The sequence below is a fragment of the Panicum virgatum genome, chromosome 9K (genome assembly GCF_016808335.1).
Source record: "Panicum virgatum strain AP13 chromosome 9K, P.virgatum_v5, whole genome shotgun sequence".
NCBI lineage: Eukaryota > Viridiplantae > Streptophyta > Magnoliopsida > Poales > Poaceae > Panicum > Panicum virgatum.
Window position 1 is genome coordinate 5924603 of NC_053144.1, and position 69378 is coordinate 5993980.

At 50.8% G+C, this 69378-nt stretch overlaps 6 protein-coding genes and 1 pseudogene across 8 annotated transcripts; 4 read left to right on the forward strand and 3 right to left on the reverse strand.

The window, feature by feature from the left end:
- Positions 1–5279: 5279 nt before the first annotated feature.
- On the forward strand, positions 5280–7353 carry LOC120648486 (xyloglucan galactosyltransferase KATAMARI1 homolog). The gene has a single exon (XM_039925256.1). The coding sequence runs from the start codon at positions 5583–5585 to the stop codon at positions 7242–7244; it is 1662 nt and encodes a 553-aa protein (XP_039781190.1). The 5' UTR covers positions 5280–5582; the 3' UTR covers positions 7245–7353.
- A 14581-nt stretch (positions 7354–21934) lies between these two features.
- Positions 21935–23202, forward strand: LOC120649643 (pentatricopeptide repeat-containing protein At4g14050, mitochondrial-like). The gene has a single exon (XM_039926491.1). It carries the CDS (start codon positions 22025–22027, stop codon positions 22952–22954), a length of 930 nt encoding a protein of 309 aa, XP_039782425.1. The 5' UTR covers positions 21935–22024; the 3' UTR covers positions 22955–23202.
- LOC120649642 (BTB/POZ domain-containing protein At5g66560-like) lies at positions 23026–25926 on the reverse strand. Its single transcript, XM_039926490.1, has 4 exons — positions 25560–25926; positions 25396–25465; positions 23869–25188; positions 23026–23776 (listed from the first exon to the last, which is right to left on the reverse strand). The coding sequence occupies exons 1-4, from the start codon at positions 25670–25672 to the stop codon at positions 23237–23239; spliced, it is 2043 nt and encodes a 680-aa protein (XP_039782424.1). The 5' UTR covers positions 25673–25926; the 3' UTR covers positions 23026–23236.
- Positions 25927–39474: 13548 nt separating this feature from the next.
- On the forward strand, positions 39475–43063 carry LOC120649644 (thioredoxin-like protein HCF164, chloroplastic). Its single transcript, XM_039926492.1, has 5 exons — positions 39475–39828; positions 40097–40315; positions 41019–41122; positions 41979–42317; positions 42685–43063. Exons 1-4 carry the CDS (start codon positions 39655–39657, stop codon positions 42259–42261), a joined length of 780 nt encoding a protein of 259 aa, XP_039782426.1. The 5' UTR covers positions 39475–39654; the 3' UTR covers positions 42262–42317; positions 42685–43063.
- A 1785-nt stretch (positions 43064–44848) lies between these two features.
- On the forward strand, positions 44849–46779 carry LOC120649646 (allene oxide synthase 1, chloroplastic). The gene has a single exon (XM_039926493.1). It carries the CDS (start codon positions 44993–44995, stop codon positions 46532–46534), a length of 1542 nt encoding a protein of 513 aa, XP_039782427.1. The 5' UTR covers positions 44849–44992; the 3' UTR covers positions 46535–46779.
- Positions 46780–49114: 2335 nt separating this feature from the next.
- Positions 49115–53138, reverse strand: LOC120649647 (proteasome assembly chaperone 2-like). Of its 3 annotated transcripts, none has more exons than XM_039926494.1 (8): positions 52932–53138; positions 52654–52819; positions 52255–52313; positions 51462–51580; positions 51129–51366; positions 50918–51041; positions 50637–50733; positions 49115–49427 (listed from the first exon to the last, which is right to left on the reverse strand). In XM_039926494.1, exons 1-7 carry the CDS (start codon positions 53016–53018, stop codon positions 50654–50656), a joined length of 873 nt encoding a protein of 290 aa, XP_039782428.1. In that variant the 5' UTR covers positions 53019–53138; the 3' UTR covers positions 49115–49427; positions 50637–50653. The 3 variants fall into 3 exon arrangements, with proteins under 3 accessions (XP_039782428.1, XP_039782429.1, XP_039782430.1); XM_039926495.1 differs by lacking the exon at positions 49115–49427 and adding an exon at positions 49994–50137 and having other exon boundaries at positions 52932–53111; XM_039926496.1 differs by lacking the exon at positions 49115–49427 and adding an exon at positions 50088–50134 and having other exon boundaries at positions 52932–53111.
- Positions 53139–64708: 11570 nt separating this feature from the next.
- Positions 64709–67639, reverse strand: LOC120648488 (annotated as a pseudogene).
- Between the last annotated feature and the right edge of the window lie 1739 nt (positions 67640–69378).

The window sequence follows — 69378 nt, forward strand, 5'->3', positions numbered from 1 at the left end:
AAGATGTCGAGCACCTCCAAGAGTTCCTAATATTTTCTTCACAAAAAATATTGTTTGCCAACTCCCCAAATCAATATGGAAAGGCAAAAAAGAGTCCATCTCCAATAGTTTCCTATTTTTCTCAAAAAAATGAGAAGTTGTGGCCCCACAAGGATAATTCCACGAGAAACCTCCATGGCTGGCGGATATGGCCGGCAAACAGAAGCTTCTTACAAGTCAGATTGCTAGTGATTTAGGGCACAAGAGGGCTTGAAATTTGAGAGAAAAGAAAGAGAACGATGAGAGGATTCCGTTTTACCTCTTACTGGTGCCGGTGACACACCGTGGCGGCTGGAATCGGTGCGGGAAGAAGTGGCGGCGGGTGCCGTCCATGGCGGATAGGCCAAAGGCGGCGGCTACAGAAACTAAACCCTAGTCCTAAAACGTGGGGAAAACCAAAAGAATAAACTGGATCCATAACGTGAAGGAAGGATGGCGCGGGGAAGAAGAAGGCGCCAGAAAAAAAAAGTCGCGAGGGAGGAGCGATAGGGAACGACGGAGCGTGCGCATTTTTACGCACAAGGAAACCCAATTTATCAATTATTAGAAGATAGGGAATTAGAATGGGAAACTATTGGAGAGTGTTTTTTTATTTTTTTTCAAAAATATAAAGATGGGGAAGAGAAATAGGGTACTCTTGGAGATGCTTTTAAGTTATCTATAAGCACAAGCCAGAAAGCATAGCACGGAGGAAAGGTAAAAACGTATCCACGAACTAGGCCTTTACATGGCCAAGACTTGTGTCTGGGCTGGCCAAGAAAGCTGGGACATGCAGCCAACAGTTGGATAGAAAACAAATGGCATCGAAGAGGAAGTCAGCCGTGACTTCGCTTTTGAGAAGTCACGCTTTTGAGAAGTCACTGTTTACTAAATTTCAGTAATAGAAAATGATCATATTATCTCTAATTAATTATGACTGCACACCATATTGTTTACTTGGTTCCCTAGATATCCAATAAATGCAAATATATTGGAATCCAAAAAGTTCCCTAGATATCCAATAAATGCAAATATATTGGAATCCAAAAAGCAACATCTACTTAAACATTTTATTAGCTCCATGGCCTTTTCTATACAATTTGTTTAGTATTTAATATTACTTTAATTAAGTGAATTTTACTGTAATATAAAAGAACATTACTTATAAAATAAAATTTGAAAACTAATTTAGAAATTTTGGGACGGGACGGGTTGAGTACGTGTTGATTGCGAAGATGCTAGACGGCAGGGGCACAGCCAAGACTCGGCCGGTAGGTGCTGAGCTAGTTGAAAGTACAATGATTTTACTTCTTTCATTTCAAATTTATAGTGTCTCTACAAAATAGTAACTCTATGATGTCCAAGCGTCTCGTGCTAGGACCTGGTAATCAGCGATCGCCTCTGCATCATGGGACGAATTAGCCCGAGGCGCACTGTCCCAGCGTCTCATGCTAGATGCGCTGCGCCGCTGCGTGACTGGCAAGTTGCTAGCAGAATATTGTAACACCCAAGTGTTAAACTTGGGTTTAACTAGCTAACTAGTGACCAAATTCTCTCGGTTACAAGTCGAGTCACAAATCGACTCAAAACTCGATTTCAAATCCTGGAGCTAGCCGAACCCGGATACTCCGGATATTCTTCCGGATACTCCGGACCTAGAACTTTATATCTCATGTTTTGGTCTTTTTGCTGTTCCCAAATGTTATAAAACATTACTCACTCTCTCCCGTGTCTCTCCCTCTCTCTCTAGTGCTCTCTTTCCCCCAAACCCTAGAGACCCAAAACCCTCCCTCTACCCTTGATCCAAGGCCCACGGGAGCTTCACTTGGGTGGTGGATCATCTATCCCGCGTGCTCCATCCCTGGACGGCTTGGGTTCAAACCCTTGGAGCAAGGAAGAGCTCACCCCAAGGTAAATAAGCTAGGGTTCGGCAAGTCCCGTGTTCTAGGAGGTCCGAATCGATTTCCTCCGGTTAGTCATCTTCTTATGAATCACTCTACTAGGGTCTAGGAGGGTTTCGATTTTTGTGGATTGGTTTTTCTAGAAATCACGATTTCAATTTTTGGGGCGAAAAGTGCTGTCGGATCCGGAGACTCCGGGTATAAGCCCGGAAACTCCGGGTTTTGAAAACTCCGGGTATAGGCCCGGAAACTCTGGATTTCGGAATCCGGATACTCCGGGTATGAATCCGGATATTCCGGGTTTTAATAGAACTGTGGGTGTAGAATTGGGTAAATTTGGGGTAAATTTGTAGTGTTTCTACTTGGGCATTCCAAGGATTGTTGTTGTATATCGTTTTTGCATGCATTCTCATATCATTGCATACGTGTAGACGCTGCCGCCGAGGGAGCCGTATACGCAGTGGTTGCGGAGCCACAGGAGCCGCAGGGGTTAGCCCCGCAGGAGGAGGTTCGCGGGGAGTCGGCCCAAGGCCCCACTCACCCCAGTGTTGAGCAGCAGATGCAAGGCAAGCCCCGGTGCACATCCTTCTATTTTAAATTATGACGCCTATGTATATGTTCTATTACTTGTGCATTAGGTGTTGGTATTATTTGGAACCTTAGTTGCATGATCCCCTAGGATTCCCTGAGTTATACTAGTATGTATAGGACGATAGAAGTGCTATGCTTAATAGTCGCGATAGAAGTCGAGTGACTCTTGTCACTCGCGAGATATAGGAAAGCTTTAGAAGCCGAGTAATTACCGGTTACTCGCGAGATACATTACTATCTTTGTACTTCAGTATTTGACTTGGAATGGAATGGATATGGAAATGTGAGACCGGGAGGGGATGATGATGTTAGATGGCAGCAGGACAGGGTTCCTGGGTGTCTTAGCCCCGTCCGTGTCGATTAAGAACCGGTCGTTGTGGCAGTGCTGATCGGGGATTGAATTGTACTAACCGCATGCCGGGAGTAGGAGGTAGTCGAAACCGGTAAGCCTAGTACTGCCTCGCTTCGAAAGTACAGAACTGCATCACCACCCCGTAGGGCGAGTCGAGTAGTCGCGGAGAAACGGGATGCATATGTTTACTTTTGGTGGTCTCACGTTGAGCTCGGCTGACTATATGTAGGTGGGGTGGTTCTGTAGTTCGAGGCGGGGAGGGGAATGGTTGGCGTGTATAGTCCGACGGGGCAAATACGTGCCGTGTTGGTTAGGTCCACCTTGCAAGGTTAAATCGGATCGATTCGCCGTGTCTCGCGGTTATGAGGGCCTTGATCTCTTTGTCACACCGTAGCAAATGAGATAAAATATTAGAAACATAAAAATGGATACTATTCTGAAATCTTAATTTTGTATGCCCCAACTTGGGTGTTTAGATAGGCAAACATTATTAAGAGTCTATCTATCAAAAATATGGGGCTAAAACATGGGAAGTAAGGATACACCTCTAGTTGCTTTTTCTGCAAAACAAACCACCAGCCAAAGGCCGTGCATGTCTAGATATGTGGGCTAAGTTATACCCACTGGTCGGGTAAGCCTTGCTGAGTATTAGAATACTCAGGGTTTGTTGCCACCATTATTATTTCAGGACCCCAGGACGTCGACTTCTGCCCCTGTTGCGTCAAGTTCATTCGCCGGGATGCAGAGGGGTGGCAGGTCGTGGAGCGAGACCCTTAAGTTAGGGGTTTGTCGGGTTGCACACTTGAGGGCGGAGTGTTCAGCCTTTCTGTTGTTGCGCGGGCCGGTCTGACCGGTCATGGTTAGTCAGAGCTTTTTGAAGGCTAGAGTAGTTGTAGGATCTAATCTATGTGAATTTCAGTACCTCGGATGTAAAGCTTGTAAATTATGCAACTTTTGTAAAATTATGTGTATATTTGAACTCGGTTGTAAAACCTAACGTTTCGTCCCCCTGTAGTGTTTGTAATTTCAAGTATTATATTGTGCTTGTACCATCTGCGCCCACCTTCGCGTGGGACTACCGGTGTTGTTTCGATCGGGCCGTGGGTTGAGAAAGGATCGCCAAATTAAGCCGTTAAGCTAATGCGCCTGATGTGTTCAAATGACGGCCATTACGCTTAATTAGAGTTTTAATTTGGCGGTTCTGTCACAAATATAATGCGCTACACACGATTACTCTTTTTTTATACCAAAACCGTTGTCAGAAAACTGCGTTAACTTGTTTCTCGATTGGAGATTTGGAGTTTAAGTACTCATGTTAACTTGTTTCTCGATTGGAGATTTGGAGTTTAAGTAATCATGTAAGTTTCTGGTTTTGTGGTTAGATGTATTTCTTTATTGTCGTAGACATTTACCTATGAATGTTCAAGACCGAATTTTCTCTTAACCTAAAAAGACTTAGTGGAGAGGAGTGTGCCTGGGTCATACCTATGCGCACTTGCTATTTGTTATGCAGAGTAGTGCTCTCTAGTGTCTACTCCACTGTCAACGTTGGCTGCTCCGTAGCGCGGGCCTATGCACTAGTAGACTCTGCGACACTATGACTTTTAAAGAAATATTTTGTAAAAAATTTGCATCTCCTGTCACTGAAAATTTTGGCGTCAAAGCAACGACACACTGGCAATATAGGAGCGAGCTTTAACAGAAAAAAAGGCACTTTGAAAATGGGCACAATTGTAATCAGTACTCGAGTTTAACAGAATCATACCGCTAGGAAACTATGTTTGGACTTTGGAGACAATAATGTTAGAAAACAATATACAACCAAAGTTTTTAATATTGACTTTACACCCCTAAACCGTCACATATTCTACTGGGACTGATCGGACGGCCGGAGTGAGTGCATTGAGAGAGAGAGAGAGAGAGAGAGAGAGAGAGAGAGAGAGAGAGAGAGAGAGAGAGAGAGAGAGAGAGAGAGAGAGAGAGAGAAGATTGCTCCGGATCTCAGAGATTAACATGCTAAAACACTTCCTACAGAAAATGCCTGATTTCGTATGCAGAACCTCGTCAGTTGTCGTTGGATCATCAGACCTCGACGGGGAAGCAAACCAAATGCTGAATGCTTGTGTGGCACCGCGCATGCCGCTGCCAGCGAGTCGCGCCGAGCACGGCGCTCCCCGTCGTCCGTTCCTCCGTTGCTTCAGCGTCACGCGGCCCGGCCGGCGCGGCGGTGGAGTCACGGCTCCGGGGCTCGCGCGCGCCGATGCCATGGCGCCCTGCACGCGCTCGGAGATGCGAGCAGCGACGCATCCGAGCGCTCGATCCCCGACGACTGAGCAGGCCAGGCCTTGACCGATTAATAACTCTTGATCTCGATCCTCCTGCAGCTCGACTGCAGCAGAGTGCAAACCCATGTGCAGTGAACCCGTCGCGACGCCGACCATGGCCAGCGATCAGCCCAACGCCGCGCCGAGACGCGGATCTCCAGTCAATTCTTTTTTTGCTCCCCCGGTAGCTAGCGTTTGATTCGACGATTCGTGTGCAGTCTCCTCCTGGCCGCGATTCGATTCGATCCTCGCATCTGCAGAGCTCTGCAGCTCAACTCTGGGCACACACCGGCAAACGCCTCCACACGCGCTGCCATTTCGGGCTCGGGGCTCCCGCATGCGGCCTTAAACCACACACCCGCCACGGCACGGCGTAGAAGCAGCAGCGGCAGCAGCATGGAGAGGGTCGGCGCCCACGGCGGCAAGCGGTGGCTGCCACGCCTCCTCCTGCTCGCCGCCCTCTCGTGGCTCCTGATGGTCTACCTCCACGCCGCCGTGTTCCACGCCCCGGCCGTAAGATCCCCGCCGCACACGTCCCTCGTCGCCGTCGCGTCGGACTGCGAGGACTGCCGGCGCTTCCTCCTCCGGCAGGAAGAGCAGCTCAAGAAGATCGCGTCCGCGTCCTCCTCCGCCAGCGCCAGCGCGCTCCCGGCGGCCGCAGGGGAGGATCGGCGGCGCCCGCGCACCGTCGGCGGGGGCGACGCCTGCCGGGGGCGGTACGTGTACATGCACGACTTGCCGCCGCGGTTCAACGCCGACATCATCCGCAACTGCCGCAAGACCGAGGACCACTGGGCGGACATGTGCCGGTTCCTGAGGAACGACGGCCTCGGCCGGCCGCTCGCCGACCGCATCGACGGCGTCATCAAGAGCGAGGCCGGGTGGTACGACACGCACCAGTTCGCCCTCGACGCCATCTTCCACAACCGGATGAAGCAGTACGAGTGCCTGACCACCGACTCCGCCGAGGCCTCCGCCGTGTTCGTCCCCTTTTACGCCGGCTTCGACTTCGTCCGCTACCACTGGGGCTACGACAACGCCACCCGGGACGCCGCGTCGGTGGACCTGACGGAGTGGCTCATGGCGCGCCCCGAGTGGCGGCGCATGGGCGGGCGCGACCACTTCCTCGTCGCCGGGCGGACGGGGTGGGATTTCCGCAGGAGCAACAACGTCGACCCGGACTGGGGCAACGACCTCCTCGTCATGCCCGCCGGCCGGAACATGTCGGTGCTCGTGCTCGAGTCCGCGATGCTGCACGGCAGCGACTACCCCGTGCCGTACCCGACCTACTTCCACCCCAGGTCGGACGCCGACGTGCTCCGGTGGCAGGACAGGGTGCGCGCCCAGCGGCGGACGTGGCTCATGGCGTTCGTGGGCGCGCCGCGGCCCGACGTCCCCATCAACATCCGGGTCCGGGACCACGTCATCGCGCAGTGCAAGGCGACCGGCGCCTGCACCATGCTGGGGTGCGCGCGCGCCACCGGGAGCACCCAGTGCCACACCCCCGGCAACATCATGCGCCTGTTCCAGAAGACCGTCTTCTGCCTGCAGCCGCCCGGCGACACCTGCACGCGGCGGTCGGCGTTCGACTCCATGGTGGCCGGCTGCATCCCGGTGTTCTTCCACACGGGGTCGGCGTACAAGCAGTACCGGTGGCACCTCCCCGGCGACCACCACAAGTACTCGGTGTACATCCCGGACGCCGACGTCCGGCAGCGCAACGTGAGCATCGAGGCCGTCCTCCGGGCGATCCCTCCGGCCACGGTGGAGCGGATGCGGGAGGAGGTGATCAGGCTCATCCCGAGGGTTTTGTACGCGGACCCCAGGTCGAGGCTGGAGACTCTCAAGGACGCGGTGGACATCGCCGTCGAGGGGATCCTCCACACGGTGGCGCGGATCAGGGAGGGCGAGTACGTCGACAGCGGCGGCCCGGTCACCGAGGACCCTCCGAACCTCTTCTCTTCGACGGAGTCGAGATTCCGGCCGAAACAATCGGTGCAGGCGGCCGAGATCAATAGCTCTGTCGTCGGCGTGCCCAGGAAAACAAGTGCAGAATAGTGGATTCATTAGCTGATTACTGATATTATTAGTTGAAAAAAATGAAATATTCGCCCTAGGTTTCAAACCTGTGATTCATATTCGAATATAGAAGATTAATTGTTGTCTACAGCTGAGTTCTCATTTTTGTCAGTTAACAAAATCGAGCAGTCCAGTAGCGCAAAATCGCAAGATGCGTGTTGCGCCACAACGTGGAACCTCGTTGATCTGCCTCTCCATATGATTTTATACACTGACAACAACGTTAAACCATAGACTAGCTAATGTAATACGTAGAAGCAGTATGTAACGAGAAGTTTTTATATGACTAATTAACTTAAGAAAACTGCAAATCCATCACTTAGTTTTTACCAGAGTGGATGCATGGAATCCAAGACAAGTTCTAGAATCTGACACTCCGATCCTTTGAACAATTGAACTCTGAGACTAGCACATAAAGCTTCTGATTTTCTATACAGACACTCGTAGTAGTACTAGATTGCAATTCGATTATCAGACCTTGAGGAGCAAGCAAACTCAACGATTCTGTTGCACAGCCTCATAGTTCATATTGCTGTCGCGAACACGTAAAAAATAAATAAATCCCCATCTCGTGGTCGTGGGGGTGAGGCTCCTTGCACTTGCCCAGGCCGGCCGCCGGCCGCGCACGTCTGCGCCCTCCGTTTTCCTCCATCCATTGCTTCAGCATCAGATCACGCGCCCCGGCCGGCGCGCCGGTGAAATCCCCCGTTCGCGACGTCCTGCCTGCGGCTGGCTTTCCTTCAGCCTCAGGGCTCCGGGCAGCGTCACGTTTGTCAGTGCCCCTCGAAGGATGCCAGGGGGGCGTCGCGTCCTCGACGGCGGGGCGACACGTTCCGACGCTCGATCGCGCGCGCCCCGAAGACCGAGCGTGCCTGATTAATGCTCGCCATTACTGCTCTTGATCCACGATCCAGAAAGGAATTTTTAACCCCGCGTCAACTCTTCAGGCAGCGCGGAGCAGTGCAGCCCCTCGCGATGCTGAGCTGACCATGGCCAGCGAAGCGAGTGCGACGCCGACGCGCGCATCTCCGCGGCCGATCCTCCTGCCGGTGCTGACGGCCGAGATCGCCACCAAATCAGTAGAAGGGCGATCCAACACTAGATCCGTCTGCGGAATTCTTCTTCTCGTTCTCGGTTGGGGATCCGATGATTCCTGGCGCGTGCAGCCTCGGTTTCTCGATCAGGCGCGAGCGCGATTCCATTCGATCGGTGCTACTACTCGTAAGCACGTGCGTTGCCGTCGTCTCGCGGGCTGCCGCACGCTCGCACTACTCTGGCAAAGGCCTCTGAAGCCCGCGACGACACGGCGCCGCAGTAACCACGGAGAGGACCCGCTCATGCTCTCTCGCCGCCATTGCCGTGGCTCCTGATACTGGTAGTACGTCTACTTCCACCTTTGCCGTGTGTCCACGCGCCCGCCGGTATCCGTGAGCGCGCCGCGTGCGCACGCGTCCCTCCGCATCTTCCACAGCCGCATGAACGAAGCAGTGCGACTGCCTCGCCGCCGCCGCCGCCTGCCCGCCTCCATGCAGTTCTACTCCGGCCTCGACGTGGCTAGGTTGAAAAAAAAAAGATGGGAACGGGCGGGAACCTGTTTCTTACCATTTTCTGACCGAAAACGGGATCTGGAGCGGGAGCGGGAGCGGATAACCAGATATACGGAAACGAATAAATACGAACGAAAATACAGCGAAAACGGTTGGAAAGCGGGACCTTAAGCGCAAATCCAATTGCGCGGTCGATCGCTAGCAGCGATTCGAGGGATCGACCTATCCACTCGCGCGGTTGCTTATGGGGACCCACCCGAGATCCACGTGATCCATCCAGTTTCCGTGTCACACGGTGACACGGATCTTCTCTTTCCCTTTCAGATTTCCATTCTCCTTCTCTCTCATCTCTTGTTTTAGTCGGCGCGGAGAGTAGGGTCCCGCTCTCTGCTGCGTTCTTCAGCTGCCGGAGACAAGGACCGGAGGTGCTTGCTTTTTTATTTATTTTGTGTTGCAATGGAAATATTATATCTATATCTATATATCTATTACTAAAGCAAGTAAGATTTTCACTCAAATTTTTATTTTGGTGTGTTGGTTTGGTCCGTCTATGTTATAGACAGGTGGGCCTTAGTCCATCCCGTATGCGAGTCGGATCAACCCCCTCCGTCCACGACTCGATCACGTAGATTCCTACAAATTAACACACGGGCACTAATACGTATACGATACTTATATCAACTTTGTCCGTAGCAACGCACGGGTATAATTGCCTAGTACATAATTTATGTTCTCATCTTATAATTTTTCTTCTTTTGTATGAGTTATATACACAATTTTTTACTGAAAGTTATATATAATCTTTTTTCTTCTTTTGCATGAGTTATATATATGCACAACTTTTTGATAGGAGAAGTTATATATATAATCTTTTCTTCTTTTGCATGAGTTATATACACAACTTTTTTATAGGAAAAGTTATATATATAATTTTTTCTTCTTTTGCATGAGTTATATACAACTTTTTTATAGGAAAAGTTATATATTTTTAAAGAAAAGTTATATATTGAGAGCTTTCTTTGTTTTATTAATAAATATTTTGCTTCTTTTTTTGTACTATGATGAGTAACGGAGACGCAGCACTGGACCATCGGCGGTAGTGTTCTCTTGCGAGTAACGTAGGCGATTACCTTGCGGTTTGTGTCTGCATGTGTGATGGCGCGTGCGTGAGCGCGGAAGCGTCACAAGCCGAAAAAGGAAAGAATATATTTCCGGAAAGGGACATTATACTGCTGTCGGAAGCCGATTGCTAGTTTTCCTCCTAGCGCGCGCTCGCGCATTAGCAAAGCCCGAGCTTAAGCCGGGATCACGATTATATGTTCAAACTTGTATTGTGCGTCTGTGCTAGTGCTTCATGGTTGTGAGTTGTGACATTCTGTGTGCTATTGCACTTGACTGATTGCTGTTGCTGGGTACGACTTGTATTGTGCGTCTGTGCTAGTGCTTCATGGTTGTGAGTTGTGACATTCTGTGTGCTATTGCACTTGACTGATTGCTGTTGCTGGGTACGGAGCACTGGGCAAGCCCCGCATTCTAGTACCACAACCTACAGCCCGCACACAGGACACAATACTACGTAAGCACACCAGTCCATCAGCAGTTCAGCACTGTGCACTATCCACAATTAATAAAAAAATCTAAATACCAGTACTCCTGTAAAGAAAGTCATTTTGGACAGCAACATGATCTCCAAAACACAACTTTGATATCTTGTTCTATAAAAATATTTAACGAAAAGTAATATATGTATACTTTTGTGAAAGTATTTTTCAAGACAAATCTATTCATATATTTTTCACATTTTCGAACTCAACCACTTGAGAGTTATTCATGTTTTATATTTATAAGGTTTAACTCAAATCTTATCCTAACGACATCCTTTACAAGTACGGAGGGAGTATACCATAAGAGAATCACAAGAGAATTAGACATACAAGTTCAGTGTCCACAATTCACATAACCAAGTCCAAACAACCCCCACGACTATTATAGTATAAGAGTAGTCCACGAAGCAATTAATCAAAGATGCTGCACGGCGTCCTCCTCCAGCGCGCGTTAGCAACGCGCCATGCCCTTGCCTGGAGATTTTGGGCCAAGGGAGAACGGGAACGGGAACGGGGAACTGGCACTGGCTCCTGCTCGGCCCGTTTATCGTACATCATCCTCCACGACGGTACCGTGAAGCCTCGGACACCACTCCCGGGGAGCTGCTCGGAGTCATGTGACTCCGAGCGGAGCCTTCACAGCAGCCCACTTCCTCCAGTATTTCGTATTTTGTACTTAAAACTGGCCCAACAAATAAATCACTCGTGTTTTGTCGCCGGAATAATTTTTTATGTTATGGAACAATTGACAAAAAATTATTCTGCAACAAAAAAAAGATTATTTTGCTTTGTGTGATGATTTGACTCGTTGACTCCTAACATTTGCCCTACTCCTGGACTCGTTGACTCGATCCCTAGCACCGTCCACGTTAATCTCACCCCTCGCTGCAAGACTCTGGAGCAGCAGCACACGGTTCGCCTTAGGGCCGCGCCCGGGCTGGCGTTGCAGCAGGTGCGGCGGCACTCAAAGTTAGGCGCTGGAAATCGGCGCCTCAAATATGGCGTGAAAATGAACTAGTTGGGCCCGTTTGTTTCAGCTTCTAGTCTATTAACTCTGCGTCCGAGCTATAGGATTCATACATGGAAAACACCACTCCATCCAATGCTTTTTTAGCTAGGTCACTGACCGGCTAGAGAATCGTGATCGGGGCTGATGCCGACAGGCGACAGCCGACTTACCAAGGCTGGTGTACGCGGAGCCGAGGTCGAGGCTGGAGACTCTAGGGAACGCCGTGGACCACGCGACGGCGGGCCGGCGGCGATCATCACGTGGGTCATGGAGGTGAGGGAGGAAACACCTCCTGATTCCTCAATGCGTCACTCCACGATTTAGATAGATGATGATGATGCAGTAACAAGCAGGGGCGGAGCCATGAGCCAGCGATGTCCTTTTTTTAGGCACACTCTGGACCAGCACAGTCGCAATCCACCAGAGTTGTTACAAAGACTTGTTACAAAGACTGGGAGGGGATCATCCCATACACATGGAAGATCCGGGTCCCGTGAAAGACCAGTACGAGCGTGCTCATGAGCACAACCATTACAAACTCTAGGAATTGCCGAAAAGGCTACATGAACAAAGTGCAAATTAAGTATAGAGCGAATTTCACTGAAGATTGCTCCTCCCGACGCCCGGTCGAAAGCACTTGTACCCAAAGCCGAGACCAAGTTGATCGAGTCGGTTTCAATGATCACACGTGAGATCCCTCTGGACATAGCCGCTTCAAGAGCTGCCAAACATGCTTCCCCTTCTGCTGATAAAGCATCAGTGACCGAAAGGCAAGCGACCTGAACCCGCCACAATTGCTTGTCCATCACTATCTCTGATAACAAAGCCCCATGCTCCATCCTTCTCCGCAGCTCTGAATGCTCCATCACAGTTAATTTTGAGGACATCGATTGGGGGGGGGGGGGGGGGGCGTCCATGATCTTCTGCCAGTGGTGGTTGCCTGACTGGCTTTGGTCATTGTATGACCATATTCAGAGATCACCTCATGCACACTACAGCTGATTGCTTCCACAGATTTCAGTTGCTCCTGCATTACACTTATTTCTGGCATTCCACCAACCCCACAATAAGCCAATGACCAAGAGCCTGGTGCTCTCTTTCATAGCCAGAATACAGTTAACCACCTCTCCTGCATTACCCAGGGCTAGTAGTTGCATACGGATATTCTCCAAATTATGTGCCTCCACAACCTTTTCATCAACTTGCATTTTAGAAAGCAATGGCCCCCATCCTCATCTAGGCGCCAGCACACAGGACATCTAGTATCTATGTCCATTCCTCTTCTCATAATATTCAGGCGTAAAGGTAAGCTGTCATGGCCCAATCTCCACAAAAATAATTTCACCTTCGGTGGACAGTTTAACTTCCGCAGTTTTTGCCACTGAACCCCATGTTTCCCAGCAGGGGTAGCACTCGACTGACCCACTTGTCTCATTTTCTCCCTCTCCTTTGAATCCTCCGGCACATGATAAGCTGACTTGACAGAGAACATGCCTCTTTCATCAAAATGCCAAGCTAGCGTGTCCTCTCTGCCATGTCTGATTGGAATGGCCAAAATGTGTTTTACATCCTCCTCCCAGAAAATATTCCTGATGAGTTCCTCATCCCACAAGCCAGAGTACGGATCAATGAGATCTGAAACCTTATTGTACACTGTTCTCCCTTGGGGTGTGATTGGCCGCCGCATGGTGCCATTGGGTATCCACGCATCACACCAGATGTTTATTTTTGAACCATCTCCTACTCTCCATATCAGCCCCTTTTTCAAGGCCTGCAAACTACGAACAATACTTCTCCAAGTGTATCAGATACCAGTTTTTTCTTCTGCTGCAAGGGGATCACCACTGAAAGTATTTTGCTCTCAAAACCTGAGCACACAATGAAGTTGGATCCATTAAGAGACGCCACCCCTGTCTGGCCAGCATGGCCAGGTTGAACAGATGTAGATCTCTGTACCCGAGTCCACCCTTCCTCTTTCTTTGGCACAAACGCTCCCAGGACAACCAATGCATTTTTTTCTCATTTTCCTGATAACCATGGACCCAATCTGGTCACACAAGGTTTTTGTGATGTCAAAGCACGACATAGCATAAGAGGGAATAGACTGTGCCACAGCCTTGATGAGCACCTCCTTTCCTGCCTTCGACAGCAGCTTCTCCTTCCATTCTTGAATTCTTTTCCACACTCTATCCTTTAGATATGAGAAAGACTGAGTCTTGGAGCTCCCCAGGTACACCGGAAGACCAAGATACTTCTCATTACGAGCTTCAGTAGCAATCTCCAGTGAGGACATGAGCGCTGCTCTATCCGCATCTCTGGTGTTTTTGCTAAACATGATCGACGACTTCTCCTTGTTTATTATCTGGCCCGAGCAGTTCTCATACAAAGAAAGCATATTTTGTAGATGCCCTGCACTCTGTTCATTGGTTTGAAAGAGTAACAGTGAGTCATCTGCAAACAATAGATGGTTAATACTTGGAGCTTCCTGACATATTTTCACACCAGTCATCTCACCCCTTTCCTCAGCTGCATTTAGGAGACATGAGAAAGCTTCAGCGCATATCAAAAATAAGTATGGTGAGAGGGGATTATTGGATTGATCTCCTTCCTAATAGACCCAACGGTCTATTAGGGCCTTAATCCGCGCCCTGATCGGGGGCGCCCAACCCTTAATGGTTGGTGGGCCCCCGCTGCACAGCGCCAAAATAAAAGGGGTGAGGGGCCGGGGCACGTTGCACAAGGTTCGCCGCGCCGCCTACACCCTCACCCACAGAAACCCTAAGCCGATCTACTAGGGGGGCGCTGGAGCAGTGGGAAGTTCCGCCGCCGCTGCAGTTAACTCCGTCGACACTGTCGCCCCTGCAATCGCCCTCGACTTCGACGCTACGCTCACGACGCCACTGCACCGCTCGTCGCTGCCCTAGAGCAGATCATCATCAGCGAACCAGAGATGGCCGCCGGATCGAGTTCAAGCACTGGTGGTGATGGTCTCTCTCTACTTCCTCACTGTGTTCATTCTTTTATTGTTTATGCAATAGATCTAGGGACTCTTGCACTTGATGTGAAGAAAAGAAGAGAAATCCTACTCGATTCGTGCACTGTGTGATCCTAGTTATCTAACAATGGTATCAGTCGCGCTACACAAGTGTAGATCGAGGTCAGGAAAGATAGTTTCGAATGCGAATCGAAACAACAGTCAAAGAAAAGCAACTCGAATCGATAGAATCAAAGCAAGAACAGATCGAATCGATGGCAAATCGAACTCAACAGTCAAACCCTAACCCTAACCCTAGAGATCAAAGCGCGTGGGACCTACCTGGTCCGCGCGCCACTGCCGTTGCCGGTGCGTGTGACGCGCTTGCGCCGCCGCTCGCCGGACTTCGCGGCACAGTGGAGCCGCCTGCTCGCTGCTCCGGGACGACGGGGTCGCGTGTGCGGGGCTCGAGAGCATGGCTCCGTCCTCGGCCGGCTCGACGGTGGCGCGCTCACCCTCTGGCGAGCGCGCACACCGGCGAGCAAGCCGCGGCGGTGCCATCCCGCCCGCTCCGCCCGGTCACCGTGGCTAGAGACGCCGCCGTTTCCGCGTGGAGAGAGAAGGGAGAGGGAAGAATGGAATAGGGTTTGAGGGGACGACGCCGGCGTCGCCGGTTTTGTTCAGGCGAAAAGACCGGACGACCGTCGGATTTGATCCGACGGCCGGCGGTGGCCGAGCGACGAATGGGCCACAAGCGGCCCGAGAGGGATGCCGCGGCGGGCCAATTCGGCGGCCCGGCCGTTGGCTGTCGGGCCTCGGGCCCACGAGGAGGCGGCTGAGCAGGCCGCGGGCCGCTGGGCCGAATGATCAGTGTAATGTTTTATCATTTTTTCTATTTTCCAGAAGCAATTTCAATGGTATTTTGCATGAATTTGTTTATAATTTGATCTCTATTCAATTTTGCACCAACGTGTATATTGTTTAGAACTAAAAGTTCACAGTATTGCTTCTGAAAATAGAAATTTTCTACTTGTTTCCGCTGCAAAAGTCATTACAGTTGCTCTTTACTTTAATTCGAACCAACGAGACAATTAAAGTTTAAGAGCATGGTTAAAAGATTATTTTTGAGCATTATGGTATTGTTAATTTTTTGACCAACGTTGTTAATTACAATACTGTAATTTCATAGTTTTTGTGCATTTACTTCTATTTCTGCCCAACGGTGATATAGATTTAATTGCATAAACAGTTGTATGTTCTATTTTGACCAACGTTGGAATTTTACATGCAATTATTGTTATTATGTTCTCACTATTTTTTGAAATTTTCAGCGGGGATGAACTTGATGGGATTCATCAGTTGCATCCCGACTCTAAAAGGAGACAACTATGGCGAATGGATCAAGAAGGTTGATCTCGCTTTCGTCTGTGGAGAGGTGGATGAGATGATCACCACTCCAAAGCCCACTGAGCCACCGGCTCCAGTGAGAGGGGAATCTGACACTGATGCTGAGTGGCAGAAAAAGCAAAGGGACTATGCTCCCTTAAAGATGGCTTATGATCTCGAAAAGACAAAGTGGAATAACGCCAACAAGAAATGTGTGGCAGTTATAAAGAACACAATTGATCCTAACATTTTGGGTTCAATTGGAGAGTGTGATTCAGCTGCTGAGTACCTTTCAAAGATAAAGAATCAGTTTACTGGTTCTTCAAAGACTTATGCTACACAGATCATAGAGCAGTTGATCACAAAAAGGTACTATGGCAATGCCGGTACGATAAGAGATCATATCATGGGGATGTGTGCTTTGAACTCCAAGCTCAAACCAATGGACTTGGATCTCAAAGAAGAGTTTATGGTGCACCTGGTGTTCGCCTCTCTGCCAAAAGAGTTTGCAACGTTCGTTGTAAACTATAACTCACAGCCAGAGAAGTGGAACATGGAAAAGGCAATTGCAATGTGTGCACAAGAGGAAGATAGACTCAAGAAACAGAATGGTGGGTCTGTCAATTTTGTGCATAATAACAAGAAAAGGCCTTTCCAAGCTGCTTCTTCCTCTAAAGCTAAAGACAAAGCCCCTATGCTACAGAAGTATCAGCAACAGCGTCAGCAACAGCGCACTCCAGCTCAAGATGAGTGCTTCCACTGTTTTGACAAGGGGCATCGCAAAGCAGATTGTCCCGCTTATTTAAAGATGATAATGGCAAAGAATGGTGAGAATGTAATTTCATTTGTTAATGAATTCCTGTATTTAAAGTTTTCTAAATCTACTTGGTGGATTGATTCTGGTGCAACTGTGCATGTTGCAAATTCTTTACAGGGATTCCGTTCGACAAGGACTACGCAAAGAAGCGAAAGACACATTAAAGTCGCAAACGGAGTACAAGCAGATGTTGAAGCTGTTGGCGATGTCTCCATCGAGCTAGTTAATGGTTTCATGCTTGTATTAAAAGATGTTTTATTTGTTCCTTCGCTTCAAAGAAACTTGATCAGTGTATCACGCTTAGACACAGATGGTTTTGGTTGTCATTTTGCCAATGGCAAATGTGAACTATGGTTTGATAATAATTGTATTGGTGATGCTGTCCTTTACAATGATCTTTATTTATTATCTATGCGTGATAAAGTGCATTCTGTATGTAATGTGAATGTGAATGAATCCTTGTCAGAGAAAGAAACAAAGAAAAGAAAGAGAACTCAAGGTACTTCATCGAAATTATGGCACTGTCGTTTAGGCCATATTTCGAGGGGGAGAATTGAAAGATTAGTGAAAAGTGAAATTCTTCCACAGCTAGAGTTCTCTGATTTTGAACAATGCGTTGAATGCATTAAAGGAAAATTTGTAAAGCAAATTAAAAAGGGTGCCAAACGAAGTGCAGGAACGTTAGAAATAATTCACACTGATATATGTGGACCGTTTCCTGTGAAAAGTGTGGATGGCTATGATTCGTTCATAACATTCACAGACGATTACTCCCGCTATGGTTACATTTATCCAATTAAAGAAAGATCTGAAGCATTGGATAAATTTAAAATATTCAAAGCTGAGGTTGAAAATCAGCTTGACAAAAGAATTAAAATAGTAAGATCAGACCGTGGAGGGGAGTACTACGGTCGACATACCCCTTATGGACAAGTTCCTGGACCTTTTGCAAGGTTTTTACAGGAAAATGGTATAGTTGCCCAATACTCTACACCGGGGGAGCCTCAGCAAAATGGAGTAGCTGAAAGGCGCAACCGTACACTAATGGATATGGTGCGCAGTATGATGAGTTATTCCTCATTGTCATTGAGTCTGTGGATGGAGGCGTTGAAAACCGCCATCCATATTCTCAACAGAGTGCCAAGCAAATCGGTGCCCAAAACGCCGTATGAGCTATGGACAGGAAGAGAACCCTCACTGACTCATCTACGGGTCTGGGGGAGCCCAGCTGAAGCTAAAGTGTTTAATCCAAATATTGGAAAACTGGATTCCAAAACTGTAAGCTGCCATTTTATAGGCTATCCTGAAAAGTCGAAAGGTTTTCGTTTCTACTGCCCAGACAGACATACAAAGTTTGTAGAAACGAGACATGCTGTTTTTCTAGAAAGTGAATGATCAGGGGGAGCATGGTACCTAGAGAAATTGACCTTGAGGAGAAGCGGGTGTATGTGCCTACTCCTATGATTCAAGAGCCATTTTTCTCACTACCTGTTGATGCTGCACCAAAAGTTCCTGAAATAGTGACGTCAGTACCTTCTTCGGTTGTTGCTGCGTCAACTATTCCAGTTATTACGGTGTCAACACCTGTCGCAACTCCACCCATACCAACAGTGAGCGAAGGTTTGGAACCTGTCATCCAGGAACCGCCTGAACCCGTGGTTGGACATGAGGAGGAGGTGCTACTGCCCCTTATGGAAAATGTGCGAGAAGTTGAGGCACAAAATGTGCCACAAGCAGTGGCCCTTAGAAGGTCACAAAGAGAAAGAAGGTCGGCTATTTCTAGCGACTATGAAGTTTATAATACAGAAGAGGTTCATATGGAGGGTGATCCCGCTTCATATGAAGAAGCCATGAGAAGTATTCACTCATCCAAATGGCTGGAAGCTATGAAAGATGAGATGAAATCAATGAGTTCCAATGGTGTTTGGGACTTAGAGGAAATTCCTAAAGGAGCCAAAACAGTAGGCTGTAAATGGGTTTACAAGATAAAACATGACTCCAAAGGGAATGTAGAAAGGTTCAAAGCACGACTCGTGGCAAAAGGCTTTACGCAAAGAGAAGGGATAGACTATAACGAAACTTTTTCTCCGGTTTCGTGTAAAGATTCCTTCAGAATTATAATGGCATTGGTGGCACATTATGACTTAGAGTTACATCAGATGGATGTAAAGACGGCATTCCTTAACGGAGATTTGTATGAAAATGTTTATATGGCACAACCAAAAGGTTTTATCATGAAAGGAAAAGAACATATGGGGTGTCGCTTAAAGAAATCCATTTATGGATTAAAGCAAGCCTCTAGACAGTGGTATTTAAAGTTTGATGAAACCATAAGAAAATTTGGTTTTAAAGAAAATGAGGAGGACAATTGCATTTATGCAAAGTTCAGAAGTGGAAAATTTATTTTCCTGATCCTATATGTGGATGACATTCTACTTGCTAGTAGTGATGTTGGTCTGCTACTGGAGACAAAGAAATTCTTGTCCTCAAATTTTGATATGAAAGATCTCGGTGAAGCTTCATTTGTTTTGGGAATTGAAATTCACCGAGATAGAACAAAGGGGGTATTAGGACTGTCACAAAAGGCATACTTAGAAAAAGTTCTAAAGAAATACAGTATGCATATGTGCAAGCCTTCACCTGCTCCAATAGTCAAGGGCGATAGATTTGGGAAATTTCAATGTCCCAGGAACCAGTATGAGATCGATCAAATGAAAGCAGTTCCATATGCTTCAGCTGTAGGAAGCATACAGTATGCTCAAGTTTGTACACGCCCTGACTTAGCTTTTGTTACCGGGATACTTGGCAGATATCAGAGTAATCCAGGACAGGCACACTGGATTATGGTAAAGAAAGCATTACGTTATGTGCAAGGCACAAAAGGCCTCATGCTAATATACAGAAAATCCGATTCCCTAGAGATAGAAGGGTACTCAGATGCGGATTTTGCGGGGGACATCGATGACCGAAAGTCCACGTCCGGTTATGTGTTCACACTCGCAGGGGGAGCTATATCGCGGAAAATCTCCAAACAAAGCGTCACCGCATCATCGACGATGTATGCTGAATTTGTAGCATGTTATGAGGCCTCAGGGCAGGTTGAATGGTTAAAGAAATTTATACCCGGTTTAAGAGTGGTAGACAGTATTCAAAGACCACTCAGAATGTACTGCGACAATGAACCAGCAGTGTTTTATGCTCACAACAATAAGTCAAGTGGTGCTGCCAAACACATTGACATAAAGTTTTATGTTGTGAAGGAGAAAATCCAGAATCACTCTATTACACTCGAGCATATAAGTACAAAGAAAATGCTTGCGGATCCGCTCACTAAAGGCTTACCACCCAATGTGTTCATGGAACACATAGCCGGCATGGGTTTAAGGGAAAGTCTGTGATTTCTGGAAAACAAAAGGGCCCAAAACATAAAGAATTTGTTTCAAAACAGTGATGTATATGGTAGCTGTTGAGTCTATCGGTCTTGGACCGTGACGATAAAGCATGCTCTATTTATCAATCTGTGATGGAACAACTAAAGGAAAAAGGTTTCATGTTAAAGTATAAAGTTAAAGTACAAAGTGAGATCAAAGGGGAGAATATTGGATTGATCTCCTTCCTAATAGACCCAACGGTCTATTAGGGCCTTAATCCGCGCCCTGATCGGGGGCGCCCAACCCTTAATGGTTGGTGGGCCCCCGCTGCACAGCGCCAAAATAAAAGGGGTGAGGGGCCGGGGCACGTTGCACAAGGTTCGCCGCGCCGCCTACACCCTCACCCACAGAAACCCTAAGCCGATCTACTAGGGGGGCGCTGGAGCAGTGGGAAGTTCCGCCGCCGCTGCAGTTAACTCCGTCGACACCGTCGCCCCTGCAATCGCCCTCGACTTCGACGCTACGCTCACGACGCCACTGCACCGCTCGTCGCTGCCCTAGAGCAGATCATCATCAGCGAACCAGAGATGGCCGCCGGATCGAGTTCAAGCACTGGTGGTGATGGTCTCTCTCTACTTCCTCACTGTGTTCATTCTTTTATTGTTTATGCAATAGATCTAGGGACTCTTGCACTTGATGTGAAGAAAAGAAGAGAAATCCTACTCGATTCGTGCACTGTGTGATCCTAGTTATCTAACAGGGATCACCCTGACGCAACCCTCTCTCCGGCACTATTTCTTCAGTGAGCTCACCATTTACTTTGACTCGGTAGGTTACAGTCGTCACACATTTCATCACCACTTCGATCCAGCGTTGCTGAAAGCCCAATTTGCACATCATTCTCCTCAAGAACTCCCATTCTACCCGATCATATGCTTTACTCATGTCAAGCTTAAGAGCTGCCAGCCCCCGTGTACCTCTCTTCTTATTCTGCATGTGGTGGGTGAGTTCATAAGCAAGTAGAACATTGTCGGTAATCAGACGACCAGGAACAAAAGCACTCTGATTTAGCGATATTATTTCAGGTAGTATTACCGTCAGCTGGTTTGCTAGCACTTTGGCCGCAATTTTATATACCACGTTACACAAACTGATTGGCCGCAGATCTTTCAGCCTTTCTGGGTTTGCAATTTTTGGTATGAGGACCACAACATTATCATCCCATCCCTTTGGCATTTCACCACCACTCAGCAGCGATTTTACTTCTCTCACAATATCTTCACCAACAGTCCCCCCAGTATTTTTTGTAGAACAAAGCAGGCATACCATCGGCACCCGGGGCGCACCCGGGGCTTTCAGATCCCCCATACTATTAAGAGCTGATTTAATTTGCTCATCAGAGTACTCCTCCAACAGGGAGAGGTTCATATCCGCACTGACCTTGGAGGGAATTTGTTGGAGTAGCTCCTCAAATCTATCACCTGCGTGAGATTGGAAGAGAGATTTATAGTAATCAGTCACCAAGTTATGTATACCTGTCGCATCTGTCACGACACTCGAATGCAGAACAGTATTTGTCCACTGATTTTCAGGGAAGCCACCGGACCAATAGCTATAGCTCCGCCCCTGGTAACAAGAACGATGAAGCCTGCATAGAGAAATGGTGATTAGAACAGTGTATAGCCCATGGGCCAGGCACGGCTACTATTCCTTTTTTTATATCGGAATATTGAGTACAATGGGCTTTGCAATTCAACAAAGGTTTCCTTCAACAAATATGAGATGGTATAAGTAGCATGATGGGCCGGCACAAAAACAAAGTAGCATGATGGGCCATAGGATAATACTCCAACGCCCGAGCAGCAAGCCCAGCCCACCAATCGCGGCTTCGCCGCATATCTTCGTCCTCTCTCAAATAAAAAAAAGTACTCTAAAAAAATAAAAAAAAAGTAAAATAAAAAATCGGATATTCTAAGTAAAATAAAAAAAATCGGATATCTGCGCGCTCCCCGTCTCCACCCAGTCCGGCAGGCTTCCCACCGCCGGCAGCCATGCTGATTTCTCCGAGACTCGCAGCACCGGCCGCCTGTCGCAGCTCTCCACCCCCCTCTCTCACCACCAACTCGCCCTCACGTCTCGGAATCCATGGCCGCAGCCGGAGCGGCCTCCACGCACCGGCCGACACGGCTGCTCGCCACCACCGCGACCGTGAGGGCCCGGCGCTCCACTTCGCAGGTCCCGTGGCCGCCGCCTCTGCCACTAGCACCAGCTCTGCCGAGCCCATCGATCGCAGATTCGACAGCGAGGAGCTCGGGAGGCTGTGCCGAGGACCCAACCCGGAGGCCGCCGTTCAATTGCTCGACCAAATGCTCCGACGAGGCGGAGCCGAGCTCGAGCCGGCAGAGCAAGCCGCGCTCCTCCGGACCTGCGCCGACGCGCGTTCGCTGGCCGTGCTAAGGCGCGCGCACCGCCTGCTCGCTTCCAGTCCCTCGTCCGCGATCCCCGCCATCCTGCACGGGCTCGCCGCGCTGTACCTCAAGCTCGGCGCCCGCGGCGACGCCCGGCGCGTCCTCGAGGGGCCGCCGCCGCCGCCGCGGAGGAGGAGGAGAGGGAAGGCGGACGAAGCCGCGGCGGCGCAGGCGAAGCGGCGGGAGGCGTACGAGAAGGTGCGGGAGCTGCACGAGCAGATCCGCGCGGCGGGGTACGTGCCGGACACGCGCCACGTGCTGCACGACGTCGACGAGGGCGCCAAGGCCCGCGCGCTCATGTACCACAGCGAGCGCCTGGCCATCGCGTTCGGGCTGGTGAGCACGCCGCCGGGGACGCCGCTCCGGGTCATCAAGAACCTGCGCATCTGCGGGGACTGCCACAACGCCGTCAAGCTCATCGCCAAGGTCACCGCCCGCGAGATCGTCGTCAGGGACAACAAGCGGTTCCACCATTTCAAGGACGGCGTCTGCTCCTGCGGAGACTACTGGTGAGGATCCGGGAGCCTTGCCAGCCAACAACTACATTGATCCCACGAATTCCTCCATTGCCGTAGCTCAAACTCTAGACCAAGATGTAAATTGTAGCACTTCCTAGTGACGAGAGTTGGATGAAACAATTTGTTTGGCCAGTCTGAGCGATTGCCAATGCGCAATTCAATTGTAGAACTTGGAAAAAGGACACGATGCTAGGCAAGGGAAACTCTGAATTTTTCACAAATCGAAGCAAAGAATCAAGAGAACAGAACAATGAAGTCTCGGTGTGGCGGCGAGAGCTCATGGGCTCTGCTCAATGCGTGGCCGGCGAGGCCGTGCCACCACCGTCCGCTGCTGCGACTGGCAGACCTGTGCCGGGAACTTGCACCCAAACCGCTTGGTCACCATCGAGCCCCACCTCCCATCTGCCGCCGACGGTGTTCCCCTATCCGCCGCCGCCGCCCCACCTCGCCGGTCCATCTTCTCGATGGCTTTCCTCATGCTCGTGCACTCGCGCTCGAGCTCCTGCACGCGGCTTCGCATGCTGTCCATGTCCAGCCGCAGCATCTGGTTGCCCCGTGTGGCCACGCGCCACGTCCCGCCACCGTCGCTGTCGCCGCCTTCCTCCCCCGATCCCGCCGCCCCGCCCTCGTTCGCCATGATCGTCCGCGCGATGGCCCTGCGGAGCTGGAGCTGCTCGAAGAAGAGCACCTGCACGACCGTCCTCAGCGGCAGCCGCTCGTTCTGCGCCGCGTGCGTGCACGCCTCCAGCGTCAGCTTGCGCCCGTCCACCACGCCGCTCACCTTCTCCTTCTCCTCTTCGCTCAGCCCTGGATGAGCCTGCGCGGAGAGCAGCAGCCAAACAAGCACACGCATCAGCACCGACAATGCCTCACGTGTTTGCAAGTGACAAGGTCACGAGAGCTCACAACCTTGAGGTAGATGTCGACAGCCCGGTAAAGGCCGTCGTCGTACACGCGAGCGCCGTCCGGCAACGCCCAGGCGAGGTCGCAGAACTTGTCCGGCTTAAGGTTGGCATCCGTCGCGATCTCCCCCAAGTACGCGTCGATTAGCCGCCCCACGGCAAGCATGGCTCGTCGGCTAGCCTCCCTGCCTGGCGTCTCCGCCTCGTTGCACTCGTCGTCGTTGCCCTCCTCGGCGACGCCGCGGCCTTCCAGGAAGTGCCGCACGACGCGCTCGACGCAGTCCACGTCGTAGAGCGTCTCCACGAGATACGAGTAGCTCGGGATGAGCAGGTCGTCGACGGCGGCGTCCGGCAGCCGCGCGGCGGTGCGCCGCTCGAGCATGTCGCGGGATGCCTCGGACGCGTGCAGGATGCTCGCCGTGCGCAGGAGGCCGAAGAGGACGCGCGCCGCGGTGGCGCCCACGGCGGTGCCGGTGTGGGCACTGCTCTTGATGGTTTCCTCGGGGAGGTTGGCAATGACGGTCTCGAGAAGCGCCTTCTGGTCCCCATCCGACGGCGGCGGTGCCGCGGCCGCCGTGGCGGCGGCGCCGACATGCCGGCCGGTTCGCGACAGCCCGGGGATGGACCGCTTGGCGTACGCAATGAGAGCCCCCTCGATAACCTCCGGGCCGACGCCACGCTCCTTCATGGCGGCAATGACACGGGTGAACGTGGCCAGGGACAGACCGGCGAGGTCGTCGAACCAGGTGGCTCCGGCGGCGGCGCCGTTCTTGCGGCGCTGGCGGTCGCCGGCCCTGGCGTCGTCGGCGATGGGCCAGCCGAAGAGCGCCGTGGGCGTGGACGCGGCGGCCTTGGCGGCAATGGCGTCCACGCAGCGCGACAAGAGGCCGAGGTTGTCGGCGAGGGGGAGGAGGCCCTCGCAGGACTTGAGCGCGCGGATGGCGTCCCTGGGGTTCCTCAGGACGGTCTGCGATATGAACCGGTCGGCGCGGGAGATGAGGTTGTCGTCCGAGTGGTCGTCGGACATGCCGAGGCGCTCGGCCGCGCAGCGCAGCGGCGCGGCGGTGGCCGGCGTGAGGTCGAGCTTGACGCCGTAGCAGAACTTGGCGGCCAGCTCGAACGCCTCCGCGCCGCCGGGGAACTCCGGGAGGCGGATGCGGTGCGCGTCCGCCTCCTCATCCTCCTCCAGCACCACTTCCACTTCCTCCTCTCTGATCTCCCCGGCATCTTCTTCTGGCTCCCCTCCTGTGTCTCCCCGGGCTGCCTCGCGTGATTCCTTGTTCGTGATGAGGTCGTGAATCTTCTTGCTCCGTGACATTAACGGGAACTGCAAGAAAGGCACCGGATTTAGCCAACTTTTGGGATCAATGAGTGCCGAATTTCCCACACTTTTCGCAGCTCGAGATTAAGAAGTGGACGGCACCACCAACTCATGGTGAAGACATTGACAGGATTAGCAAGATAAGATGAAACAGAGAATTGAACAAAAAAACACCCCCGTAAAATTGAAGGATTGGAGGCAAGATTCACCAACCTTGTGGAGATGGAAGGTCATGTTGCCCACCTCGATCACGACATCGCTGGGCAATCCTGTGGTGCAGAACCTGAAGACCACAGACGCGCAGATCAGATCAGAGATCACAGGACAGCAAATCACCAAGCAGGTAAAAGGAGACCGAAAGCAATTGCTTCACTTACCATGCTTGGCCTTTGGAGCCGGCCGCCGCCGGCTGCTGCTGCTCCCGCCCCCGCTCCCGCTCCCGTTCCTCCCCACGAGCCATCTCCCGCGCGGTCTTCCTCCTCTCTTGCATAGCAATCCTTTCAAGACCAGCAACGGGGAGGCATTTCTCGGGAGGACGAGCGGACTGTGCTTCGTGGGAATCAGGGAAGGGGAGGAGCTCGCTCGCGAGTCGCAATAATGGTGTCCTACCTATCCCGGTGGGGGGAGTAAAGGATTCCCAAGTGGGGAAGACGAAGACAAGATGGCGTTTTTGGTTTTTTGAAAGCCCTCGCGCTTGCCTGTTGCCTCAAAAGCACGTATCCTCCATTAGTCCTTTGTTTATCCAACCGCCCCGTACTCGCTTTCTCGTTGTTTAACCACTGGTTTAGTACAGTCCCTCACTGTAAGATCCGCCTCTCATGATCTGTTCATGGTGTCATGTTCTGCCATAAAAGATAGGAATGGCCCTGGTTTCTACCGAACCAATTCACACGCATCCTGACCAAAGTCAAATTTCAAATTGCTCCAAACATCTCAAAGTACAAAACAAGCTGGTTTCCAATTCACCAATGAGTTAAAGACCGTTGTCTTGCTGGCCGGAGTATTAAAATGATTCAGACACTGTTCTTGGTCAGCAGCAATATTTTTTTTTTGAAAACTAGCAGCACCATTATTTTAACGCAGCTCACAGCGAGGCAGGCCAGTTTAAGTACTAACAACGAGAAGAATGACAGAATCTCGTGGTAAAAAGATCGCTCTTTTCCTTTTTATCCAGAACCCAAGATTTTTCTCACTCCTTGAAACCAGCATCCATGCCAATGCCATATGATCCAGGCATCCTTTTTTGTCAGCTCAAGGCCAAGGTGCGTGCTCTCAAGTTTTCAAAACCTTTTCTTTTGGACTGGAAGTTTAAAAAACTTTGAACTCCCGCTGCTGCTTGGTTCTTGCCTGCAGATCGGAATAATAAATGCGGAGGCGTGGTGCCGTCATCAATACCGGAGGTGGTGCTGTGCCGCCGTGCATGAGAGAGGGAAAGATGTTTGCCGCCATTGCCCATTGCTAGGGTGGGGAAGAGAGAGATCACAGCTGCACAACCACAAGGCAACAACACTGGAAGGTGAGCCCCAGATCCGCCTGGCGCTTGCTCCCCCTCGCCTGAAAAGGGTGGTGGCTTCTGTGTCGCCACCTCGCACTCGTGCCGGTGGTGGCAGGCCAGAGATGGTGTGTGCGTGGGGGCGTGCCCTGCGCCCCTGCCCCTGCTGGGGATGTTCCTTGGAACGGAATTGTCAAATTAAAATTTTAATTAAATGTAATGGCCGTCATTTGAACACATCGGTCGCATTAGTTTAACAGTTTAATTTGGCGATCCTTTCTCAACTCACGGCCCGATCGAAACAACACCGGTAGTCCCCCAGGAAGGAGGGCGCAGATGGTACAAGCACAACATAATACTTAAAAATACAGACACCATATGAGCACAAAACATTAGGTTTTACAACCCGAGTTCAAATATATATATATATATATAATTTACAAGAGTTGCATAATTTACAAACTTTACACTGAATTTCGAATAGACTAGATCCTACAACTACACTAGCCTGCAAAAGCACTGACTAACCATGACCGGTCAGACCGGTTCATCCAACCGTTTGGACCGGTCGGTGCTACCCTACCGACACCACCGGTCAGACCGGTCTGCGCAAAACAGAAAGGCTGAACACTCTGCCATCAAGTGTACAACCCGACAATTCCCTAACCTAAGGGTCTCGCTCCTCCACCTCCCACCCCTCTGCATCCCGGCGGATGAACTTAACACTGCAGGGGCAGAAGTCAACGTCGGGGTGTCTTGAAATAATTGTGGCAACAAACCCTGAGTATACTAATACACAGCAAGTCTTACCCGACCAGTGGGTATAATTTAGCCCACATATCTAGACATACAAGGTTTTCTGGCTAGTAGTTGGTTTTGCAGAAAAGCACTAGAAGTGAGTCCTTCTTTTCAAATTTTATCTCCCATTTACATCGATAGATCCACTAATAATCTAGGATTTTTGCAATCTACAACAATCAAGGTGAGCAATACATCAGCCCTCATTGCATCTCATCTCATTATATTCCATTTCCTTTCTACGATGTGACCAAGAGATCAAGGCTCTCATAACCGCGAGATACGGCGAATCGATCCGATTTAACCTTGCAAGGTGGACCTAACCAACACGGCACACAAAAGCCCCGTCGGACCCCACGCACCAACCTTTCCTCTCCCCGCCTCGAACTACAGGAACCAGCCCAACGACATATGGTCAGCCGAGCTCAACGTGAGACCACCAAAAGTAAACATATGCATCCCCAATTCTCCGCGACTACTCGACTTGCCCCAGGAATTGGGTGCAGGTTCCTGTACTTTCGAAGTAAAACAGTACTCGGCTTACCGGTTTCGACTACCTCCTACTCCCGACATGCGGCTAGTACAATTCAATCCCCGATCAGCACAGCCGACAACGGAACGGTCCTTAATCGACACAGATGGGGCTACACCTTCCCTCATCCGGTCTCCCATCCCATACCTTCCATCTTGAATATAATAATTCATATACTGTAATATAAAGACATCATATATCTTGCGAGTGACAAAATTATCGCTCGACTTCTATCGAGCCCTATTAAGCATAGCAGTGCTAACGACCTATTCATACTAGTATAAGGCCCAGGAAAACCTAGGGATCATGCAACTAAGGTTTCAAATAATTCCTAAACCTGATGCACAATTATTAGAGACATATATATGTGTCAAAATTTGAAATAGTAGGATGTGCATCGGGGCTTGCCTTTGGGTTGCTGCTGGGTACTGGGGTGAACTGGGCCTTGGGGCGGGTGCTCACGCCACTCTTCCTGCTGAACTTGCCCCTGCTGCTCCTGTGGCTCGGCGATCACCTCGTACACAGCTCCCTCGGCGGCGGCTTTCTACACGTATGCAAATGATATGAGAATGCATGCATGGGTTGCAACCTTAAAATAGCCAATGACTAGATGCAACTACTAGTAATTTACACAAAAATTGCACTCCCTGGCCCAAAACATTCCCCAAAAATCCGGAGTTTCCGGGCCTATATCCGGAGTTTCCCCCGGAGTGTCCCAAACCCGGAGTTTCGCCCGTAGTGTTCCAAAACCCGGAGTATCCGGGCTTATACCCGGAGTCTCCGGACCCGACAGCATTTTCGCCCCAAAAACTGAAATCTTGATTTTGGCAAAACCAACACACCAAATTTGAAACCCTCTTGAATCCTAGTTCAATGATGCATATAGAGATGATTGACCAAAGGAAACCACTTAGAACCTCCTAAAAATATAGATCAGGGCGACACAAGTTTGAATACCTAGGATGAGCTTTTCGTGCGCGAAGAACTTGAAACCGAGGGCACCCCGGAAAGGAATATGTGGGGAAGATGACCCTCCACGCAGATTCGAAGTCTCCTTGGTCTTGGGATCGAATCGGGGTTGGGGATTTGGAGTTTGGGATTTGGGGAGAGGGAGAGCTTGTGAGGGAGAGGGAGGCCACGGTGAGGGAGTGAGAGGGAGAGGGAGTGGCGTGAGAGATGGAGTGCTGGTGAGGGTGAGAGAAAAAAATAGAGTATTTATTATATTTATGGGACCCAGATGACTAAATTAGGGAAATAAAAACTCTACGCCCGGAGTATCCGGGCCAATGTCCGGAGTATCCGGATGTTACAGTCCTCGCCGCCTCGCAATGCCATGGCAAGAAGACCAGACACAAAGGGCACAAAGGCAATGGCACATGCCAAAGGCTAGAGGGATTCACCGCGGCACTAGGACAACCTTAGCTTTGATTGCCAGCGAGCGGTGCAGCAAACAGTTCTCCAGGGGCGTGTGTTACTGTGCATGCCTGCATGCCTTGTCATGACACGATCCGTCAGGTTCCTACACGGTATCTGCACGTCATTCTGGCTGGATATCATAGGCCGCATTGGGATGTCTGTTGTGCTGTACTTCTGCCTGTAAACGTTGGCCGTAGAACTTGCGGTTGTATTGTTTCAAAAGAAAAAAAAAGAACTTGCGGTTGTAGTGGTTCACCATGTTACAGAAATCCAGGCGAATCTATACTTGGTTTAACCAGATGTAAAAAGCAGGCAAGAGGCTTTCAGGAAAGCCTATGGATGTGGCTTGCTTCAGCTTTCTCAAAAGTTTCCAAAGCATTGGAGTGCGAGAGAGAGGCTAAAGGTCAATGCTCAAGAACAAATCTCGGCATGGTTTTTCTTGACTGAAATGCGTGTACCTTTGGAGCTTTGATGACTTCAAGCCCGGTGTAGGTGGTCTGAATGACCGTGAGCCAGGTGTGATCTTCAGGACAGTGGACAGATGAAACATGAGTCCGTGGCAATGGCATCATCACTTACACCCAACAACATGCTGCTGGTTCTGTTTCTTTCAGTCATGCTCGATCAAATTTGGTAGGGCCCGATCTTCCCTAAAAAATGGGCAAGAGAAACCAGACATTCGGCCGTTGGAGCGGATATCAATGACGATGCTGGCAATCTTGGCGACGCAGCATATGGGGCACAAGCAACTTTTTTTTTTTGCCCCACTAGAAGAGGCAACAACACAGGCCCCCCTCGGTGCCAGCATATGGGGCACGAGCAACTAGTGGTGCATCAGCTTTGCCAAAAAATTTGAAAATTTGCTGGTCATTTTTGCGCTCCGGTCCTACTCCAAGGACTGACTTTCCCTGATCTTCATGCAATGAGTGTGCATGCCACGGTACAACTCAAGTAATCTTTGCATTCACGAGAGGAAGTTCTTTAGATTTAGCCTTTATGCAGTTCTTCCAGTCTTTGTTTGCCAAAAAATTAGCTCTTCTGGTAGCTAGCATAACGTCGATCTTGCTTCGATTAGGGGGAATTCTACTACGGTTTAGTCCAAACCTAAGCTTGTCCAGAAATGGGCTTGCACCAAGGAAGTTTCAGAACAAGCCCTGCAAATTTTAGCAGGTTAATTTTGACACTCAGTGTTGTATCGCTGTTCTGTTCATCTGAAACTGAAACACTGAACTGGAGCCTGGGACTACTAATTTTTTTCCAGATATATTGCCGTTCAGTACCGGTGGAACACAACGACAAGCAGCTAGAGAACTAGTCTTATGCCGGCAGAAAGTCGAGGTGAAACATTCCGTCCAAGAATGTTACAGCAGCAAGCAAACAGTACATGGCAAGGGACAAAAGCTGACGAGACTAAACAAAGCAATCAACATTCCATTAACAACTGCTAGTTTCTCGTCTGCAAGGATGAAGTTGAGAGAACCTGCTGTAGGCTCACATGGGGCGGAAGAATTGGCCGCATTAGTAGAATGATGATCAGGGCTGATCACTAATGGCGGCACGCGCTGACGTATCACGGCTGGAGAATTCAGAAACTGTCAAGATCTAACACATCTCGCGGTCGCAGTCGCAGTCGCAGAGACGTGGGTGGCCCCTTGGCCTCTCGAAATTCCTCTGGCAAATCTCATAGATTAGTACGCCCAACCACCAGCTGCCCATCATTGGCCCAGCATCTCGTCCCATTTGATTTCAATCCATCTCCCCCCTTGTTTCCGCACAAGCCTCTTGCTGGCAGCCATGACCGAGACCAGCCCTGATGATGGATGGGGGGCGAGACCCCAGCAACGGGGCACGCAGAGACGAACAAAGCCCAGCGCGGCGGCTTGGCACGACGGCACGCAACCGTGCCTGGCGATCGAGTTGGCTGAGAATCGAACGATCGGCAAGGCGAGGCGACAGAATCATCGCGCGGGGCGTCGCCATGTAACAGCCCGTAGCCGCCGATGAGATCAAATCGGGGCGTGAGCTAAATTACAAGGATACAGATGATCTCGATAATTTAAGGAGGAAGATGTTCTTCCGTTTCCTCTTTGCTTATCTGGTTTCTTTTCTTAATTCCCCTCCTCCTCTGATCCTTCGCAGTTTATAGAGTTGACGTGCCTTCCACCTAGGTCTTATGATTGGACCCATTTGTCCGTCCAACTCCAAACAGAGGAGTTATTACTGTGTTCCATCACGGGTGTGACATTACCGCCCCCAGAAAACCTTGTTTGTCCCCAAGCAAGAGCAATGCTTAGACAACTTACTCCTTTAACATGGTATGTATAGAGACTCCTAGAGCCGTCAACAAAAGAATTGTTCTATGCATAACTATCTTAGAGAGAGACAACTAGTGGCCAGCTATATAAACATGCATGAGTAGGAGTCCATCTTCACGGCAACAATATGATCATCCCCATTAAGCACTTCTGGTGCCAACAACTGAGGTCTTCAGTATGCTCCACAGTCGGCCTAACCAAACAGTTCTGAGCATCAATTGGCATGTACAGGGCCACCATTTTTCCAGCCAAATTGCCACAATGGATGATTTCACCCTGAACCTCCTTCCCTGACTGAATTTGTATCCCAGGGTAAAGAATGCATGTTCTCAGTGCACATGACCGTACACCACACTGAAGTACCAATTCCCTGATAATGCATCTCCAAATACCTGGATCCCATAATTTCCTGACAAAAATGGTTGCCCCTTTACACTTCACATTATGTAAGCCCTAAAAAATAATGTTGCCTTGTAAGATGGATCACTGATTTGCCTACCAGAATCCATGCTTAAATGTCTTTTGCTTGGTTCACCTTTCCTAGTAAAAAAACATTAAGCCTCCAAATTGGCATCTGACTGATCCCATGCCTCGTAGATCTCTGCAGCTCCATCCAATTGCCTCCCTGCTGCCCCTGCACATGAAGTTTGCAGTTGCCAACCTCTTTTCCACTAAGACAGACATTCCTTTTGATGCCATATTTTTTTTCACAAGCTTGTGAGCTGAGATGGTGTAGCAACATTCCAGGGAACTCTTTTCCCATTGTGGAAAGGTAGAATGGGAGAAAACGCCACACCCAATCAGGGGGGTGAGCCTTCATATATATAGCCAATGTGGCTTGTGTTACAAGGAAACTATCCTGGTACAAATCAATCAGCTATACATAGCAACTACAATAAGCTATATATGTCAGGTTCTATGCATTTCCTAATACCCGCCCGCAGTCGCAACGGGAGGAGTACGGACGCAAAGACTGGACCGAAACTCTGTGAAGAGCTGTACAGGGAGGCCCTTGGTCATGATGTCAGCGAACTGATGAGCGGAGGGAACATGAAGAACCCGGACCTGTCCAAGCGCCACCTTCTCGCGGACGAAGTGAATGTCGATCTCGATGTGCTTCGTGCGCCGGTGGTGGACAGGGTTGGCCGTCATGTAGACGGCACTCACGTTGTCACAATAGACAACGGTGGCGGAAGCGAGGGGAACATGGAGCTCCTGAAGCAACTGGCGGATCCAGCAGCACTCAGCGATGGCATGGGCGACCGCACGGTACTCGGCCTCGGCGCTGGACCTGGACACCGTGGTCTGACGCTTCGAAGACCACGAAATCAGGTTGTCGCCGAGGAACACGCAGAAGCCTGAAGTCGAGCGCCGGGAGTCCGGACAGCCAGCCCAATCGGCGTCGGAGTAGGCAGTCAGACTGTCGACGGGGCCGGTGCCGATGTGGAGGCCGTAGGAGAGCGTGCCCTTCACGTAGCGCAGGATGCGCTTTACCAAAGCGAGATGAGGCTCGCGAGGGTCGTGCATGAAGAGGCACACTTGCTGGACAGCGTACGCCAGGTCAGGCCGAGTCAAGGTGAGGTACTGAAGAGCACCCACGAGACTCCTGTAGTCGGAGCTGTCAGAGGCAGACAGCGGGGCACCATCCGAGGCTGAGAGCTTGGCCTGAGTGTCAACAGGGGTCGCCGTAGAGTGACACTCAGTCATGCCGGCACGCTGGAGAAGATCCATGGAGTACTGTCGCTGGGACAGGAACAGGCCGTCAGACGAGCGCGTGACGGAGATGCCGAGGAAGTGGTGCAGGTCGCCGAGGTCGGTCATGGCGAACTCAGAGGTGAGTTTGGCCATGATCTGCTGAAGAAGCGTCGAGGACGAAGCGGTGAGGATGATGTCATCGACGTAGAGCAGCAAGTAGGCGATGCTTGCGCCCTCTTTGAGCACAAAGAGGGAAGTGTCGGAGGCCGAGGCGATGAAGCCGAGCTGTCGAATGAAGGAGGCGAACCGCTGGTACCACGCTCGCGGCGCCTGCTTGAGCCCGTACAAGGACTTCTGCAGGTGGCAGACGTGATCAGGAGCAGCGGGGTCGACGAATCCAGGCGGCTGCTGGCAGTAGACCGTCTCGTCGAGGTGGCCGTGAAGAAAGGCGTTCTTCACGTCGAGCTGGTGGATGGGCCAGGCACGAGAAGTGGCGATGCTGAGAACAGCCCGGATGGTTGCCGGTTTGACCACCGGGCTGAATGTCTCGTCGTAGTCTATGCCGTGCTGCTGGGAGAAGCCGCGGACGACCCAGCGCGCCTTGTGCCGAGCAAGAGTACCATCGGAATGGTACTTATGCTTGAAGATCCACTTCCCGGAGACAACGTTGGCACCAGGCGGTCGGGGAACGAGACGCCAGGTGCCGTTGTCGATCAGGGCCTGAAACTCATCAGCCATGGCAGCTCGCCAATTCGGATCGGCGAGCCCGCTGCGGTAGTTCACCGGGGGCGGGGACGGGACGATGGCGGCCAACCCCTTGTACTGCACGCGCGGAATAACACCAGACTGTGTACGAGTCATAGGTCCAGAGGATTCCGGGGCAGCAGGCACAGGAGCAGGCACAGGCGGAGGTGCCGGTGCGCACGGTCGGCGAGAGTAGACCAGCAGCGGCGGTGCTGGGGGCGCTGGGGGGGGGTCTGGTCGGAAGCACAGGGCCAGACCCGCCCGGAAGTGCAGGTCCTGACGGGGGCACTGGACCACGCCCGCCGGGACCTGCAAGCTCGGAGGAGGGAGGCGGCTGCTCAACGTTCGAGGAGAACGGAGCGACCGCGGGCGCCGAAGGCGGAGGACGAGCTGCACGGTTAGTATAGCAAGGCATAGTATCCACAGTATCGTCGGCCAAAAAATCAAGGGACGATGGGGGTGCAACAGGGGAGACGTTTGCAAAAGGGAAGTGTGACTCGTCGAAGACAACATGACGCGAGATGATGATGCGCCTGGTGGACAAGTCGAGACAGCGGTACCCCTTATGAGCTGTAGGATACCCGAGGAACACACAGGCTGCGGAGCGCGGGGCTAGCTTGTGTGCGGATGTCGCCTGGAGATTGGGATAGCACAGGCACCCAAAAACTCGCAGGTGATCATAGCTAGGCGGCGCGCTGTAGAGGCGTGTGTAGGGGATCTCGCTGTGAACGGAGGACGAGGGGCGCCTATTAAGCAAGTAGCAGGCGGCTGCAAGTGCCTCAGCCCAGTATGATGCTGGCATGGACGCATGAAGTAGGAGAGTGCGCACGGAGTTATTGAGCGTGCGAAGAACACGCTCAGCCTTGCCGTTCTGTGCGAAGGTGTACGAACACGAGAGACGTAGCAGGGTGCCATGGGCCGCCAGGAAAGTGGACGTGGCAGTGTTGACAAACTCTGTGCCATTGTCGGCCTGAAAGCACTTAACGGGCAGACCAAACTGAGTGCGAACATAAGCAACGAAATCAACTATGGTCTGGTGGACGCCAGACTTGCGTCTGAGGGGGAATGTCCAGCAGAAATGAGAAAAATCGTTCAAAATCACCAAGTAATAAGAATAGCCAGAAATGCTAGATACTGGTGACGTCCAAACATCACAATGAACAAGCTCAAAGGGTGCAGCAGTATGCGAAGTAGATGAAGTAAATGGCAGGCGAGCGTGTTTGCCAAGCTGACAAGAGTGGCAAAGCGAACGGCCTGAATTATTACAAGATAATAAATTGTTTTTATTCAATCTAGCTACTGCTGCTGGAGCGGGGTGGCCGAGGCGCTGGTGCCACAAGGTGCTGGAGGCGGCGACAAGTGCAGACACAGTGGAAGGCTGCAAGGTGTATAGATCCCCGTCGCTATTGCAGCGAAGAATCACGCGCCCCGTCGGGATGTCCTTAACAGAAAACCCGAAAGCGTCAAACTCAATGGAACAGTGGTTGTCGCGGGTAAACTGAAGAACAGAAAGTAAATTCTGAGCAATCGAGGGAACGACAAGAACGTTATTGAGTGCAAAAGTGGACGCTGTGGTGGCGAGAACGGAGTGACTGTGAGACGTGACTGGGATACTAGTACCATTGCCTACTAAAATTGAAGAGATGGAAGTGGGCAGACATTTGAGGAGTATACCATCCGAGGACGTCATGTGGGAGGAGGCGCCGGAATCCATCACCCAGGGGGAGGACCCCTGGACAGACATCTGCTGGAGGGCTGCAATCAGCCCAGCTTGATCCCACGTCGAAGCTTGGGCCGGAGGAGCAGCGAACGGGCCTGGCGAGTACTGGAGAGGAGCAAACGCCGTGTGGGCCTGCTGCGGAGCAAGTGGAGCGAAGGCCGCGTGGGCCTGTGGCGGCCCAGAACCCAGCAGGCCTGGCGAAGGGCGCCACGGCTGCCCAGCAGGCGGCCCACCAGCGCCGGCCTAGTACTGGCCGCCCGGGTTCATACAGAACCAGGGCCCAGTAGGCGATGGTCGCTGCGAAGCGCCGAAACCGCCACCGTGCGCGCCGTTCCCTCCGCCAGATCCGCCGCCGTTCTTGCGCCCGCCCTTCTTGCCGGAGTTGCGCCTCTGGCCGTTGCCGCGGGGCTGCTGCTGCAGCGCCTGCTGCTGACCGCGGCAGCCAGCGCCGCCGCAGGAGGAAGCAGAGCCAGCGATGAGCGCCGTGGCGGCGGCGACCTTCTTCCCATTCGCGAGGCGCAGCTCCTTGAGGGAGAGTTGGTCGCGCGCGTAGGTGAGGGTGAGGCTGGTGGCGGCGACGTGGTCGGCGGTGCCGGCAAACTCTTCGTTCAACCCGCGGAGGAGATTGAGGACGAGTTGCGGCTCGTCGACGGGATGGCCGACGTCGCGGAGCTTGTTGGCGGTGGTCTTGACGCGGAGGCAGTAGTCGTCGATGGAGGAATCCCCTTGAGTCATCGAGTGGAACTCGTGGCTCAGGAAGATGGCCCTCTGCGCCTTGTTCGCCTGGAAGAGACCGTCGATGGCGACCCAGAGCTGACGAGCGGTCTGGGTGGTGCCGGTCGTGGCCATGTCGAGGACGGCCTCGGCAACGGAGCCGAAGATCCAACTCCGGACACAGCAATCTGCCTGCTGCCAGGAGGAGGAGTCGGCGGGGGAGGGTGGAGCAGTGCCGTCGATGTGGGAGATGACGCCGAACTTGCCGCACATGGCAAGGAAGCTCGCCGACCACCAGGCGAAATTGCCGCCCTGGAGTTCCAGCGTCATCGGCACGTGATGCTTCACGTTGACAGAGGCGAAGGGGTGGACGAACAGAGGGGCGACGGAGTCACCCTGTGTCCCTGGAGAGGAGGAGGAACCAGACAAGAGGATGGTTGATCCGGAATTGGCGGACGTCATGGCGGCGGCTGTCAATAGCAGATTGAATCAGGAAAAAGAAGGTGTTGCGGCCTGGAAGAGAAGACGGCAGCAGAGAAGGAGACGCGGCGGCCAGAGGAGGCGGCGGCGTGGGTAGGCGCCGAGGCAAGGGCTCGGCGTGATGGTGGTTGGGTCGCGGCCTGGTGGCGGCGACGGGGGTTTAGCGGAAGGGAGAGGAGCCAGGAAGGGCCCGGACTCTTGATACCATGTGGAAAGGTAGAATGGGAGAAAATGCCACACCCAATCAGGGGGGTGAGCCTTCATATATATAGCCAATGTGGCTTGTGTTACAAGGAAACTATCCTGGTACAAATCAATCAGCTATACATAGCAACTACAATAAGCTATACATGTCAGGTTCTATACATTTCCTAATACCCATATATTTGTTTTCCGTTTCATTCATGACTTAGCTTGAATCATATACGCAAGGCATTTTTCTGAAGCACCTGATCTGCAGCCACAACCACAACTGGAGCCGCCACAACAAACTCCAAAAATAGTGACGAGCTGCCAACACAGGTAAGCAACTCATCAGCGCAAGGTTCAATCAGCAGCTTTATCTTCTCATCATCATTGTATTCTTTGCCCACGGCTAGCTGCTCCAATAAGCCATCGTGCGTGTCCAGGTCAGATAATATTGCTTCATCCCAAACAATGTCAGTACAAGGCATTTCATCAAGCCCTTGTGCTGAGCACAATCCCACACCACATAATCTTGTATTGGCACTTGCTCTGCTTCTAAGGACACCATATCTTCAACGACAAAGTTATTTCCACCTAGAGCTACTTGCTGCAGTAAAGCATGCTGCTCGAGCATGTCTTCGACCTCCTTGTCCCAGACTGCAACATCGTCTTGAGTTTTTGACATGATCTGCTCAACTCGTGCTAATGTGCTTGGATATGATCCTTGGCAGTGTTTTACCTTGCTCTCCACATGCATAGACACCGCACTTCGTGTAGAGTCCTTTGACATAATTGAATCAAGCTCAACTTTGCATTTTGTGTTGTCACCATCCACACCCAAGACTAGTAGCTGCAGCAGGTCTTCATGTGTATCAATGTCATCTTGCATCTCCTCATCCCAGGTAACCTCAGAAGGCATTGCATCAAACGACAGGTGCATGCTCCCCTGTTGTGGCATTCCAACAAACACATGAGGAGCAGAATATACAGTAGGATATGCTAAAAGAAACAACACGCCTGGCTCCCGCAGCTCTGATCTCCTTGGCACTGCTGTCTCCCATGATGAGCCCCTGATCCTGTGTTTAGGAGCACTCCTCTCCAAGCCATCCTGCTCCCTCAACCTACAGAAGGAGGTGAGCCCCGCCATGGTCTGCCCAATCACCTCCAGTTGCTGCTGTTGGCCCCTTGCAGCCTGGTCCAATAACTTGGACGTCAAAGCCAGCCGCGACACCATGCAGTGTTGCGTGGTGTCGATCGATTCGATGCGGGCGTGAAGCTGATGCAGGCCCTCCTGTATCCACGATCAACGCGCCTCCATCTACCGTCGACAAAAAGCCACCAGAATCACGTCCTCCGTCGTCTTAAGCTGACGGAGTACAGCAAACAACACGGACCTGTCGTTGTCGAGAAGAAAATCCACCGCCGCCAAGTCGCCCTCACACCGAGAGATCCGATTACCGTCTCCAAACTACAGACCTAGGCGGCGCACGAGAACCATATGTGGATGACGGCGCCGGAGCGGCTAACCGGCAGTCTGCAGTGGCCGCCGCCGACTGCGAGTCGGTAGCGGGGCGTGGACGCCGAAATCGAACGGATTACCGGCGGAGCAACTGGGGGCGCAGACGAAAGCGGCGAATCGAACAGCGGTGCGCCGAGGAGTGCTGAATCCGATACCACTGTAACAGCCCGTAGCCGCCGATGAGATCAAATCGGGACGTGAGCCAGATTACAAGGGATACAGATGATCTCGATAACTTGAGGAGGAAGATGTTCTTCCGTTTCCTCTTTGCTTATTTGGTTTTTTTTTCTTAATTTCCCTCCTCCTTTAATCCTTCGCAGCTTATAGAGTTGACGTGTTTTCCACCTAGGTTTTATAGTTGGATCCACTTGTCAGTCCAACTCTAAGAGTTATTACTATGTTCCCTCACGAGTTTGACACGCCACCCGCTTGCGCTTTCCGCTCGCCTATGAGTGAGCCGGCGAGCGACCCGCGCGCGCACGCGTATGGAGGCGTTTAGAGGAGGGGATGGAGGCGGCGCTGCGTTGCCGGTGAAAAAAAGAGAGAGGCGTAGTTTTTTTTTCTTTTGTTTTTTAGATCTTGGCCTTGTTTGTTGGGCTCTATGGGCTGAATGGGCTTCTCAACCCTTGTGTGTGTTGGGCTTTTCCTCGTCCTTTTACGCCACTTCCGGGAGCCCAAGACCAAGAGTGGCCGAGGCCGCGTGGATCGCACGATTCCTGGCGCCGTGGCGCCACGCTGGCCACCCACACCATCCTTTCCCCTCCTCCTCCGGGTGCCGGGTTTGACTCCGGCGGCTCGCGGAGTTGCTCGGCTGCCTTCTCCCTCTCGAGCCTGAGCTGCAACATACGAGCAGCGAGAGAAATGGCGAGCGCGGCATCCTCGAGGTGCTCCGGCGTTCTCCTCCCCCCGAACCTCGCCGGAGCCCGCTGCTGCCCGCGTCCGTCCTCCTCCCTCCGCTTCCGTTCGCGGTCGGCCCGGCGCCGCCCGGGGACCCTCGCCTGCGTCGCGCCGCCGGACTCCGCGGAGCAGCAGACGGTGCGTTCTGATAGCACACCGAAGGCACCTCTACCTTGTCCCCGTATTGTTATTTCGCGCAGGCGAAGTGGATCCGTGATTTTTTTTTCCAGTAATTCCGTGCAAGTCATTGTTCTAGTTGAGCTTCCAACTTGTGCATATGGTAGGGGACACAAACATGTTACTGGGATTTTGCAGTCTTGAGAAGTTGAGATCAGCATTCCTGCTAGTGCTAGGATATTGGTTTCAACGAGATGTTAATCGAGCGATGTGTCTTTTGCTTCCACAGGATGAGCAGACTGTGAAAGCGGAGTCGACTGTGGGAGAGGCTCAGACAACCAGCACGTCCCAGGATGCTGGACTTCCAGCTCTCCCAAATAAGGATCTCAACAGAAGGGTAGCATTACTGTCCACTCTTGGGGCAGTAGCTCTCTTTGGGTCGCAGAGGCTCAATCTTACTGAGGCGTCTCTTAAAGATCTTGCAGCCAATTCAGTTCCATATGAGGAGGTCAGCGCTTACTGTCCTTGATGTGGATTGTTCGCATGGTGCTAGGAGCAAATGAAAATAGTAGACCTGAGATGTTATGTAGTTGACTTGAACTAGTACAACAATACTATGCTGCATATTTATTTAGTTAATTGGTTGGATTAACAAATTGTAGTGTTGCATTATCATCCTTTGGAGTTGCTGTTCATGATATTTGGAATGAGAACTACCTGGAAAGGAATAATCTCAATAGATAAGACAATGTTTTTTACTTTCACTGAATCCATGCATATTTGATTGCTTCAAGTGGTATTGGTACTTTTTGCTTAACAGTTAACACACATTTCATCTAGCCCCTGTCATTGTGTTACTATAATTCTTCTGATTTCCTTACTTTTTGCCTCCCATGATTGGCTGTTTAGTTACGGATTGGCTTGTGATAATTTACTTACTTTTTTTAGCCTATTTCAGTAGTAGTGTTGATCTACTGCATGTAAGAATGTGTGGACTGATTTCCTCTTGGCAAGGGGGATGAAGCCGGAACTCTTTCCATTATCTAAAAAAATCATTCTTCTGATTAACTTGTTCGTTTTTTCATCACTATGTCGATTTGCTTTTTATGACCTAAAACCCTGCAAAAGCTGGAATCTCATCAACTCATTTTGTATATTGTTTTCTTCACTGTAAATGCTTATGAAACATAACCTGATAATTGCATCTACAGGCTCTTTCAAATGGCAAACCCACTGTTGTTGAGTTTTATGCGGACTGGTGTGAAGTTTGCCGAGAGTTAGCTCCAGATATCTACCAAGTTGAGCAACAATACAAGTAAACTATTTTCACACTCACTTGTCACATTTGTGCAATTTAACCTTTTCATTGGGAATACAACTAAGGTTCATTCAATTTATTGAAGAATTGATACTAGTCTATGATTTATTATGTTACACATCCTATTAGGCACATTCCATTTCCATCGAACCTTTGTAATGGGTGGGACAGCCAGGATCCAAGGTGCTGCACGGCAGGCACCAGCTGGAACCCATCAATTAGGATAAGGCCTTAAGCCAAATTGTTGGATGATCTATTGTTAGGAAGTTTTTTTTTTTGAGAGCATCTATTGTTAGGAAGTTATGCATACATGTGTGAAAGCCAAAGGCTATAAAGGCTGGCTGCATGATGATGTGTTTAGCAATGAATATTGCAAGAAGTAATACAAGTCTAATACAAGTCTGCCCTAGAGTCTTAATTCCTCCCTGAGCAACCAACACTGCCTGGCCATCTTCCGGTGGTATTTATCCTTCATGATCCTAAGATCTTAACAAACCTTATAGCTGGACTGCCAGAGGAATTAGTTCGGTCTGCATTGGTTATGCTTGCTTGATTATTCAAAGCATACTCCATCACATAGCTTAATCATTCTAATTTCTGATTATAAATCTACTGGTAAAAAGTTGAAAGCATGACACGCTGTTCTCCTGCGTTGTTCGAGAAAAAAAAATCTACTGGGTAAAAAGGCAAATATATGAGTTCTGTTTACAACGGGATCTACCAAGTTTCCATAATCAACAGCATTATGATTACATCCAACAACCAAGACACAATTATTGACCAAGTTGATCATAGCATGTGTTGTCTTTATTTCTCGCCAATGCTATTTACGTACCTAGAGCATTCTTTCCAGGGACCGTGTCAACTTTGTCATGTTCAATGTCGACAATACAAAGTGGGAACAAGAGCTTGATGAGTTTGGGGTAGAAGGCATCCCCCATTTTGCCTTTCTGGATAAGGAAGGAAATGAGGAAGGCAATGTTGTTGGGAGACTCCCAAAACAGTATTTTCTTGACAACGTGGTGGCACTTGCTTCTGGTGATTCCAACATACCTCATGCACGAGTTGTGGGTCAGTTCTCAAGTGCTGAATCTAGGAAAGTTCATCAAGTTGCCGATCCCAGAAGTCACGGCTAGTAGTTGCTGGCTCTGTGGGTGCTGGGTAGCAGTATAATGGCAAGACCATTTGACAAGTAAGCCTTTCTTTCTCTTGAATAAGCCAATAGGCACATACGTCATCTGAATTTCAGGGGATAGGTAATATCTCAGTAACTTCTTTTTTTAAAAAAAATGCCTCAGTAGGCCTGTTCAAGCTATATACCTTTAGCAAGATAATAATAGTATGTTACCACAATTCCACAACCTGTCGATTTCTCTTGCACACAGAATTGGCCTCCTTCCCAAAGAAAAAAACATTGGACCTTTTGCAATGGCAAGTTTTTGAACCTAGCTAATATAAAACTGCCTTATTACAAAGAGAAAGAGATGAAACAACACGGCTATTTGACATCATGACTGTGACCTCAGCTATTTTTTAAAGGTTAATCTGATTTTTTGCAGGAGGCGACCCTAGGCTATACTATTAAGTATTAACACAACCAGTCTTGGTATCAAGGCATCAAGCTTGCGGGCGCTGGCAAGAGCTGGTGGGTTTCATAATAAACGCCAGAAGAAAATGATGGCTGCTGCAGCAATCGTCAATGGGGTCATGAAGATTTCCGGATATGATTTGTTGATTTGCATGTGTGGATTCTGGGGACCCATCTTCAGCGTTGATTTGTCAGTGATGAATGACACGGAAACGATTGCACCTTGTACCCCACATGCTTATATGTACTGAGATAAATAGTACAGCCGCGGCTATGCATTACATTACAGTAGGGTAACTGCAAGAATCTTGAAAACAGCTCACACTCTCACTCGCTGCTCGTGCAACACATGCTTTTGGTGCTTTCAGCCTTTGATCCATCTCGACCGACCAAATCCGGCCTCCCATTATGGTCGCCGAGTCATCTCCCTTTTGTGCGATCAGGCTGTTTGCCACTTCGTCGTCCTGCAACAACTTTCTCCGCCCTGTACTTCTGCAACTTTAATGCCTGCCCGGGCACCGTCCCAGGCGGGCAGGCGGCTGACCTGATGTTCCATTCCATGTATAGAAAGAAGAAAGAAACGAGCCGGAACAGGTGTGGCCGTCAGGTATACTATTATTATTCTTCTAGTCTGGAGGCAAGTCTATGGCCGTGCGCGGAGCACACGAACGGCTCCGCGGTCGCCGGTGGAACGCTGACCACGCGGTCCGGTCAGTTTATTTTCCGCCCGGCCCAGTGTGAAAAGGGTGAACGTCGCGAGTCGCGTCCTCGCACGGCACGAGCGCACCGACCGCGGACGCGTACGGCCGGCCGGACAGAGTCAACCCGGGGAGAGTTGCCGTTCGATACATGAGGTGCGCACGTGGATGGCATCCAGCACGGGGGCGCACCAGCGCTGGGATGGACCCGGCGTCCACCCAATTTTTTTCCGGGGCAGGAGGGTGTGACCTGATCTCGCCGCTGTAACGGGGCGCTTTCGCTTGAACACCGGACGCAGTGCGCTTTCGTAGCCCACTCGCCCTTGCCGCGAGCATGGCGCACGACCCCAGCAGGGCTAATGTGACGCACGGGCTCCCGCCGGGGCCATCCATTAACTTTAGTCACCAGGCATACGAAAAACGTTTCTTATCATTACGGCTCAGTGATTGCCTTGCCCCGAGGTGCGCGCCAGCGCGTGCAAACCGTGATCACTCATCACCGGCGAGACGGGAGAAGGCTTGGAAATGTTCCATCGCTCATCATAGCCCTCCCCACACCTGCCGACCACAACGACCTCCGAGCGGACAGTCCCTTCGTTTCTCCACCGCCGCGCCGCCGACTCGCTGGTCAGCGATCGATCACGCGCGCGCAGGTCCGTGTCTCCGTGCCGTGCCACCGGCCATCCACGATCGGCACCGGGGCCCCCGGCCGCCGTGTCGCTTTGGTGTTGGAACTGAAAAAAATGGAGGCAGTGAGGCCGGAGCCTAGATCTGACATTGATACCGTGTGCCATGTGACCGTAGCATCATCGTGCCCACGGGGACGCGCGGCAGCTCTCCACATTCACGCAGTCGTCGCATGCTGTCATGCTTTCATGGCGCAGACAGCCAGACAACAACCGCGCAAACGCTGAAAGCTTTCATGGGGAATAATAAGTGCGGTCAACAGTTTCAGTTTTGAGTAATTGATATCGTTTTAAAAAATTCTAAATTAACGTTTGAAAAATGGTATGGCTAGTAACGGTAGTTTATAAATGTTATACATATTTTGACCGTATGTTTTCCTATCGGTTCATAGTCTGTCTAGGTAATCTGTGAATCATGTGAAGACGCTGTCACTCTCGATGCAAAATGCAAATGGTTGAGTCGTGAGGGACCGTACGTGCGCGGACAGCGTAAATGATAAAAAAAATCAATCACCTTTAATGGCCAAGAGAGTACTCCACGTTCCGCAACCCATTTCGCCACGTGCGCCCGCCGTGATCGTGGCGGCGATCACCGAATCCACGACGCGCCACCACCAGCCCCCGGCCGCACTCGCCACCGGACCACCGCCGGAAATGGCCCACGTTTCCCACCACGCGCGCCGCTGCCTTCCTCCTCCCTCCCTCGGCCACCCGCCCCCGACCCTGCCGCGACTTTTTAAACGCACCCCCGAGGCTGGCTCCTGACACGCGCACGCTTTATTATACCACACCGACTGGGGTCATCGCCACGGCACTCCACGAGTCAGCACAGCCCGCGTCGTGGTGGAGGTGGTCTGGCAGCTAGCACCGCCAACCCGCGAGCAGATCACGAGAGATGGCCACGGCGACCTACCTCTCCTTCTCGGCGCCGCCGTCGTCGTGCGCCGGCCGGCAGCGGCGGCGGCAGGCGACGCGGGCGTCGGCGTCCGCGACGGACCGGCCGCGCGAGGTGGTGTCGCCGAAGCGGCGGCTGCCGCTGCGGAAGGTGCCGGGCGACTACGGGCCGCCGGTGGTGGGCGCGCTCCGGGACCGGCTCGAGTACTTCTACGGGCCCGGCGGGCGCGACGGCTTCTTCACGGCCCGCGTCCGCGCGCACGGCTCCACCGTGGTGCGGCTCAACATGCCGCCGGGGCCCTTCGTGGCGCGCGACCCGCGCGTGGTGGCGCTGCTCGACGCCGCCTCCTTCCCGGTGCTCTTCGACACCTCGCTCGTCGACAAGACGGACCTCTTCACCGGCACCTTCATGCCCTCCACCGACCTCACCGGCGGCTACCGCGTGCTCTCCTACGTGGACCCCTCCGAGCCCAACCACGGGCCGCTCAAGGCGCTCCTCTTCTACCTCCTCTCGCACCGCCGCCAGCACGTGATCCCCAAGTTCCGCGAGGTGTACGGCGGCCTGTTCGGCCTCATGGAGAAGGAGCTCGCCAGGGCCGGCAAGGCCGACTTCGGCAACCACAACGACGCCGCCGCCTTCTCCTTCCTCTGCCAGGCGCTGCTGGGGCGCGACCCCGCCGAGTCCGCGCTCCAGGGCGACGGGCCCAAGCTCATCACCAAGTGGGTGCTGTTCCAGCTCAGCCCGCTGCTCAACCTCGGCCTGCCCAAGCTCGTCGAGGACTCCCTGCTCCACTCCTTCCGCCTCCCGCCGGCGCTGGTCAGGAAGGACTACGACCGCCTCGCCGACTTCTTCCGCGACGCGGCCAGGGGCGTCGTCGACGAGGGCGAGCGCCTCGGCGTCCCGCGGGAGGAGGCGGTGCACAACATCCTGTTCGCCATGTGCTTCAACTCCTTCGGCGGCATGAAGATCCTGTTCCCGTCGCTCGTCAAGTGGCTGGGCCGCGCCGGCGCGCGGACGCACGGGCGGCTGGCCACGGAGGTGCGCGACGCCGTGCGCGCGCACGGCGGCGAGGTCACCATGAAGGCGCTGGCGGAGATGCCGCTGGTGAAGTCGGCGGTGTACGAGGCGCTGCGGATCGAGCCCCCCGTGGCGATGCAGTACGGCCGCGCCAAGCGGGACATGGTGGTGGAGAGCCACGACTACGGGTTCGAGGTGCGGGAGGGGGAGATGCTCTTCGGCTACCAGCCCATGGCCACCAAGGACCCGCGCGTCTTCGCGCGCCCAGAGGAGTACGTGCCCGACAGGTTCCTCGGCGAGGACGGCGCGCGCCTGCTCCGCCACGTCGTCTGGTCAAACGGGCCCGAGACGGCGTCGCCCACGCTGCAGGACAAGCAGTGCGCCGGCAAGGACTTCGTCGTCCTCATCGCGCGCCTCCTCGTCGCCGAGCTCTTCCTCCGCTACGACTCCTTCGACGTCCAGGTCGGCGCCTCCGCGCTGGGCTCGTCGGTGACCATCACCTCGCTCAAGAAAGCCACCTTCTGATGAGCTCCCGGTCGGATCCAAGTCGCCGGAGCCGGCGACGGCCAATTTTTTACAGTAGAAGAATATACTGCGCTGTCCTCTGTCTCTCTCAGTATAGTAATTTTTCTAGTCTTGTGCTCCTGAATGTTCAAAAAGAAAAAAATCTTGCGCTCCTGTGTCAGTGTCACTGTGTCTGTGATCGATAGGTATGGATATGTAACAGATTTCTTCTCTTAGTAAAACGAGAGAACATTTTTTCCCCTGGATCTTTTGTGTCTCGAGATTTTAGGTCAGGAAAAATTGCTAGCAATCCGAGGGAGACATGCACCTAATGTTTCCAGTTGCCTGTCCATGACGGACCCATCTATGTAATGGACCGAGATTCCAGAGTAAAGTAGGTGGACAGTGATGGCACGTACCATGCTCAACGGCCGCTCTATTGATCACTCGGATGGGATTGCAAATTATTGGGAGTGGATTAACGCCAAACCTACCAACACTTCATTCTCTCGGGGTCCATAGAGGTGGACTAGTTGCTCTTGCAACTTGCTGAGTTGGTTGTATAATTTGGATGCTCGGTTTGGGTTTGTCCGGTTCTTCTATTATGCACTATATAATAGCTAGTATAGTACAAAGAGGAAACGGGTTGAGCAACCTCAAAGGCGATAGAATTGACACTGCCAGCTTAAAGAACCTAGTCAAAATTTTGCTTAACCATCGAGTTGTTAGCAGGGCGCCTATTTGTAAGACACAAAGCTTAAATGCTACTCCCTCCATTTCAAATTATAAGACATCCCAAGAATCTTGGAGAGTCAAAAACAATCTCAAGTTTGACTAAGATTATAGAGAGAAATATAAAGATTTATGATATCAAATTGATATACTATAAAAATATAACTAATAAAAAATCTAATGGTACTTAATTTATATAATAAATGTTATTATTTTATTATATAAATTTGGTCAAACATAAAAACTTTGACTCTCCAATATTGTTAGAATGTCTTATAATTTGGAACGGATGGAGTATTTTTTTCTCATAGAAATATCCCATTTCCACACAAAAAAAAGAGACAAGACTGGGTAAAAGTTTCTGCACTTCAAATAAGGCATAGATCCTGTAGGTCATGGAATCGCAAGCTTTCGTCGAAAGTGGTCGGCAGTTTTGCCTATCAACAGGCCACGGGGACCGACTGGCCACCTCTCAAATAGGACCAATGAGCCAGCCAGCCCGGTCATGTCTATAGCCGTGTGTTTGGTTGCGGGATCAATGGATTGGGTTGGATCCAACTCGAATTTTGGGGACAGAGCCGACCCATCCATTGTTTGGTTGCACTTCTGATTTGGGGGACGGAGTGAACCCATTTCATGTTTGGTTGAAGGAATTGGGAATACGGGTTGGATGGCATGATAACACCGTTAACGAGGGTCCTACTTGCCACCAATAGACCCCACCTGTCAATCTCTCATTTTTTTCTAACCCTTATCTTCTTCCTCATGGGGGCACCGCGCCCGGCCCCCTGCCCCCGGTCGGCCCGCCTCCGGCGGCCTGCGCCCGACCCCCCGCCGCCGGCCGAGCTGCACGGCCCCCGCCGAAGCCGGCCGCCTGCGCCCGCCCCCCGACGCGGGCCCGCGCGCCCCTGACGCGGCTCCGCCCCCGCTGCCCCCGACGCGGCTCCGCCCCCGCCGCCCCCGCCGCCGGCCCGCGAGCCGCCGCCGCTACCTCCCCGCCGCCGCCGCCCCCGACGCCGGCCCGCGCGCCGCCGCTACCTCCCTGCCGCCGCTGCCCCCGACGCGGGCCCGCCGGACCTCCTCGCGACGCGCCCGACGCGGCTCCGCCCCCGACGCCGGCCCGCGCGCCGCCGCCGCTCCCTCCCTGCCGCCCCCCCCCCCCCCCCGACGCGGGCCCGCCGGACCTCCTCGCGACGCGCCCGACGCGGCTCCGCCCCCGCCGCCCCCGCCGCTACCTCCCCGCCGCCGCCGCCCCCGACGCGGGCCCGCCGGACCTCCTCGCCCGCGCCGGGAGGACGAGTGAGGGAGGCTCGAGCTCGCCACCGCGCCGCTCCTGCTCGAGGCTCGAGCTCGCCCACCGCGGCCTCCCAAGGAGAGCACGCGCGCGGCCTCCTGCCCGCCCGACGCTCACGACGCTCACGGCGCTCCAGACGGAAGAAAAGGGGTTCGCTCCATTCGCCAGATTTCAGCGGACGTTGCCGACCCGCATCTCAACCGAATATTCGGTTCTGGGTCCAACCCAACCCACCTCGAATTCCATCCAAACAGCCGTAGGGACGGGTCCAACCCAACCTAGCTCGCTCCAACCCCCAACCAAACACACGGTAGGAGTATGGAGAACTCCTGCTTCTAGCAACAAACATGAAGCATACGTGTATATATATGGCTTATTAAAAGACGTGACCATTCCATACCAATACCATAGCTGCTGGACGCTGACTAAAATGAGCAGTCAAACAGGTATCACCGACGCCAACGCCTCACGTAACAGTTCCACCTTTCAGTGCCACTTTTCATAAAGGGACAAGGGACAAGCACATGCAAAGATTCTTCTACCAAATCAACACTAACGGAACCACGCAGATAAGAGGCTTGGAATTTCCATGGTTTGATTAGAGATTGCACATGGTAAGCAACAAGCGTAACCACTCTAGCAGACCTGAATTGACAAAGATCTGACTTTTTAGCAGCCACAACTGTCAGTTATAAAAGGTATTCCGATTGATTTATCCCAGGGTTCAATTATCACGGTGCCTCCAGTAGTTCCACAGGGAAAGAGTTTTAATCACGTGACCATAAACACCTACAACTCACCTTCCAGGATACTTCTGGTACACAACCTCATGTAAGAGTTCAACATCCTCGACTCTAAATTCAGCATTTTCCATGATGGCAACTTCACCTATCAAATAATGAGAAAAAACAACTTTACAAACCAATAAAACGGGTCAAAGGAATGCAGTGAGTAATATCAGGACCAACACAATTTGGCTCAACAGTAAAACTTGTTAGTTCTTATATATTACTAGCACCACTATACCAAAATTCATGCATGCTGATTCTAAGATTTTCCTGTTGTGGGAGTCAGATATACAAAAAAGCATAAAATATACGAAACCACATCAGATTGCCCCATAGATCGGCATCTTGGTGCTAGATCCAATCCAACCATCGGTTATTTAATATCGAATAGCGGGCCGTATGGAATGATGTGCTATCACTCTATCAGACCACTCCAGTTGCCGTATTCATTATGGTAACATGTAACTATAATATAATCAACAAGAAGGCCTTGAAAACCATTAACAACATGTATAATTGGTTCATGGCTACTGCAATGTGATGTTGGTTACTAAACCAAAATATTCAAATTTGTGCAGCCCAATAGCACACATTACTTTGTTTCCAGGTCATTGGTAGAGCATCTCCACCAGATTACTCGTCCCTCTCCCCAATACCAAAAAAATTGATGTTTTGGTGATTGGAGGTGCTCCAGCAGATTACTAATCCAATCCCCATTACCTAAAAGTTTTTGGTAGTCCACACCTTCCTCTCACCTGAAAGGGATTCATCCCTCTACCTTATCCTTGGTGATTGGATCTTGGTAGTCTGCTGCAACAACCATTGCCAAAAATATAAAAGTAGTTATTGGTAATGGAGAGAGAGAGAGAGAGTCGGTGTGAGGTATGAGTAATATGTTGGAGATGCTCGTAGATGTTGATCTTCAATGAAGTTGTTCTATTCCAGCATATTTCAAAAATTTGTAAAATCAGAATAAGCATTTCGTGCCACAATTATTCTATTAACTGAAACGTTGTGCTTCCACCTTCTAGGAAAGGATAACAGCAAAACTCAGCCTGTGTTCTCATTTCTCAAGGATAAGAATTAATAGGAGTATTAGTTTTAAGAAGCAGATTTCTAGATAATTTTGCAAAACAATATTTCATAAAGGCAGAACAATGATGTGCAATGCTCATTGATTCTTATGTAGAATCAAAAGTTACTGTCAGCCAAATTGTTGAATGTAATTGAATGGTAGTTTGAATTGTGGCCGACAACATAATTAGACAATTTCACATATATACCCTTTCTAAGTACAAACTTGACTTACCAGATCAGTGCACACCACTAGAAGATAGACATATCAGGTGGTGGTCCATAGACTGATTTCCATGACAAGGGAACAGTCCATCCATTCGACCCATTTCCTGTAAGCGCACAGAAAGATCACTTAAGAACCCAAACATAAAAAGTAACATTCCTACAAAAACTGAAACTACAAGAGCAATCTAAAGGAGTAAAACACTTAAACATGGTATTTTTTCAGGGTTTTTTGTTGAGTACAATAAAGAACAATAAGGGAACAAGTGTTCTGGTGATATAGAAATTTACCATGTAATTTCTCAGGGCCATGACCTGGAAGTTTACATACTGCCTCAGCTAACTGGAAAGATTCAGGCATGTTGTCACCTTCTGAGCAGTAGCACAGTACACAAGAAACTTTCAAACCTTTAGCCTATCATCACAAATAAAGAGATTACAACAGTGACTCCAACACTCAAAAGTGATAAAAATCTTTTGAAGTTGAAATAAAATCAGATACCCTGCAGGCATAGAACAGTGCTGCAAATGGCAAGCTTGCATAATAATCATTTATTGTCATCTCATCAGTGTCATCAACCATATCTTCTGAAAAATCACCACCCTCAACTAGGCCAGTAAGACAACTCCAACGTTTATGAGATGGATCATACTCCTCAAGTTTCTTCCAACCCAATTTCTCATATTCTGGATCAGAACCATCTTCATTGCAACTTGAAAGGTAATATACCTGCATGTTACTGCATTATAAAACAAGGTTAACTAATGAATTCAATCTTGACAGAGTCAATCCTAAAGACCTAAATGATCTGCTACAGTTAGACATTTGAGTTACCTTGAAGCATCAATAACCCTCCTCTTGCCAGAATCTAAACTCGAAAGAATAACAATATGGTCCTTTCCAATGTTACTTATGAAATCAGCAACATTTTTTGCAAATGAAACCATCATGCCCTATATTGTTAATGAAAACAGACATAGTCATGAAATAACCAGAAAATATAGGTAATGAGACCACAAGACTTCATCATAATTTTAAACAAACTAAAGAAAGCCTAAACGATGCCTACAATACCAAGCTTTGGAAAATGGATTCACATAATAATATTAACTTTATTTCAGATTATTCCAGTGATGCAGATCACTAAATGATTAATGTGTCTTTTCACAAGAATAAAAATTCTAAACATGACATTTCCGGATGGAACATAGGTTCACAATTTCAGTTATAAAGAGGGATATGTGCCCTACCCCTACTTAAACTGCGGCATTGGTTCCACATCCATATTAGCGTTCTAAGGGCTCATTGTCCATAGATGTAACTCTGATGGGACATACATTATTTATGTTGATTTCCACAAAGTCATGTTCAATCTAAGGAATATAGATCTCTAAAACAAATAAGTTATAGGTTTGCAAGTTGCATGACATCAAAGTAACAAAGCAAAACACAATTACTGTCTTCATGTAACAGAACGAAGCATGACAAAATAAAGATACTAAATACAGTGACATGGTGTTGCATCTAGCTTCATTGTCCCAACCAAAACGTGTTTAGACAAGAAAATGTAACATAGGTAAACAGTATCAAATTACCAAAGCACAACAAAAGGCTAGAATCAACATACTGTAATAACAGGAGATCTTTGCTGAATGAAAGCCAGGCCATGAGATGTAGATTCATAAGCTGCCAAGAAAAGAGAGAAAGATAGTCAAGATTGTGTATCAACATTACACGCCCGACTTGATGTGCATTTATAGCTTAAGGCATGACCAAATTAAACTAAAATTTTCAAAAGGACCATTTTACTCCAGGTGAAACCCAGCAAGCTAATTCATCAGGCAACCTATGCACACAGCACAAAGGCTTGCAGTACCAGCAGAGCTCTAACACATTTCAGCGAACAGTTTGTGTGCAGGGGATAAGGAAACGACCAGTACACTAGTGCAAGCTACCACGCCGGCAGAATTCATCAAACAAGCAGTGAGAACAACACAAGGGAGCCGATCAGAATGGAGCACCGAACCTTCCAGAGCGAGCGCGAGGTCGCCCACGGCATCGGGGCCGAAGGCGTCGTTGCCGGCACAGGGCAGCACGGATGGCTCATCGAGGAAGGCCACCCGCCTCGCCCTCGCCGAGGATATCAGAAGGTCGACGGCGAGCTGGCCCACGTTGCCAATCGACAACGCTGGCTGCGGCCGAGAGATCGGAAGACCAAACGTATTCGTCAGGCATCAGTTGAAGCAACTAAAAACTCGATTCCAGCAATAATCCGTGGTATCTCGCAGCGTTAGGGTTTCGAACCATGATGAGCGTGGGGCAGGAAGGCGAGAACGACTCTCCCTCGACGACGGCGAACTCCATTCCGGCGGCTGGAGGGCGAAGCCGCATTGTCTCCGGTTCGGCGGCTGTCGGTTGAAAGCCCTCCCTGCCTTGAGCGAGAAGTTTTTTTTTTTTTTTTGATCGCTTGAGCGAGAAGTTGAAGCAAGATATTTTAAGAAGAGTACCGAGGAAGAAGATCTCTCTGTCTTCCACTTACTGTGACTGGAGCCTGGAGGATATTCCAGGCTTTCAAGCTTTCGGCCTTTCGGGCTAGACTCCAATTATAGGCCCAACTGAGGCCTAAAACCATAAAAGGCCCATCGTTTCCTGATGGAAGGCCCATCTTTAGGTCTCATTTGGCATAACTTCAGCTTTTCTTAAAATAGTTGGTGAAGCAACTTTTTTTGTGAAATTAAAACTGTTTTGAAAAACATTGGCAAAATAGCTTCTTTCTGGTGAAGCTGGGTGAAACTATCCCGCTAGTGGAAGCACGTGGATGGCTTCACGGGTTGTTTCAAGGGAGAAGCTGCTATAATTCTACCTCGCTCATATGCATCGGGCTGTGCTGTAACCTGGGCCTTACAGGCGTCCATGTGGATCGCGTTGGCAGGCTCGCTCATGTTTGCTTGCTTTTTTAGAAGCAACAGGAGTGGATTGTTCCCCTACTAATTATAAATATATTAAACATGAGAAAAAGAGTTGTACAGCAGAAGTCTTAAGAAACGAAAAAAAGAGTATCTGGTTCCTTAATTTTTTGCGATAAATGGAAGTACGGAACCATGGAGAGTTCCTTGCGTTGGACGAATATCTGGTTCAAGCTTTAAGTGGAATCAAATTTCATCTCAAGTATTCAAGCTTGAAGAAGAAATTCAGAGATTCGATCTGGTACCGTACCCATCCCTCCTAGCTAAAACACAAAATGAGACAGAGTTTAATTTGATACAAGAACGGAATTTTTTATTTAATCCAACGGATGATGGATCGTAGCTCTGGATTGTGCATTGCCTGGCTCCTCTGGATGTTAAACATCTTGACGTTCTTCCATGGCCTCGGTTCGCGGCAGTCTTTCGTTATCCTACTCTCATAGGGCAGTAGCAGACTGCCAGGTGACAGCTTATGAACTTCAAATTGTAACCCCAGGTGTTAGTCCTCGCTAATTAAATTAATCATAGTCATTAGTTTCAACCCACGTGGTAAAACACTAAATCAGAAAAATTTTCCCTGTCAGCCTGGGCCGGACCGGTCTGATCGGTCGGGGCAACCGGTCTGACCGGTTAAACCGATTTCAACCGTTTTGGACTTCACAGCATTTAAATCGCTCTCTCTCTCTCTTCTCTCCACCAACTCACTTGCCTCTCCTCGAGCTCTCCTAGAATCTCAACTTGTGGGATAGCTAGTTTAGCGAAATCTGATGAGTGTACGTGTGTGCAAGTGTAAATGCAGATGAAAGGAAGATATATAAACAATGACAATGTTTGCACCAAGTTCTAAACACCATGTTTACAACTAGATTGCTTAATTTTCTATATAGCCATAAGGATATAACCGAGGTCAAAACACCATATTCATTTCAAGATTAAAAATTCTTCACGACGCAAGAAAGGTAAAGCGCATTGCAAAGCTTATAAATTAACCTAAAGCAATATGAGAACAAAATGAATTGCTATCTTGGTCGAAAGAGATTAAAGATGGAGGTCCGCAAACAAGTTTAAACACCACATTTACACAAGATTGCAAAAGGTAAATGTTATCATGATAAGCATTACATGGATAGGAAAGCATATGTCGTGGTGTGCAAACCCACAGCCGGGTAGCGTAGTACACCCACCTAAACCCAGAGAGTGAGTACTCGGGGGTTAGCTAGGATTAGCTCAATCTCGGTGGAAGAACACGATGAACACAGCTGGTTTAGAGTGATTCGGGCCGCCGGAGCGTAATACCCTACGTCCACTGTGTGTTGTATTGCTCAAGCTCTCCAGAGGTTGAGAGTCCGAGGATCTGTGTGTGTTTTCGTGTGCAGCGAGCGCCTCCCTTTTATATCTCAAGGGAGGCGCGTAAATGGCCGTTGGGTCCCCGACATGTAGGCCCAATCGACGTAGTATAAAATAACATACTGTTCATACATTATGGCGTTGCATGCGAAGGAGATCATATTCCTAGATTTCCTTGCTCTGCCCGCGGGAATCCTCCGTCCAGCATATCCATGCCCTGTCTTATCGAAACAGCGCCAGAGTATAGCTTGCGGCGACGCCTGCAGCGTAGCTGAACGGGCCGTGTAGCTTGCGGCGTAGGCGGTATGATAGAAAAGTGTCGTGCCGTCGTATACAATTAATGCGGCAGACGGGCTCTGCGCGGATGCGGCGCCGGCAGCTGTACTGTGTACCTCGGTAATATGCGGTCTACAGTGAGGCCTGACAAAGGCTGCCCCGCGTGCCGCAGCGGCAGAGCACGCCTCAACCACCCGCATTGAATGCGGTGGGTGGGCGAGTCTTCCAGCAGAAGACTCGCGCCCACGCCTGCGGGACATGTGGCGCCCCCGGACCCCGCCCCGGCGGTATGCTGGCTCTATGCGCATGGGAGGTCCGGACGGACGCGGGGAGGTCCCAGACCCCTATGGGGGGGTCCGAGCCCTCGTCTGTTGGCTCGGAATTTCCCCTCCTCATGGACACGTGGCGTCACCGGACCCGTCCCAGAGCGGGAAGCGGGTCTGGGGCCGTTGGCCCGGTGAGGAAAGAGCCTGACCCGTGGGGCCCGGCTGCTCCGCCTCTTATGGTGTAGTTACGGATGACTACGCGAGTCCTGCCTTACTGCAGTATGAGTGGGTATCCCTGCTACAGGGTACCGACAGCATATATCAATAAGATTGAGACCAAACTAGCAAAATGAGGACATGAACAATGGAATGGATGCAAAGTGCAAATGCAAAATTAGCAAAAACAAGTATTAGTAAGGTTGAAAGGACCTTTCGAAGTTGTTCCGCAACTAGCTTATTCAAAAATAATTGCTAAGAGTGACAAAAAGACTCCGCGACACTTCATAAGAAGTGAGGTTTTTGTCAATGAAAAGGTTATTTATTAAAAAGGACCAAGCAACCGAGCTAACAAGGTTTTAGAAGTAGATTTATGGGTTATCGTGGATCGTCTCACCAAGTCGGCACATTTTCTGCCGGTAAAGACCACATATACAGCAAAGCAATATGCCCAGTTATATATGGATCGTATTGTGAGTCTTTACGGGATTCCGAAAACCATCATTTCGGACCGTGGTGCATAATTTATTGCACGGTTCTGGGAACAATTTCAAGTCGCCTTGGGTACTCAATTGATCCGCAGTTCAGCCTATCACCCCCAGACAGATGGTCAGACAGAAAGAATCAATCAAATTCTGGAAGATATGCTTAGAGCATGCACACTCACCTACAGCCAGAAATGGGATGAATGTCTATCTTTAGCCGAGTTTGCCTATAACAATAGCTATGAAGAAAGCATCCAAATGGCTCCTTTTGAAGCATTGTATAGGCAAAGGTGTAGGACTCCAGTGAATTGGTCAGAAGCCGGTGAAAGGAATTTCTTTGGGCTAGATATTATTGGAGAAACTGAAGAACAAGTCCGGCTCATACAGAAAAATTTAAAAGCTGCACAGTCCCGCCAAACGAGCTATGCTGATAAGAGACGCCGGCCTCTGATATTTGAAGTTGGTGATCATGTTTACCTTCGGTATCTCCGATGAAAGGTGTGCATCAATTTGGCATGAGAGGCAAGGTAGCGCCCCACTATGTTGGGCCATTTTCTATTCTAGAGCGTTGTGGACCCGTGGCATATCGTGTCGAGCTTCCCTAACATTTATCGGCAGTCCACAACATTTTGCATGTCTCCTAACTCAAGAAATGCCTTCGTGTCCCCACCGAAGTGATTGATATGGAAAGTCTCCAACTGGAGCCCGATCTTGTATATCCAGAGCATCCAGTGAAAATCATTGATCACAAGACTCGGGTTACTCGAAATCAAACCAGCAACTTCTATAAGGTGCAGTGGAGTAATCACTCCGAGCGAGAAGCCACCTGGGAGACCGAAGAATTTCTTAAATCCAAGTATCCGGAATTTTTGGCTAACCACCAAGGTACCCAATTAACCTCACCAACTTTCTTTTCAAGTTCAGTTCACCTCATAAATCTCGAGACGAGATTTCTTTTAGGGGATAGGATTTTAACACCCAGGTGTTAATCCTCGCTAATTAAGTTAATCATGGTAATTAGTTTCAACCCACGTGGCAAAACACTAAACCAGAAAAAAATTTCCCTGTCAGCCTGGGCCGGACCGGTCTGACCGGTCGGGGCAACCGGTCTGACCGGTTAAACCGATTTCAACCGTTTTTTGCCCCACGGCATTTAAATCGCTCTCCCTCTTCTTTCCACCAAATCACTCACCCTCACTCAGCTCAGCTCACCTCTCCCCGAGCTCTCCCCTTCCCAAGCCCTAAGCTCTTCTGTCGTGGGATTTTTAGGGTACCCACAGCCGGGTGGCGGAGCGCACCCGCCTATTCCCAGTGAGGGAGAACTCGGGGAAGTACTAGGCGGTTAGGCTAATCTAGCACTGAGGCAAGCACACAAGAACACACGATCTAGAGTGGTTCGGGCCGCTGGAGCGTAATACCCTACATCCACTGGGAGAAGTATTGTTCTTGGTTGTGTATGAATCTATCCTCTGCCGGGCCTTGGCCTTTTTTCCAGCCTCTGTTTTCTTCTAGCGGGCGCCCCCCTTTTATAGACCAAGGGGTGCGGATACATTGGTCGTTGAGGTCCCGACAAGTGGGCCCAATGTGAATGTGTAGCGTATTGCGCAGAGTACTTAAATGGCAACAGTAGTTGCGAATCTTTTCTCCGATATGCTTCCATGCCCTGCTGCCCCTCTGACTCAGGGAGGTCTTCTCTTGTCCCGTCAGCAAGGTGCCCGTTGGGGAAACGTAGCTTGCGGCGTGGCCTGTTGAGGCTATTATGTAGGCGTCATAATGGGCGAAGCCGAGCCGTCGTGTCCATCTGTCATGGCAGACTGACAGGCGCGGCGTGGGCGGCGCCAGCGGCTCCACTACACGTTGGTAATACGCGATCAATAGTGTCCCCTGATCAAAGAATCGCCTCGGCTTCTGCTTATATCAATGAGGGCGTCCACCTACCGCAATGAATGCAGTGGGAGGTGAACCTTAGTATGAAGACCAAGCGGCCTTATATACGTGTCTGTGCTTGCAGACACGCGGTAGCTCCGGACCTCCCCGGGGCGGGGTGTCAATTCCTTCCCTTAGTGAGGGGTCCGGTTACTATACAGGGGGTCCGGGACTCCGCGGGGGTCCGGACCTCCACGGGAGATCCGGAGCCCCGCGGCTGTTCGTGCTGAGCGCCTGCTTCTTCCGGAACATGTGGTGCTCCCAGACCTTTCCCAGCCCGGGGACGGGTCCGGGACCGTTGTCGGGTGAACAGGGCTCCGGACCGCAGGGGTCCGGCTGTTAGGACGTAGTCAAAGATAACCACAAGGCTCTTGCCTAGACATAGCAAGAGGGGGTACCCCAGTCCTGGGGCACCGACATCTTCCATCCTCCCTCTTCCTTTTGATTCCAAGGCTGGGGGAAGGATCAAATTGGCGTGGGACGCTTTCCTCTCCACGATCCCCTCCCTGAGGTGCCTGGGATTCTAGTTCTACGTGCACCATGGAGCTCACTCAAGGTATAAACACTTGTGTCGACCGATCTATTTCCCTAGGAGGTTTTAGGTGATTTCTTCTGGTCAAACACGTCCAAATGTATCCCCGAACTAGTGCCTAGGAGGGATTTGGATTTGATGGGCGAGTTTCGCCGCGCCAAGAATTTTAGGTTTTGGTCCGGGTAGGACCGGTCCGGTCGGATGGACCGGTCCGGTCGGATGGACCGGTCTGACCGGTAGCTTGGTTGGGTTAACTAGGACCGGTCTGACCGGTATGGGGGTACCGGTCTGACTGGTAGGGCAGTGGCTGAGAGGGTTAAATGTGGAGTAGTTGGTGCTAATAGTTAGAAGTTAATTTGATTGTTGGTTATTTGCAAACTTTATAAATCATGCATGCATTCTCATGTCATATGCATAAGCACACGTGTAGCAGCCGCGGTAGAGGAAGTGGTGTACGAGGTGGTTGCGGAGCCACAGGAGCCGCAGGGGCAAGCCCCGCAGCAGGAGATTCGCGAGGAGTCGGCCCAAGGCCCAGCTGACCCTAGCACTGAGCAGCAGACGCAAGATAAGCCCCGGTGCATGTCCTATTATTTTAAATTATGACATCTATATATGTATTTATTACTTATGCATTATGTTTCAGGATTTGTTTGGAACCCTAGTTGCATTATCCCTAGGTTTCGTTGAGTTATAATAGTATGTATAGGACGATAAAAGTGCTATGCTTAACGGTTCCCGGTAGAAGACAAGTGATCTCTTGTCATTTGCGAGATATAGGATGTTTAGAAGTCGAGTAATTTCCGGTTACTCGCGAGATATAAGATATATTCATATTCCAGTACATGAGTTGTGAATTTGATACGGAATGAATGGATAATTGAGACCGGACGGGAAATGATGAGGATATGGATATGTAGGTATGGCAGCAGGACAGGGTTCCTGGGTGTCTTAGTCCCGTCTGTGTCGATTAAAGACCGGCCGTTGTCGGCAGTGTTGATCGGAGATTGAATTGTACTATCCGCATGCCGGGAGTAGGAGGTAGTCGAAACCGGTAAGCCTAGTATTGCCTTGCTTCGAAAGTACAGGACTCCATCTCACCTCCTGGGGTAGTCGAGTAGTCGCGGAGAAATTGGGTTGTATGTATTACTTTTGGTGGTCTCACGTTGAGCTCGGCTGACCATATGATGGTGGGGCGGTCCTGTAGTTCGAAGCGGGGAGGGGAAGAGTTGGTGCGTGTGGTCTGACGGGACTTATGCGTGCCGTGTTGGTTAGGTCCACCTTACAACGTTAAATCGAGTCGATTCGCCGTGTCTCGCGGTTGTGAGAGTCTCGATCTCTTTGCTGCATCGTAGCAAAATGTTAGAATGTGAGCTATATATATATATATAATGTTGAACATATTGAATTATTTTGATTGCACCACCATGTTTGTTATAGTTAGTTCATGCAAATATTAGATTAGAGTTTATATAGAATCCGAGGCTAAAATAATGAAAGTAAGGAATTACTTTAGTCGCTTTTTCTGCAAAATAACCACTAGCCAAATGTCTTGCATGTCTAGATATGTGGGCTAAGTTATACCCACTGGTCGGGTAAGTCTTGTTGAGTATTAGTTGCTCAGGGTTTGTCGCTACCCAATTTATTTCAGGAGTCCCGGACGTTGACTTCTGTCCCTGCTGTGCCAAGTTCATCTGTTGAAATGCAGAGGGGTGGCAGGTCATGGAGAGAGACCCTTAGGTTGGAGCGTCGGTTGGGTTGCACACTCGAGGGCAGAGTTGCAGCCCTCAGTTTTTGCGCAAACCGGTCTGACCGGTAGGGTTGGTTTGGACTGTGGCGACTGGTCTGACCGGTTGGGCTAGAGATGTGAGGGTGGCATTAGTGTAGATGTAGGTGCTTTTCCTTTTTGAACTTTGGTTACGTCTTTTGTAAAGTTGTAAAACTATGTAAATTATGTATGTGTATTTGAACCAGGTGTGTAAAACTATTGTATTTGAACTCGGTTGTAAAAGTTATGTTTTATCCTTTAGTGCTGCGTTGTTATATTTTCAAGTATTCGTTGTGCTTGTACTATCTGCGCCCGCCTCCGTGTGGAACTACCGATGTTGTTTCGATCGGGCCGTGGGTTGAGAAAGAACCGTCAAGTTAAGCCATTAAACTAATACGCCCGATGTGTTCAAATGACGGCTATTAGGCTTAATTTAGAGTTTTAATTTGGGGTTCCGTCACACAAATGTCGATAAATAAACAAGAAACAAAGCTGCCAGATCCCGGATGCAAATTAGCATCTCAATTCGCCGTACCAACTCAGAACAGACTGAGATTGCTAACCAAAAAATTGTTCACTTCGAAGCATAGGGCCAGTATGATACAGTTGGCACGGCTAACCACAGTGTCACAGAATTTATTTACAGTAAAAAATAGCGAAACACTGCCACCTTCCATGTAGACGTATGTGCCCTGCAGGCTGCAGCCTGCACCTACCCTGCTGGCTGCTGGTATGCGCACGCCGACGGACGCCGCCGCGCTCCCCGCCGGCCCGCGTGTCACGCCGGGGCGAAGCGGTCCATGAGCATGCACGCCACGGCGTCCGAGTCGGAGAGCCCGCAGCTGCTCCGCTGCCTCGTCTCCTGGACAGCACCGCCCTTCTCCCCGCCCTCGGCCACGCCAGCGCCGCCATCACCCTCACGGCGCCGGCTGGCCTCCGTGCCGGCTGCCTGCGCCGCCTCCGTCCGGCCAATCCTGGCGAACGCCTCCAGCCAGACGCCCACTGCTTCAGCCATCCCTGCACTCGACGCCTTCTCTGCTACTCTCGCTCTACGCACTGGAGAGAAAGGTGTGTTCCTGTGCTAGCTCTTTTCCACTTGGCTGCTTTGGTAGCCACGCGGCTCCGGGCTCAACTTATACACGCGCACGGGCTCCGGACGCCTCTGGCCGTCGTCGCTGTCCGTTCCGGGGCCACGCCCTCGCCTTCGCCCATGTGACGCGCGGCCATCGTGCGGTGGGCGGTGGCCGGCCGCTGAGGGATCAGCGCGCGGGCCGGGCGGTGATGGATATAGCGGTGCGGCGCCAACCGTGCCGCCGGCGGCCAGGGGCGGGTCGCGGGTGAAGAAGGGATATTTGGTGGCCGATTCCGCGCGCGGATTCGGATCGCCGGCCGATGCCTCGCGGCGGGGGGAGGGACTTGCCACCGCGACGCGGCGGGCGGATGCCCTCGCGCGTCCCCCGGCTGCGGAGTACTATTTGATTCGGGGAATCAGATCGATGGAAACTGAGCAAGCGGTCCGCGCCGATGTACTGTTTGAGAGGCGCAGGAGCGCCTGGTTGTCCAGCGGCCGTTCGGACTCTCACGACACGTCGATACCGGTGTGCACGCCGCCGTTTCCCCGCGATGATCCATGGTATACTCCGGGAGGCCGAAAACGCACCAGGTTGCTGTCTGTCAGACAGCAAATTTGAGAGAATCTTCAAGAGTTCAGAGAATAGCCTGACTATCTAGCCGATCAAATCAAACTCAATATCTTCTCTTCCGTCGTGCGCGTCAGGTGTCATCTCCGAGTTCCTGACAGATGTTGAACCAGGGAGAAAAGGTTGCACGAAAGTGATCTTCTTTGGAAGCTAGGAAGTGAAATATCTCTCCAAGTTCTGAAGATATTTGACAAGTATCTGAGATCAAATATCCCGTCTATCGGTCTATGGCTGAGTGATTGTGACGAGTTTACATCTCGCGGCCGCTTCCACTTTGGAATTTGGATCTTATCGATGTATCTTGCCTGTTGCTTCTGAACTTTCTAGCGCATGAAAACGATCTTGATCTCAGACATCGATCAGGCCTTTCTACCAGTGATTTTCAGAAAGAAAAAAAAAACACAGACACCACTTGATGTTTCAGAGCATCACAAGAACCACTTGATGATAACTACTTTATCTTGATTACAGCTTCGGTACCTATGTTCAAAAGATCTACTACTGGCCGAAGCAATCGACTAGGATGGACAGAAAAGCATCTTCCCGGACGAGCGCCGGCGCGCTACCGCCAGCAGCAGGAGCCTCCTGCTTCTCGGCAGCGTCCGTGACCGCGACACCACCGGGCGCTCGAACCCCATCGCCGCAGCAGGGCTTAGGGGCGCTGCTGCTCCGCCCATCACATCCAGACCAAGCCACCGACGCTCGCCGCGCTCTCGCGCCGAGCGAGGCCACGGAGCTGAACGCCGCCGGCGCGCCCCCGGCACGAACCATCCTCTCCCGCTCCAGCGTCCAGATATCGATCAGGCCCGACATCGCGGTTACCTGTGACCAGTAGGCAGGAGGAAGAGCACGCACAGGTGATGACTGATGACTTGATGAGTGCAGAAACGGAGATGTTTTGGAGGACGGAAGCGGCACGATGATCGGCCAACCCCATTTATAGAGTGGTTGCTTTGTGGTGTCCATGGAGATGGATTCGGTGGGAATCAGCTGGGCCCTGGGCGTGCTTCCATGCCCGGCACACAGAATGGAAGCTGCCTGCCGCCGGTCTGATCAACTCAGTTTGCGTTGCCCACAGGAGGCATCCGGTATCCGGGGGAACCGGCAGAAAGCTAGTCGGTATCCGTAACACGCGCCTCGACTCGATAGGGCCCGGCCGTGGCAGGCAGTTTCAAGCTCGGTGCCGAGCCCGTGGGTGGAGTCGTGCGATTACCGTGGGCTCGATGGCGGCCGCTGTGGCCCGGTGCGACATGTTTGTCGTGGACTGGCTTGACTGACTATTCTGACGATGTTGCCATCCCAGACCAACTTCTTTTCCGGTGGAATTTGGTTTATCTTAGAGTTAATTGAATATGTGCCATTATAATTATCGTAGTTCGAAGATATACCATTACTATTCGTCATATTGTAAACGCGCCATTGTAATTTCACATTTCTTGAAGACATGACATTACTTACTCTTTCAATCTGTGTTTATAAAAATGTTTGGACTGAAATACCCTTAGCTTTCTTGTTCCTCTCATCCCCTCTTCCTCTTCTCCTTCCCTTTCTCTCTTATCCTTAGCATCCGGCAATCCTTCGATCCAAATGTTTGTTCACCTCGTATTCGCCCTCAACCTGTGTCGTCAGATTCAGTGGGGTTGACTACAAAAGTAGGTGCTCGTGCCAAGAAACTCGCTACCTATGTTCGCACTAGCACTACCCACATGGGCATGTGTGCTCAGGAGAACATGGTCAAATCCCCACACCATTTTACTTCAAAAAAAAATCACCACACCATTCTCTTGCTGGAGTGTGCTGGTTGCCGCCTGCCAGCGTGCCATGCCATGCCATCAAGCTGTCCCGGATGTCTCTCTCGCACGTCCTAAATTATACTTTGTTTGAATTTTTTATCCTAAATTTGATTACTCATCTTATTTAAAAAATATACAAATATAGTTAAATTTAAATTATTTTTAAAGAAATTTTATAAACAAAGCAAGCCATCACAAAAGAAGTGATATTTTACATAAATATTTAAAAAGAATGGTCAAATTTATGGTTAAAAAATCAAATGAATTATAATTAGGAAGAGTAGCATCCAACTCTCAACTCTGCTCCCGCAAAGGCAACAACAGCGTTTCAGCGCCTCGAGGTTAAGCAAAAAGACAAGGCCAGCAGATAGAACAATTCCCTTTTCAGATATAGCACAGCGAAATGCACCAAGAAACTACTACCTCAACAACCCTGTCGTCGACATTCGATAAGCTTTACAAGTGATCACCACAATACAAAATTTCGAACTAACAGCAGCGCCTACAAAAGGGTCAGCATATGTTAGGAAGCAGGCAATTTCAGTCACAGCAGGATTCGCTTTTTTAACCAATTGTCACATGATTAACCGGCAACTTTGCTGCTTAATGCTAGCAGTAAAGCTAAAAGAGGCAAAATAATATCATCTAGAATGAAAGCTCAAAGAAAGCCGCAGCTAGTAGACCATTATTTTCAATGTCATCTGAAACTGGCACAATCCAAATTGCCATGTACTTAAATCGGTGAATTCATCACAACACCACAGCAGACACTAGAGAATTCAACAACAAAACTGGGTGGGAATCATCTATCATCATGCTATTCATGTTGCAACAATCATACAAGTGAGCGAGTGTACTACATGGTCAATGGAGCCAATTTACAAACAAGTACACAGAAAGGATCTCATCAAAATAATTAGATGGTACATCTAGACCTCCAAAAAAAAAATTACAAACAAAACAGTCGCATGCCTAGAAAAAGGAGAAAAAGAAGAATGAATGAATATACCAGTCAAACCACTAAGTATTGCCCTATGATGCCAAGTGGAGATACTTGGTTGCAGAAGCAATATACAGAAGCACCTTGAAATTGCTTCTTCTATCCTCCTCTCAATTAGACTCTCACCTCCTTCCTTCTATATTTATGAATTGGACATAAACTGGAATCCTCTAATACTACCTTTATGCATCCTCAGGAATAGATGATAACCTCTCTTGCTCAAGAAATGACGAGTCCAGAAATTTCGCAACAAATGCCCAAAACCTATAGACATCCTCAAAATTTGTAAGGAACCCAAGAGAAGCAGTGACCACTTCGGTCCCAATAATAACATTTTTGCTATTTTTCTTTTCACTGCGATCATTTGCTGCTGGTGAGGAAGAGCTAAGCCCCACATCAACCACACCATGCTTCTGGTCGTCCGTGAGGCGTATATGACTTAGAAACCCAACACCCAATGAGAGGCCTTCTTTTTCTGCTAGTTTCTGTACAATTTGGGGATTGATCAGTGAGGTTCCAGTGTTGCAGTCCTTTATGTTGAATGCAACTGCTGCTCCTCGATCATATTTGATCTTTGGACCATATATATAGACAAGGGGTACCCCCTCATCACCCCCCGAATCAGGTAACCGAAGCTGCAATAGTGAGGTCACCAACCAATTGATTAGATATCGCAACCTAAGTGTCGTCTTACTAAGTCCAAGCATGTTCACATGATCAAGTGCTTGCAGATAATTTCAGGCTCTTTCCTGCCATCCTGAGGTTGATCATAGTCACTGTATGCATCGTCACCATCATTAGCCACTGCATACCCAGATGTTTCTCCAGCATCCGAATTACGACAGAGCCTATCATCATCCATAGTGAATGATACCCTACGACCCATACTTGACACTAGTTCCAATTCTTCAACTCCAAAGCATCTTCCACCACTGAATCTGCCATGGTGCACTTCCCTCCTTCCCAGTAGACGGAAGTCACCTTCAGTTTCCCTTCTGATTGCACTCTCTTTAGTTTCTGCCTGACTTTCTGAGCAAATTTCCAGAGTGGAGCCGTTCTCACAGGTGGTACAATTCCCCAAAAAAGAGGCTGCACTACCTTCAGCAGGACCATTGGCATAAGAAAACTTAATGAACCTCTTGTTTCTTTTAGCATCCTTATCTTCAATTTCACGAGCAGGAATGACATTCTTTATGTCAGTGTGTGAATGATATTCATCTGGAACCACCTTCACAGGCCCTGATTCTTGTGATATCGACCTCACAGCTGCATCACAGCTGCATCGAATGATATAATATGGTTGGCATGAAAAGGGCTCCTTGCCAGTTTTGATGGCACCTTCGGCGAGGCTTTCTTCACGTTCTTCCTACCAGAAAACCAGGATGCCGACAATGGAGATCCCAATTTCCCTTTGCTTGATTGCTCTGAATGGTCTGAACCAAGTGGACTCTGGCCCAAATCAACCCAGAAGGAGTTCTCGGATAAGTCATCCTCACTGAACACAGGGCTCTTCATCACCTCCCCAACAGAAGCACTCTCACTCTCTTCATATATTATGCTGGCACCACCCCTTTCTGAACTGTCCTGGTCCATTTCACTCTCAATCACCTCCCTCACCTGAGCTGATGAATATGCACCCGAGAATGCAGGTAACTGGGATGCACAGTGACTGTTTGACGCTGACCTCTCCTCAATTGGAATTTTAGTATCATCCTCCAGCCAATCCAGGCCACCATCAAGCCCATCAACTGAATCACTAAGATACTGTGGAAAGACCGGCACAATCCGCACCATTCCTGCGCCTGTACCCCCATTCGGGCTCTGCAAGCACGCCATTACCGACTTCTTGATCAGCAAGCAGCCAAAACCCGTTGGGTCAGCGCCAAACACCCTATAAAATGACGTTATGATGAAGTCTGGACGGAATAGCGATAGCCGCAGCGAGTCCATGTCCTTAGGACCCAGAGCTCCAGCATCGAGCAGGACATGCCAGTGATTCTGCTGAGCCAATGCCATCCACTGATAAGAGTATTTTGCCCCCGTCACTCTTGATTGCACAGGGAACACGAAAAGGCCAGTGGCGGAGTCCTTGCGACGCCGCTTCTTGGTGGAGATCAGCTTCCGGAGCTCGGTGGTGCAGATCTTGAGCGTGGGCCACTTAAACCAGGCAGAGTACGCCTTGGCTCCCTTGTCGCGCGCGGCCTGCGCCATCCAATTCACCGACTGGGACTCATGATCGAACATGGTGAGCAGCCGCTTGTTGGTGCCGAAGGGGTAGCACTCTGCGAGCAGCCGGAATGCCGAGCCACGGCTGACCGTGAATACGAGGCAGTACTCGGACTCGGGGATGTTGAGGTAATCCATGATGCGGGTCTTGATGTCGTGCTCGGCCTTCTCGGCGGCGCCGTAGAGCGCATGGTTGCTGAGGTTGGCGGTGATCTCTGAGAGCGTGAATGCCGCCGACGAGTCGGCAGGGTTGCGGCTCTGGAGGTAGGAGAAGAGACCGAAGCCGCAGTAGTCGAGGCATACCTTGTCCAGGTGCGGGTACTCGTCGGCGCGGAGGCGATCCACGTCCGCGGCGGACGCGTACTTGGGGTACATGGCGAGGAACGTGGCGAGCGCCTCCTCCAGCATGGGGAGCGCGTCCGGCGACTGGAACGCGCGGCCCGCGGCCACCGCCGTCGCGCGCAGGAAGTCAAGCTGCGCCTGGAGCCTCGCCAGCGACCGCGACCGCCCCACCGACCCGTCCTCCGCACCGTCCCCTCCATCGAAGAGCGCCTCGTCGCGGGATTTGGCGAGGCAGCCATCCTCTGACGCCTCCTCCAGCGCCTTCACCAGCGCCTCCCGCAGCTTGCTCTCCTTAAGGCGCCGCCCGACTGTTGGGATTAGTCCAAAGTTGTTTTTTTTCCGACGAACGCCGCGGAGCCGAATGCTTATCTTGCCTTCTTTACACTAAAATGGAACCAGCGCCCCAACAGGAATGAGCACTGGGGGTATAAATAGCTGAGGCGCGCTGGAGCTAACCTCCACGCCCGGCACTCTCGTCATTATCCCGTGCGACCCGCACGACGTTGCCAGCGACACGTTCGCCCGCACAACACGGCCACGCACTAACGGATCAGCAGCACGCACGCCTCCCCTCTAACCAACTCGGATCGAGCCCACCGCAGCACCGCTGCTGGCTCGAGCTTGATCCAACACACCGGAACGCGACGCGACATGACACGTCGGGCCGCCATGGCCGCAGCTCTCCTGCCGCTCATGCCCGACATATGCACACAGCTCAAACACGCACACAAGCCGTGGCTTATTTGCTAACACCACCGCGGAACCCCGCGTCGGCGCAACCCGGTGGCCGCCGCTGCAGGCGGTGCTTTTTGTCCAGGAGCAGCGCGGCACAGTGGGACAGCAGCTTCCACAGATGAATGCCCGCGCCTCCAGGCCACCGAGCTGCCAGATCAGGATTTCCTCCGCCCAATCCATCCATTACACCGCCATTCCGGCCGCCGCCCGCCGCTCGCCGCGGCGGGTACATCGAAGTATCGAACCCTAGCGCCGCCGCTAGAGTCGCGACTCGCGAGTGAGAGGGAGGGAGTGTCTTTTTTTTTGAAACAAGAGAGAGGGAGAGCCGCACGATGGCGCGAGGGAGGAGAGAGTGAACCAGTACCGAGTCGGGGATTGAATAGGGAGGAGGTGGCAATTGACAATTGTGTGTAGGGAGAATCTCAATCTTCTCACTTAATTTTTAGACCGCTGGATAAAAATCTAACGATTCCCTTTCATCTTCTACCTCCAGATAGCTCTTCCCAGCTTTCCAATACCAGAGCCGGCCCCCGCCAACCCTTTGGCACCGGCCGCCGCACCGGCTCCTCTTGCGCGCTACCGTCGCCCCTGCCCCGGACCGACCGCCTTCCTCCTCTGTCCGGGCCGGCGGCGGCACCGCCACAAGCCTCGCTGCCCCCGCGCTCACCACCGCCATCGGGCCGGCTTGCCACCGCCGGCCCTCCTTCTAAGGCCGGCGGTGAGCACCAGCCCCGTCAATCCCGAAATCTTAAACCGAATTCTAACCTCGCCGAAGTTGGAGAAGAAAGAAAGAATTTGAGGGGAAAAATGAGTGAGGAGATGCTTCAAATCACTCATGTGAGTGATAGCTTTCCCTTATATGTGTATTGTAATTTCATGCAACTCGAAAGGCACTGTCATATGTGGAGACCCCGGGAGACCCCGGGGACGGAAAGAAGACGGGGCAAGCCACCTTTCTCTTCAGCTCATCGCCTCATCGCCAGTTGACAAGTACAATTTCATGCTCCCTCCTTTAAAAAAACTAATCATCATGGGATTCAAAATTCATTCCACAAAACAAAACATCCTAACTGTTAGACAATTATATGGATCCACAATCATTGAAAAATCCATTTAAATGCATGATGCTCAGCCTCGAGATTTTCGTCGCACCCCTCCCTCTTCATGCACCGTCTC

Bases quoted from the DNA above. Each gene is read 5' to 3' on its own strand.
- LOC120649642 (XM_039926490.1), bottom strand. From the start codon at position 25,672: ATGCAAGAGAGGAGGAAGACCGCGCGGGAGATGGCTCGTGGGGAGGAA. The intron at 25,466-25,559 runs GTAAGTGAAGCA...TGTGGTCTTCAG, and splicing joins GGCTCCAAAGGCCAAGCATG to GTTCTGCACCACAGGATTGC. The intron at 23,777-23,868 runs GTTGTGAGCTCT...CTCTCCGCGCAG, and splicing joins CTGTCGACATCTACCTCAAG to GCTCATCCAGGGCTGAGCGA.
- LOC120649647 (XM_039926494.1), bottom strand. From the start codon at position 53,018: ATGCGGCTTCGCCCTCCAGCCGCCGGAATGGAGTTCGCCGTCGTCGAG. The intron at 51,042-51,128 runs GTATCTGATTTT...TTGTGATGATAG, and splicing joins CACTGTTCTATGCCTGCAGG to GCTAAAGGTTTGAAAGTTTC. The intron at 50,734-50,917 runs GTAAATTTCTAT...GTGCGCTTACAG, and splicing joins TGGCCCTGAGAAATTACATG to GAAATGGGTCGAATGGATGG.
- LOC120649646 (XM_039926493.1), top strand. From the start codon at position 44,993: ATGGCCACGGCGACCTACCTCTCCTTCTCGGCGCCGCCGTCGTCGTGC.
- LOC120649644 (XM_039926492.1), top strand. From the start codon at position 39,655: ATGGCGAGCGCGGCATCCTCGAGGTGCTCCGGCGTTCTCCTCCCCCCG. The intron at 39,829-40,096 runs GTGCGTTCTGAT...TTGCTTCCACAG, and splicing joins ACTCCGCGGAGCAGCAGACG to GATGAGCAGACTGTGAAAGC. The intron at 41,123-41,978 runs GTAAACTATTTT...CATTCTTTCCAG, and splicing joins CAAGTTGAGCAACAATACAA to GGACCGTGTCAACTTTGTCA.
- LOC120649643 (XM_039926491.1), top strand. From the start codon at position 22,025: ATGCTGATTTCTCCGAGACTCGCAGCACCGGCCGCCTGTCGCAGCTCT.
- LOC120648486 (XM_039925256.1), top strand. From the start codon at position 5,583: ATGGAGAGGGTCGGCGCCCACGGCGGCAAGCGGTGGCTGCCACGCCTC.